Source organism: Petaurus breviceps, unplaced genomic scaffold, assembly GCF_028583685.1.
Source record: "Petaurus breviceps papuanus isolate PSGF00001 unplaced genomic scaffold, PetGlider_PUasm1.0 207, whole genome shotgun sequence".
NCBI classification, from domain to species: Eukaryota; Metazoa; Chordata; class Mammalia; order Diprotodontia; family Petauridae; genus Petaurus; species Petaurus breviceps.
The window spans coordinates 24219553-24289829 of record NW_027185850.1 but is presented as its reverse complement, the minus strand read 5'-3'; the positions used below and the strand labels follow the sequence as shown (position 1 = coordinate 24289829).

Here is a 70277-nt window from a genome sequence, read left to right as displayed (position 1 = left end):
CAATTCAACTAATGTTCTCACCTGTCAAGTCCTTTGGATCCTGACTGCCATCCAGTGAGTAAGTTAGCCTTTCCAGTATTACATTAGCTGCAAACTTTATGAGTATGCCATCTATCCTTTTTATTCATGTGGTTGATGAAACTATTCAATGAGATGGGGCCAAACAGAGACAGATCCCTGGGGCACTTCATTAGAGACCTCCTGCCATGTTGACATCGAACCATTAATGACTATTCTTAGAGGCCAACCTTTCAGCCACTTCAAAATCCACTTAATCGGATCATTGTCCAATCTATACCTCTGCATCTTCTCCACCAGGAGGAGTCTTTATCAAAGGCTTTGCTAAAAAGGTAATCTCTCACACTCTTCTGATCTGCCAGTATAGTAACACTATCAATAAAGGAAATAAAATGTATATTATGTAATTGTGTTTAATTTTGTTTTGGAGGCAACTGGGGTTAAATGATTTGCCTAGAGTCACCCAGTTAGTAAGTGTCTGAGGCTGGATTTGAACTCATATCCTCCTTCCTGACCTCAAGGATGGTGCTCTATTGACTGTACCACCTAGCTGCCCCTGGTATAATATGTTCTTGATGAAACGAGTTTGGTTCCTTGTGACCATTGCTTCTTTTTCTAAATGTTAACCAATTCTCTGTAATTGGAACCCCCAGTGGGGCCTTAGGCTTGGAGCATGAGCACTATAATCTGCCTGCTGACAGCTTAACTGCCTGCTTCTAGAACTGTGTAATGTAGGGGCAGACATCCAGCTCCTTCTCCACAGCACACACAAGCATTCTCTGACTGTTTCTGGTCATTTATGTGGTGAGGAAAATCTTTGTACCCGGCTGCTCTGCTAGAACTGAGTGTATGCAAATGATTTGAAGAGACAGAAGTTCATTCTCTCTGCCCAGGACCAGATGAGCCAAGACCAACTGCAATCCTGGAGAGAGAGAGAGAGAGACAGGGAGAGGGAGGAGGGAGAGAGAGAAAGACAGAGAGACAGAGACAGTAATAATGAGAGACAGAGACAGAGAGGGAAGGAGAGAGAGAGAAAGAGAAAAAGACAGACAGAGACAGTGACAATGAGAGACAGAGACAGAAAGAGAGGAGACAGAGAAAGACAGAGAGACAGTGACAAAGAGAGACAGAGAAAGAGGAGAGAGACAGAGACAGAGAGAGCAATCCACTTATCTGCCTTATCTCCTCCTCTAGGCTGCCTTGTGGCCACGAACCCATGGATACCTCTGTTCCTCTAATTACTGCTGTGTCTCTTCTTTCCCATTCTTAGATGAATGGGTATCCAGACAGAAGTGACACGATGATGATCTTGCAGGCTTCAAAAGGTTGAAAGAGACACCAGAGGACAAGCCACAGAGGCCTGTAGCAGAGCTGCTGGTAGATGCAGTAGGTGAAGATGGCAAGGAGCCAGCACTGAGGAGCAATCTGCCTTCCTCAGCCCAGCAATGAGTCCATTCATTTGTCAAGACACCCTGTCTTGCAAGCCTGGGAATAGTTCCTCCATTGCCAACGCTATAATCAGAAGTGAACTTGGTAGGGAGAGAGCTTCGTAGCATTGAACTTTTAAGTTCTCCAGGGATCCAGTGGCTGTGTTAAAAGAGAGAGTGTGTCCTGATTTGGTAGGGGTGGGCAGGGGGGGGAGAAGGTTCTTGTTACTTGTTTCCCTCTGTAAAAGCCAATTGATGTTCATTGGTACCAGGGAAGTAGTCACTGGTTAGATATGAACTGGCAATGATATTGGGGGAAGATATTGGACAAGAGCTAGTGGTTGATTGTATTAGAAAGAAATCTCCAACCCCTGAGGGTTGCCCCTAGAACCCAGAGAAGAGAAGTAACCCTGCTCTAGGTATCTGACCTGCTGGTCAGAATGAGCCCAGAGACTTTCTCTTCTATACATCTCTTTAATGATCCATTCTAAAATTCTCCCAGCAATCAGTCAAGCTCACTCCCCTATTTTCAGCTCGATTTTCTTTCTTTTCCTGAATATCAGGACATTGACCCTTCTCTATGCTTCTCCCCGTCTCTACAATCTTTTTTTTTTTTTTTGCTTTTTGGAGGGGGAAGGTAGGGCAATTGGGGTTAAGTGACTTACCCAAGGTCACATGGCTAGTTTTTGTATTAAGTGTCTGAGGCCAGATTTGAACTCACGTCCTCCTTACTCCAGGGCCAGTGCTCTATTCACTGTGCCACTTAGCTGTTCCACCATCTCTACAGTCTTGCAGATATCATATACAGGGATTCAGCAATCACAGATGCCAACAACTCCTCAGGATAGAGTTGAATTGAAATCATTAAGAACATCAGTGGATGCTTCCTTACAATCTTGGGTCTCAACTTCCTTTTAGCTACTTTGGTCCTGTCCTTCCCAGTGCAAAAACCATTCTCTTTGGCAGAGAAAAAAACAAACCAGAAGCCAATTTAGTATTTAGTACTAAATGATAATTTAGTAGTTCTGTTTTCCATCTGTTGTCTTTTATCATCAACTCATGTACATCAAGCAATGTTCCTATCCGCTTTGTGGAGGAAGGAACTCTAGGAAAGGAATGGTCACTTACACCTAGAGTTCCCATAATTTCCCAATAAACAATTCTACCTCATTAGTGAGAATCAGATCCAGAATAGAATTCCTTCTCATTGATTCCTCCATCTTTTGAAAAACGAAGCTATCTTTAAGACAAAAGAGAGATATTGAAAGTTTCCCATAACTAACGTATTATGCTTCTACACCATGCTTGTGATCTGTTTCTAGGATATCTCATCCATTCACCTTCTGTTCAGGTGGTCTGCAGTCTATTCTGATGACATGATTACTTTTGTTCTTTCCTCCAACATGTTTCCTCATTCTGGTGCCTGGATTTGCTTACATAAGTATATCTTTTTGATATACAATGTTACCCCTCCCTACCCTCTTACCAATCTTATTTCTTCTTAGTAAGGTATGTTGGTTGTATACAGTAATGGCAACACTGTGGGATGATCAACTATGAATGATTCAGCTCTTCTCAGCAATACAATAATCCAAGACAATTCCAAAGGACTCATGGATGGAAAATGCTATCCACATCCAAAGAAAGAACTGATGGCATCTGAATGCAGATTGAAGCATATTATTTTCACTTTCTTTGTGTGTGTGGGTTTTTTTTTGCCTTTTGGTCTGTTTCTTCTTTCATAACATGACTAATATGGAAATGTTTTACATGATTACACATATGTAACCTATATCAAATTGCTTACTATCCTAGGAAGGAGTAAAGAAGAAAATTTGGAACTCAAATTTTTTTTTAAATGAACGTTAAATATTGTCTTTATGTATAATTAGAAAAAATAAAATAGCATTAAAAACAAAGTATAATGGTCCAGAGCCACAGGCTAGTCATGGGGTTCATTCCAAATCTGAATAATCATTTTATTAAATACCTACTCTAAGTCACACCCTGCACTAGGTGCCAGGATCCAAATAGAAAGAATGGGATTATTCCCACTAGTAATGAGCTGACATTCTCATCGATCAAATTTGCTACCTGGAATCAGGATGCCTAGTTTCTGTTGATCGTTGCCTACATTTGGGATATTTTTGTTTAGACACTAAAGGTCATCTGCCTTATTACTAGGGCAGTTAGGTGACACCATAGCTCATGGAGCTCTGGGTCTGATGTCAAGAGAATCTGAGTTCAGATCTGACCTCAGACACTTACTAGCTGTGTGACCCTGGGCAAGTCATTTAACCCTGTTTACCTCTGTTTTCTCATCAGTCAAATGAGCTGGAGAAGGAAATGGCAAAACACTCCAATATCTTTGCCAAGAAAACCCGAAGTGGAGTGATGAAGAGTCTGAAATGACTGAACAACAACAAATCTTATTACTGTCTCCTTTCTTAGATTTTTGTCTCCTATGAACTTCTGGGTGTCTCAAGCTGCTCTTCTTCCTTCCTTCCTTCCTCCCTCCCCTCCCTTCCTCCTTCCCTCCCTCCCACCCCCCTTATCTTTTTCCCCCTCCCTCCCTTCCTTCCTCCTTCCTTCCTTTTTCCCTCCCTTCATTCCTCTTTCCTTCCCTCCCTTCTTCCTTCCTTCCTTCCTCCTTCTCTCCCTCCCTCCCTTCCTTCCTTCCTTCCTTCTTCCCTCTCTCCCTTCCTTCCTTCCTTCCTTCCTTCTTTCCTTCCTTCCTTCCTTCCTTCTTTCCTTCCTTCCTTCTTCCTTCCTTCCTTCCTTCCTTCCTTCCTTCCTTCCTTCCTTCCTTCCTCCTTCCCTCCTCCCCTCCCTTCTGCTATTCTCAGTAGTGTCTAGCTGGGTGGATAAACACCGACAGCTTTCTCCCTCCCCCATCCTTTTTCTTTTAAAGCCCTTTTGATTAGTGCTGATGAGGCACTCCAATCCCCCGCCGCCCCCCAGCTGTCTCTCTAAACCAGGAGCAGAATAGCCAGCATCTCTTGACTTGCCTTAAAGCTTTAGATAAAAGTCAATTACTTCCTTTGTTCCAGCTTCAGTTTACTCTGCCTCTCCCCGGGGCCTTCCTTGATGCCTCTAGTCCTTCACACTTTCTCTCCCCACCACCCAAAGTGAATTCGTACATGTTCTGAATGCACTTTGTGCGGACTTCTCTGTGCCCACATTGTGTGCTCCTCCCCCCGCCCCCACTCCAGTAAAATGTAAGCTCCTTGAGGGCGGGGACTGTTTTAGTCTTTCTGTTGCTGTACCCCTAGTACTCAACCCAGTGCTCGGTACCCAGGTTGTTGTTGAATGTTTCCAATCGTGTCCTATTCTTCATGCCCCTATTTGGGGTTTTCTTGGCAAAGATACTGGAGGGGTTTGTCAGATTTGAATTCAGGAATACGAGTGTTTCTGACTGCAGGCCTGGTGCTCTAACCACTGCACCACCTAGCTGCCCGAGGCACACAGGAGATGCTTTTTAAAAGTCAGAATTATTGAAGGGTAGCCATTATATTCCAATATACACTAGATCACCAGAGGAAAACATTTGCTTATCCCAAAGAAGAAAAACACCAGCCACAATACCAAGGGAGGGAGATCCCCAGGGATCCACCCTTAGCAACAGCCCTTGCCAGCTGAGGCAGAGAGCAGAAGCTGGTGTCAGGGGGAAAGAGGTCTGGAGCAGTTGTTAAGTCAGCCCCTCTGGGGGCACCGCCTTCTCTGAGGAGTGAGGTTCTGGCCCATCTTGCAGAAAAAGTATAGCTAAATCTTGGCCGCTTGCTTCTACAGGCGCTCAGTTTCTTAAAGGTGCAAGAATGATAGAGGCTCCTGTTTCTGGTGGAGCCATGGAAACCGGGATGGATTAGGAGCTTCGACACTTACTACCTGTGTGACTTTGGGATTGACCTGAGTTTTTTTCTAGGCCTCAGTTTCCTCATCTGTAAAATGAGAGTGGCATGAGAATAATGATAACAATCACAAGTTTGCAATGTGTCATGACGGCATCTCAAAGGCATTTAGTGATCCTCATGGCCTGACTGATTCATTGCTGTGTGTGAGGCCATGTGCTAAGTTCTGGGGATACAAAGGAAGAAAGAAAACCCCAAACCCCAGTCCCTTCCCTCAAGGAGCTCAGCATCTAGGGGGAGAAACATGTGCAAGCAACTAGGTACAAACAGGATATGGATGGAGTAAGTTGGAGAAAATCAGGGGAGGGAAGGCACTAGCATTAAGGGAGACCTAGACTGCAGAAGCAAAGAAGCCTTTGTGAGGGTGGTAGCATCCCAAATAAGAATGTGATCGCTACTGGCTAGCATTGTTATTGGGTGTCACAGGGCACTGGCCCTGGAGTCTGGAGGACCTGAGTTCAAATCCACCCTCAGATACTTACTAGCTCTGTGACCCTGGGCAGGTCACTTCACTCTGCCTCTGTTGCTTTCATCTGTCAAATGAGCTGCAGAAGGACATGGCAAACCACTCCAATATCTTTGCCAAGGAAACCCCAAAGAGGGTCAGGAGGAATCACATACAACTGAAGAACAACAAAAAGCATTTCTATAGCTTTAAGGTTAGCAAAGTACTTTAGAAATCAGATCTTCCTTGAGCCTTCCAACAACTCTGGGAATTAAATACTCTTATTGTCTCCCATTTTACTAATGAGGAAACTGGGGCAGAGTTAAGTGACTTGCCCAGGGTCACACTGTTAGTAAGTGTCTGAGGCTGGATTTAAACTGGATTTGAATCCTGACTCCATCCTCCCAGCGAACTGACTGCCTATTTCAATATTGTCAGTTTCCTTTGCAATCCTATGTATTTTATTTTATGTACAATAAGACACATGAAATATTAAAATAAAAAGAAAACATCACATATGTGAAGATCCCATCAACTTGCTCAACTTATGAAACCTCTCCAAGGGGAGGATGCTGGAGAACTGACTCACCAAGGAATCATGAGGACATGAGAGGCAAGTGTCTTGCGGGCGCCTTTACACCATAACTGGTTCTGATCATAGCTCCAATGGCTGGTGTCTTTGAAAAGACCACCTTCAGCCAAGGTCTTTGCTTCATTCAAGTTTGGGAGAGCCTGGTGACTCTTTATCTCACAGTGTCCTGTAAGAGACCATGAGAAACAGGGAAAATCCTTCAGGTCTGAGGTCTAATACTATCTAGCCTCCAAGAAATAAATGGGCTTCAGAACCTGACCTTTTTCTTTATTCTTTTCCATTCTAGTGAAGAGAGTGGAGTCTCCCAATTTGGTCATGGAGAAAGTCTTTCATTTCACCCAAGGGGAAATTCCCTAAAATCTCTAGACCTGCAAGCTGGCAGCCAAGGACATGGTGAACTGCTGGCTCCACTCCACGCCTGCCACTTCCCAAAGTGTTTTCTCTCTCACGATGAGACCCATTGTTTGTCTCTGAAGATCTAGAACCATGTTTGTCCTCACCCTAAGCAAGAAAGGAGGTCTCTCCTCTCTCAAACCAACTCTGCCTTTAGGAAAGGTTTGTTTGGGAGGCAATTTGGGGTTAAGCGACTTATCCATGGTCACACAGCTAGTGTCTGAGACCAGATTTAGAATCAGATCCTCTGATCTCAGGTCTGGTATCAGGTTCAGTTTATCCACTGTACCACCCAGCAAAGTTTTTAATATAATCTCTCCTTATGTTTGTGAAAAAGATTGGACTATAAAAATGTAGAATGTTCTACCAGTAGAATAAATTAGGTATATCTCCATAGAATCAATATTTAAGAAATTCAATGAAGTAAGAACTCACCATTCAACAAAAAATGTTGGGAAAACTGAACACCAGTGTGGCAGGAGTGAGGTTTATCCCAATATCTCACACTGTATCACAACCAACTCTAAGTAGATACATGATATTGATATAAAGGATGACATTGTAAACAAATTAGAAGAGCAAAGAAGAAATTGTCTGTCAGGTCTATCAATAGGGGAAGAGGTCATGATCAACCAATAGATTGTGAGAGTCACAGAAGGTAAAATCAACAAGTTTGATTACATCAAATTTAAAATGCTTTGCACAAAGTCAGCTGAGATTAGAAAAGAAGCAGGAGAATGGGATCTTTGTAGCAAATTTCCTTGAAAAGGGTCTGATTTTTAAACTACATAGGACATTGATTTATTGATAAGAATAAGAACCATTCCCCAATAGACAAATGGTCAAAGGATAAGAACAGTCAGTTTTCAGAGGAAGAGATCCAAACTATAAATAGCCATATCAAAAAAAATGTTCCAAATCACACATAATTAGAGAAATGCAAAATTCGAACTACTCTGAGGTTCTGCCTCACCATCCTACCAGATTGGTGAAGTTGACACAAAAGGAAAGTGGCAGATGCTGAAGCGTCTGTGGGAAATGACACACTATTGGTGGAGCTAGGCACTGGTCTAGTCATTCTGGGAAGCAATTTGGAACTGTATTCAAAAAGCTACTAAACTGCTTTGACCCAGCATATGACTGCTAGGTTCAAATTCCATAGTAGGGAGGGAAAAGGAACAAGCATTTATTAAGCACCTACTATGTACCAGCAGGCACTGTGCCAAGCACTTCCCTTATATCATCATTTGATCCTCACAACAACCCTTCAAGGTAGGTGCTCCCCATTTTGCAGTGGAGGAAACTAAGGCAGGTAAAGTAACTTGCCCAGGGTCACATGACTAATCAGGTCAGTTTTAACTCAGGTCCTCCTGACTCCTCCTAGCCACTGTGCCATCTAGCTGCCTCTGGAGAGGCCCATCAAAGGAAAATCAAAGAAAGAGGGAAATGACCTATATGTACAAGAATATTTATTTATAGCAGCTCTTTTTGTGGTAGCAAAAAAAACCCAACAACAAAAAACCTGGAAACAAAGGAGATATCCATCAATTGGGGAATGGTCAAATAAATTATGGTATATAAATGTAAGGAAATATTATTAAGCTATAAGAAATAGTAACAAGGATGGTTTTAGAGAGACCTGGGAAGACTTATGTGAAATGATGCAAAGCAAAGTAAGCAAAGCCAAAAGAACAACTTTATACAATAATAACATCATTGTAACAATAAGCAACTTTGAAAGACTTGAGAACACTGATCAATGCAATGGCCAACCACAATTCCAGAGGACAGATGGTGCAATCTGCGACCCACCTCCTGAGGAAGAAGGGATGGGCTTGGTACAGAATGACTTCTTTTTTTAGAGATGGCCTACATGAGAATCTGTTTTGTTTGACTATACATATTTGTTATAAATTTTCTTTTTCTAAAGGAAAATAGGGCAGAAGAGAAAGCTGATTTCCAATCATTAAAAAAAAATTTCAAATATGTAGCCTAGTTGATGGATGGATTTAGAACTCATTGAATAGTCAAATTCAAAGAGCAGATGTTAATGATTCGATCTCAGTTCGGAAAGTAGTCTCTACTGGAGTCCCACAGGGCTCTTTATCAGTGATTTGGACAAATGGCATAAACGGCAGGCTTATTTTTTTTTTTTTGCTTTACACAGTAAATATCTTAAAGGATTGATAATGACTGAGGCTTTTTGTAAATCAAATCTTTTTACTTTGATTCACACGCTACTAATTTTTCTGGTTTTGAGAGTTTTTTTAATATTTATTTTTAACATTAATTTTTTATTTTCAGTTCCAAATTCTCTCCCTCCTCTTAGCCCATTCCCCACCTATTAAGAAGGTGAACAACATAATACCCACTATACATGTGAAGTCATGCAAAACCTATTTCCATGTGCCAAAAACCAAGAAAAATCAAGAAAGTTTCAAAAAATGCTTTAATCTGTACTGAGTCCAACAATTCTCTCTGGAGATGGAGAGCATTTTTCATCATGAGTCTTTCAGAATTGGCATGAATCATTTATCAGAGTAGCTGTCTTTCAGAGTTGATTATTGTTACAATATGGCTCTTACTACATATCATGTTCTCCTGGTCCTGCTCACTCTCTTTTCTATCAATTCATGTCTTCCCAGTTTTTTTTTTCCTGAAACTATCCTTTTTGTTATTTCTTACAACACAATAGTATTCCATCACATTCATATACCACAACTTGTTCAGCCATTCCCCATTTGATGGGTATCCCCTCAGTTTCCATTTCTCTGCCACCACAAAAAGCTGCTCTAAATAGTTTTGTACATATGGGTCCTTTTCTTTTTCTTTGATGTTTTTTTGGGATACATACCTACTAGGGTATTGCTGGGTCATAATACCTAGTTTTATAGCCTTTTGAGCATAGTTCCAAACTGTACTCCAGAGTGGTTGGATAAATTCACTCCACCAAGAGTATATTAGTGTCTAAGAATTGTCATTTTCCTTTTTGGTGATGTTGAGTAATCTGATAGGCATTAGGTGGTACTTCGGAGTTGTTTAAATTTTCATTCCTCTCATTATTTATAATTTAGAGCATTTTATTTGAATTATTTTGATGTCTTTTGAATATTGCTTGTTTCTAATTCCTTGTTCCAAACTGACCATTTGTCAATTGAGGAATAAGTTTTGTTTTCTTAGAAATTTGGTTCAGTTCTCTATATGTTTGAGAAATGAGACTTATTTCAGAGAAACTTGCTGAGACATCCCCCCCAGTTTCCTGCTTTCCTTCTAATTTTGGCTGCATTGGTTTTGTTGTAGATCTTTGAAATTTAATGTAATCAAAAGTATCCATTTTACCTCCCATAATCCTTTCCTGTTTGGTCATAAGCATATTCATAGATCTGACAAGTAACTTTTTCTATGCTCCCATTCCTCTAATTTGCATATGATTTCACTTTTTATGTCTAAATCCTATAACCATTTTGACCTCATCTTGGTGTGAGATGTTCATCTGTGCCTAGTTTCTGCCAGATTACTTTCTAGTTTTCCTGGGAATTTTTGTCAAATGGTAAGTTTTTGCCCCCAAAGCTTAGATCTGTGGGGTATGTCAAACACTAAATCGCTGTGGTCATTTACTTCTATATATTGTGTACCTAATCTATTTCACTGACCTACCATTCTATGTCTCAGTCAGTATCAGATTGTTGTGATGATTCCTGCTTTGTAGTATAGGATGGTAGTCTTATCTGATTTGCAGATGACACAGAGCTAGACAGTATCACTAGCATACTGGATGAAAGTCAGGATCCAAAAAGACTTAGATGAGTAAGAACTGGGTTGACACTCGATCATCAGATTCAGCAGGGAGAGATGCAAAGTCTGATGCTTGGGTTTCTCTCCAACAGAGGCTTCAGGAAGACAGGAATCATCTCCAAAAACTCTGGCTTTGGAGCTACCTGGTCTGGGTTCAAAGCCTAGCCCTGCCACTTTCCCTCTCTGAATCTCAGTTTCCTTCCCTGTACATTGAAAAGATTGAACTAGATCAAGAGGCCTTGCCTGGAGTGTCTGGAACCCTTAGGGGTCCATGGACAAATTTTTTGAGGACAGGAAAAAAGTGACATGTTTACTTCTACTAACTTCTTTAAAAAAAAAATTAATGTTTTTATTCCCTCCCAATTACATGAAAAAACAATCTTTAATATTCTTTAAAAATTTTTAATTCCAAATTCTTTCCCTCCCCTCTCCCCATTGAGAACACAAGCAATTTTATATAGGTTATATATGTGTAATAATGCAAAACACATTTCCACATTAGTCATATTGCGAAAAAAGACTCCCCTCCCCCAAAAAAGAGATAAAGAAAGCAAAGTAAGCTTTGATCTGCATTCAGACTATTTCCACTTCCTTCTAACTGACATTCAGCATTTGCTTCCATTATGAACGTAGGGACATATTCGCTATGGGACCCTGTCCAAGCCATTTTGCCATTTTGGACTGGAGTCTCAGAAGGCAGATGGTCTCCAAGCTATCAAGATAAGAGGTGGGAATGGGGGTGGAGGTGTTTTCTTATAAATGATTTTGATCTCAAATGTATGTTCAGATATACTAAGATATGGGTGATGGTCAGCCTCAATGTAGTCAAATGTATCATCCATCTAATTCCATGCCAATTAACATGTTGGGGGCTGGAGAGGCAGAGCAGAGTCGGCTAGTGGCAAGCAGGTGCTGTCCTCTAGTGTCCAATGAGAGAGCTGCAGGCTGCCAGTAGCTGTCCAAGGGCCAGTTAACTATGCCTAGGACAGAGAGAATTGGAGAGGAGAAAGAAGAGGGAAGAGAAGGGAAGAAACAGAGTGAGACTGCGAGAGATGGAGAGAGGCCTGGCACAACGGAAAATTATACCTGGGGGACCTGGGTTCAAATTCTGCATGGCCATTTACTTAACCCCCGCGACCTGGAGCAAATGAGTTTAACCGGCTGGTGTCATCTTCTCTATAGAAGCAGGGCTAGACTTGACCTTTACTTACAGTGGAAAGAAGGCTGAGTTTAAATGGAGTCACTGTCCTAGTGAGACCCTGGGCCAATCCTCCACCTGTCTGGATCTGTTTCCTTCTTCGTATCATGAAGGGGCTGGACCAGATCCCTTCGGGGTCTAGGTGGGTGATTTTTCCAGTCCATCGGGTCCTCCTCTTCACCCCTTCATGCCCCTCCTCCAATCAGCAGCCCAGTCTTTCCACTTCTACCTCCTCACTTCTTGCATTCAGGTCTTCATCTCCTGGACTGCTGTGATAACTTTCTAATCAGTCTCCCTTTCTCAGTGTCTCCCTGCTGAGTCCTCCTTCACAGGAGCAGTATTTCCGAAATTCAGTTGCACCTCTACTCATTTAACTCCAGTGACTTCCAATTTTCAGTTGTTCTGAGTCCATCTGACTCTCCTTGACCCCATTTGGGGTCTTCTTGGCAGAGATATTAGAGTGATTTTTGCCATTCCTTCTCCAGCTCATTTTACAGATGAGGAAACTGAGGCAAGCAGGGTGAAGTGACTTGCCCAGGGTCACACATCTAGTGTCTGAGGCCAAATTTGAACTCAGATCTTTCTGACTCTAGGCCTGACACTCTACCCACTGTGTCACCTAGCCCCTGACTTCTGATGAATAGAAACTCCTCCATTTAGCATTTTAAGGAAATTTTAAAAATAAATTTTTATTGCTCTTTGGTTTTTGTTTCCTAAATTTCTCCCTATATCCCTGCCCATTCTCCCATCCAGAAAGCCATCCCCAATAACAAATAACATTTTTTTTTTTAAGAGATGATGGAGTGGATGAAGTGCTAAGCTTGAAGTTAGGAAGACCAAAGTTCAAATCCAGCCTCGGACACACTGTGTGAACCTGGGCAAGTCATTTAATCTCCGTTTGCCTCTGTTTCCTCAACCCTAAAATGTGGCTAATAACAGCATCCACCTCCCAGGGTTGTTGTGAAGATCAAATATTTGTAAAATGTTTAGCACTATGCCTGGTATGCAGTAGTCACTTAATAAATGCTTGTTCCTTTCCCATCCCCTTAAAATCTGCCAATATATGCAACATTCCTCACCTGGAGATCCCCATCCATGCAAAAGAGTAGGATGGGGATGCTTTCTCATATCCCTCCTTTGGAAGCACCTTCTTTTTTGAAATTTTGGTTATTTCATGTGGGTTCCCCCCACCATTTACATTGTTGCCATCATTGCGCAGTCTTGGCTCTGCTTACATCAGTCTGCATTCATTCATGGAACTCTTTTCACGTATCTTTGTATTCTTCACACGCATCCATTACAACACAGCAACGTTCAATGATCACGTGCTTGTCTTGTCTCGCCGTTAGCCAGTGGTAATGGTAGGGCATTTACTGTGTTTCTAGCCTTGTGCTACCATAACAAATGGCACTAGAAGGATTTTGCTGTCGGAGGCCTCTTTTATGTCCTGACTTCGTTGGGACATATAGAGGGTGTAGACTTTTTTAAGCTACTTTATTTGCATAATTCCAAATTGCTTTTTAAGTCATGCTGATTTACAATTCTATCAACAGTGCATTAGTGTGTCTTTAGGTTTTGATGGCTTAGAATGAGTGTAAATGGCGAAAGGTTTCTGTTCTTGCCAGAAACTCTGAGTCTTCTCTGCCCAGACTGACAAGGGTCAATTGGGCCATCTTTGGTCTCAATTCTTACCTAGTTCTCAGTCACTGAATGGGCATTGCTTCAGACCAATTGAGAACAGGGAAAGATCTTAATTCAGAAAGGCCCAGGTCACTTACTGCATCTTGGGACATCATCAGTTGTCTTAAGATTTGTCTTGCCACTGGACTTTGATGGGCAGGCTAAAGACTCTGCTCAGTTCTGCCTCACATCCAATTCCAAAGTCAAGATGTCACCCTATTTGAGGTCTTGGTCCTCTTTGAGAACAGAGGATGAACACATGTGCCTACCTTTCCACAACCCTTCCAACACAGATTCCTGGAATCCGTGGGGTGTAGCTCAGGTATCACCTCCTCCCACCTCCACCTTTTCTAAGCCCTCCAAACTATTCAGGGATTGTATTAAAGCCAGACTAGTGCCTTAACTTTCAATTCTGGGAGGGAAAATCAGCCACAACCCTCAAGACACTTGGGACCCAAGATCCTCAGGATCAAGGGATTTGGAGCCCTAGAGATCCCCTACAGACTGAAACAAACAGCAGCTGAAGCCCTGAAAACGTAAGTGACTTGGATCACAGAGCTAAAAAATCTGAAAGCTGGGACTCGAACCGAAGGGCCCCAACCCAGCATCGCCTACCACACCGTGCTTTATCATTTTGTCCAACCCCAGAGCGACCAGGCTTCCCTCTGCGAGGATATTCCCAACAAGAGGTCACTAATCTCCATGTGAAGACCTTCCAGGAAAGGAGAAATGTCACCAACTTGTGCAACTCACACCACTTCTGGACCGCTCCAAAGTGGTCTCTGTCCCTCCTCACAGGCCCTCCAGATACCAAATCAGCCAGCACTGTTTCTTTTAAAGCATTATTTAAAAGTTTAATTAAACTACAAGTCATTTTCCCAACCCTAGTACAAAAATACAGTGTGATGAAATGACTAGAATGGATCTATAGACGGTGAGGCATTGCTCAGACATAGACCATGGGGGTGGGGAAGGGGAGCTAACTCAGAGTTCGCTTAATTCCTGGAACAAACAGGGGAAAGAGAGACAAGAGAAAGGAAGGTCAACGGCAGGGAACTAATATTCCCTGGTGCCCCTGTGGGGCCAGAGCCACTGACCAACCTTTGGAAACAGAACCTGATGAGCTGGTTTGCTCGAGGGCAGTGATCCTGCCCACACTCTCAATGCCCTCGTGAGTCAGGCATGGAGGACAGGCAAGAAGGGATGAGAAGCGAGCACGTGTGGCGAGGGCCCATCCCCAAGGCAATCCAACGCCCCTTTTCAGGCCAAACAGGCAGATTAGTGGAAAGGTGGCAGGGAAGGAGGGGAGGAATCCCAGGACATGCTACTGGATGGGAAAACTGGATTTTCTCAGGATGGAGCCCTTTCCCAGAAGGGCAGGTCCTGCCTTCCAGTGCAAGCCACATCTCCTGGTCTCTTCCAGAAGATTCCTCCCCACAAATTTTTATTCCAGGGAAGGAAGGGGCAAGCTCCCAGTCAGTCACAGTTCATCTTCCAGATGTTTTTTTTTGAAGGAGTCACCCGTCAGCTTCTCCTGGGCTTCCTTCATCCCCTCAACCACTGGAAAAAATCAAGGGACAAATAAGAAGAGGTCACACAAAGGAGAAAAAAGAGGTCAGGAGGGGTTACCAGGGGGCGACTGTGCTACCACCTTGTTAAACCTGACACTGCTTTACAAAGAGCTGGACCCAACAGGAGCCCAATCCTTCTTAGATTTCTCCCCCTGCCTGTTTTTTGTATCATGAAATGCTTGTGTTGGTCAAGTCTGTCCACAAGTCCTTTGGGCATGGCAATTGCTATGTGCCAGACCCTGTGCTCAGCACTGGGCACACAAAGAGAGGCCAATACAGATCCTGTCTTCAAAGATTTCTTTTTTTTGGGAGGGCAACTGGGGTTAAGTGACTTGCCCAAGGTCACATGGCTAGTTTTTGTGTTAAGTGTCTGAGGCCGGATTTGAACCCAGGTCTTCCTGATTCCAAGGCCGGTGCTCTATTCACTGTGCTACCTAGCCACCCTGAGGATTTCACATTCTGATGGTGGAGACAAGCTGGGGGATACGACCAGGTCCATACAAGATATATGCAGAGTGGATGGGAGGTGATCTCAGGGGGCTGGGAAAGGCTTTCTGGAGAAGGGGATCTGAATGCAGTCTCTAGCCAGCAAGGCCGAGTCCAGGGGGAGAGGGAGAGTGCTCCAGAGACAGTGGGCAGCCAGTACAAAGGCAGGGAGCTGGACCAATGCTGGGAGATGATGTACGGGGCTGGACTATTGAAGGATCAAATTTGCAATTGACATGAAAAATGATTAGAAACAAAAAACAAGGGAGCAAAGGAGCCTTTTGGAAAAGAATTCAGGAACATGGACAAGGTAGTGACTGACCCCTCAATGATCCTGAGGGGAGAGTAAACATATAGGGTGATTTTGTGACCCGGGCCCTCAGAACCAGGAGGCAGGGGATCAAGAATGAGACTCTCAGAGTCAGAAGGACCTCAGGGCCCATACATGACAAGTGAGTGCTCATTCACAAGAGGTCATCCACCCTTCCTGTGAAGACCTCCGGGGAGTGGGAGCGCCTTTCAGGACAACCTGCTCCACCCTAGAGAGGCTTAAATACACTCAGAACCAGCACCCAGTGCTCCTGGCACTTCCTCCATGCACAGGATCTTTAAGTATGTGAAGACATCGAGGAGTTTTTCTGGCCTCCTAAGGCAGGTCTCGAGTCCAGTCAGGTTGCCCTCTTCAGGATACCTACCAGCTTGTTAAGGGCCTTCCTAAAATGTAGTGCTAAGCACAGAAAATACTCCAAATGTGGGAAGGAGGGGCAGTGGCAAACCAGCACCCTGCAAAGCTGGCCTTTGGTATGATATTCTGGTGGATCTTTCCACTCGATCAGAGGAAGCTTGGTGGACTAAGTGCCAGGTTGCAAGGGCAACCTCCCACAACTCTCCCCGCCTCCAGGTCTCCCCAGGGACCCCCTAGCTAAAGGCCTTCCCACCTCACTCTGGAGCCCTCAGGCTGGTCGTGGGCAGCAGGTTGGTGGCCTGCTCTAACTTTGGAGAGGTCAGATGCTACCCCACATCCTTCTCTTCTTGCCCATCCCCCACTGCACGTTCCCATGGCTGTCTCCAATTAAGCAACACGGCTTCTCTTAAATGTACCAGATAAACACAAGGGCCTGCAGAAGGGCCTGCCGCTTCCATCATCTCTCTGAAGCCCTAGCAGGGGATGATGCAGCCTTTCGGCTCTCTGTTACCACCAACACAGAAATTAACCAGCTAAAAGTGAGTTTTAACTAGTTTCAGATTTTGGTCATAAAAGAGCTGCTGAATTTACACCTCCCTGTACCCTCTTCAGTCCCCAGCTTGCCGCAGGGTCTAGGCACAAAGTAGGTACTTTATAAAAGCACACAATCGGCACTTCATAAAGACTTCTTCAATCGACTTTCTCATTGCAGATCCTGAACTTGCTACTCCCTGGCCAAGCTGGGGAGCTGTAGCCCTGCCCACCCCATCCCCCTGGCACCCCTACATACCCTGCTCAGCGTTGATGTAGAAGTACTTGTAGCTGGGGTTTCCTTTCCCATTGATGATTTCAGGGCGCACCTGGCCACTGGGATCTAAAGTAAGGGGAACAAAAGCTCAAATATGTATTATTATTAACAATAACCACAACTCAACATTCATAAAGAGTGCTTTGAGGTTCACAAGGCACTTTACACACATCTCATCTGATTCTTGCAAGAACTCTGGGAGGTGGGTACCAAAATCACCCCATTTTATAGATGAGGAAACTGAGGTTAAGTGTCACATGGTGTTTAGGGATCTGAAGTAGGATTTAAACTCAGGATTTCCTGATTCCAGATCCAGTACTCCAGCCCCTGCATCAGGAACAAGGAATAGGGCCTAGATCCATGATTTCATTGTGAGGAAACTCTTCACTGACAGAGACTTGCCAGCAACTCATCCATAACTCAGTCTTAGAGAATTGCCTGGGCCTCTGAGAACTGAAGACTGCTCAAAATCATACAGCCACTAATGGGTCAGCGGTAAGACTTGAACCCAGGCCCTCCTGCTTCTGACAGCAGCTCTCTAGTCCTTCTCTCAAAAAAAGGGGCATAAGTTGTGATAAGCCTCATTCTACTCACACCCACAACAATTTTTTTTTTTAAAGCAATTGGGGTTAAGTAACTTGCTCAAGGTTACAAGGCCAGTTATTTCTGGGTGTGGTGCTAAGTGTCTGAGCCCGGACTCAATCCCCCAGGTCATCCTGACACTGGGGCCGCTGCTCTTACTCACTGTGCTACCTGGCCACCCCCCAACAAACTTCTTAGATAGTTAGTGAGGGCTATGTAAGCTCAGCACCGGGATAGAGGCTGCATTTCCAGGAGCCACAGGACACATCCCCAGAGAACCCTCAGTCTAGCAGAGGGATATGACGTACACAGAGAGTCGAAATGTCCGACAGTAAAGGTGAGAACCCCTTTCATCCCTACTGAGAGCCCCCAGGATTCAGAGCGCCAGCCCTGCTTCCTTCCTTCTGCCACCATCCTTCTCCACCCCAGTCTATCCTTCATCCAAGTGATTTTCCAAAAGCTCAGGTCCAATCCCCCACCCCAGATAGTTCCAGTCAATTATGAAAGGTGGGGGCCTTCAAAGCCCTTCCTAACCTGGTCCCCTCCTACTTCGCCAGTCTTCTCACACCTCACACCCACCCCTTGTACTGTTCTGTCCAGTGACCCTGGCCTCCTGGCTGCCCTGCCCCCACCAGACTGTGGCCTCCTGAAGGCAGGGGTTGTCTTCTGCTTCTTTCTGTACTCCCATCACTTAGCACCATGCCTGGCACCAGTGTTGACTGACTGATGAAATGCACTTGCTGGCCACATGACCTTGGACAGGTCATGTCCCTTCTATTTATTCATCTATAGACTAACCTTGTTCAACCCACTTACAGAACAGCTGTAAAAAAGGGGCTTCACAAACCTTAAAGGGGAACAGGAATGAGCACCATCTTGACTGTGTGCCATTTGATAACTTAAGAATCTAGTGTTAGCAGGCCTGGACCAAGGAAGCTGAGAGGCAGGTGAAGAAACCAAGACCCAGAGGTGAAAGGACTTGCTCAAAGGGACACACATACTCCAGAACATCCTGGCCTTGATGCCTGACCACGGGGATGTGAGCCTCCCCCGACGAGAGTGTCCGAGCCCTCATCCAAGTGGGCATCGCAGTGGAGGTCAACAAAGATGTTCCCCAGCGACGGTACTTTCGTTCGGGAGTGGAGATCATCCGCATGGCGTCCATTTACTCCGAGGAAGGCAACATTGAGCACGCGACAGATACATCATGCTTTTTCTTGAGAAGCTACCGAAGCACAGAGACTATAAGACAGCAATCATCCCTGAAAAGAAGAAACTGTGAAGAAACTAAAAGAGATCACGTTTCCCAAAGTGGAAGAGTTGAAGAAGAAGCTGTTGAAGAGATATCCCAAAGAATAGGTGGAATACAATGGGAGAAGGAAGAAGGAAACTCGCTCAAAACTTGGCCATCCAGCAGCAGCTGGAAGAGGAATGACAATGGGTAGCCCAGCAGAAGTAGCAGCAGGCAGAACAGGAACAGTTCAATGCCTTTGAAGAAATGATCCGTCGTCAGGAACTGGAGAAGGAGCGGCTTCAGATAGTGCAGGAATTTGGGAAGCCAGAGAAGGAGCGGCTTCAGATAGTGCAGGAATTTGGGAAGCCAGATGCAGGCCCTGAGATTCCAGGTGGTCCTCTGGTGCTTGGTGTAGAGACCCCTGACAGACGTATTCCCTGCAGCTCCTGGCCTCCTGAGCCCTGGGTCTGGGCTGGCCAAGCCCCCAGTGGTGGACAGGTCCTTGAAGCCTGGAGCAGCCCAGCACACATGCCTACAACAGATGGACTTCACCATATGGTGGTACCCCAGATGCTCTGCCCGCAGTTCCTCCAGCTGGCTGATGCCAACACTATCCGTGGTGTGGAGACGTGTGGGATCCTCTGTGGGAAGCTGATGAAGAATGAATTTACCTTCACCCACGTCCTCATCCCCAAGCAGAGTTGTTCAGGACCTGATTACTGCAACATGGAGAACGAGGAGAAGTTGTTCCTCATCCAGGATCAGCAGGGCCTCATCACCCTGAGCTGGGTACACACTCACCCCACCGCAGACAGCTTTCCTCTCTCGTGTGGACCTGCATACGCACTGCTCGTATCAGATGATGCTACCAGAGTCGATTGCCATTGTCTGCTCCCCCAAGTTTCAGTAAGCAGGATTCTTTAGGCTGACGGACCATGGACTGGGGGAGGTTTCTTCCTGTCGCCAAAAAGGATTTCACCCACATTGCAAGGATCCTCCTCCGCTCTGCACCTGCAGTCATGTAACTGTTGTGGACCGAGTAGTCACCATCACTGACCTTCGATGAGATGTTGGCCTTAACACCTTCCAGCTACTGTAAAAGAGCTCTCTGTGTACTGTAGCCCCTCTCTTTATCCTCCAGAAATGCTCGGGAGCCTCAGGGGAAGGTTTGCCTCTAGCTTGCAGGGGTTTTCTAACTGGAAAAAGAATCTGCTGTCAGCCCAGTGAGAGCTGGCTGTTTGGACTCCTAGAGATAGAATGGAATGGGATTCGAGGTGGGGTTTGATTTTGTTTTTCCCTGACAGCACTAATTTGACTTCTCAGTCTGTCTCCAGCTTAGCTCTCCTCTCTTTCTTTGCTCACTGCTTGATCTGTTCTCAGTTGAACAGACTGAGGGCGTCTGTACAGGCAGAACTGTGTTAACCCAGTTAAGGCATCTTTTCTACCCTCCTTTGATGTGCGAAGGGTTAAACAGGCGGACACTGTAAAATATGATACTGTGTCCCCTGGCTGGGAGTCGCTTCCTTTGACAAGGTTGCTTCTCTACCAAGATTGGCCCTGACTCAGGTCTAGGCCAGAGCAGAGGAAAGATGGAGAAATCTGACCAGGTGGACCAGCAGAGTAGCCCACAAAATGCTTTTGTGTGGCTGGCCAGAGATATTTTTGTTGTTATTTAACAAATGGTTCCAAAGAGGGTTTTTTTCCCCTAAAATAAAGTTATTAAATAAACACAACCATTACCTTCTGCTCTGGAGTAACCAGCTAGAGCAGGAGTGTGTCTACTGTTAGGAGTGAAGATTCAGGCTTCAGGCCTGGGAGAGAACTGGGCCATCGTCCTCTGTCACTCCCCCACTGCCATGCCTTTTCTTCTGTTTTCTCCAGAGGTACCCCTTTCCCCAATGTGGAGACTCCATTATACCTCAAGGAACCTTTCCGTTTGCTTTCTTGTGCCCAGTAAGCAAGATTCAGCCTTTCGTCCAGAATGCCGTCCTGTTCTGTCTCATGCCCCAGACATGTCTTGGCTCACATTTCCTTGGCTTTTTTTTTCTTGACCTCTATTGTATCCCAAGTAGGGGATAGTTTGGAGCGGCCGTTGAGTCTTTGGACATTTTTCTTAAAAAAAAAAAAGTTTTATCGATGTCTCTTGTTCCTACATCACAGTTATTTCTGGGAGCGCTGCTGGAATTGAGCTTTCCCTTTTATCAAAGAGCGAGCTAATTAGAAGCACCCACACAGCGCCCGCAGCGTCCTCCCTGGTGCCGCCCGCCTCGGCTGAGAGGAGGGAGGCCCAGGCCGTGGCTGGCTTTGGTCTGTCTCTTTGAGGGTTTGGTTACTGTTGCTTTCACACTTGGCCTTCCTTTTACCAGTGTTTCATTTACATTGTTGCTAGTCATTGTATGTACTATTATTTGGGTTCTTCTTCTTTCACTGTGCATCATTTCACACAAAGCTTCCAATTTCAAAGAAGAAAAAGAATCTAGTGTTGGTTCTCAGGAACATTTTCTGTGATCTGGGGGTCAATGCTGCCACCAGGTGGATGGAAACATAGAGCAGAACAGAGCCCTGGGCCTGGAGTTCAAATCCAGCCTCAGGCACTTTCTAGCTGTGTGATCCTAGGTAAGTCACTTAACTTCTGCCTGCCTCAGTTTCCTTGACTGTACAATCAGGATAATAACAGCACCTACCTCCCAGGGTTCTTGTGAGAATCAAGTAAAGTTTTGGGGCAGCTAGGTGACACGGTGGATAGAGCACTGAGTCTGGAGTCAGGAAGACTTAGCTGTGAGACCCTGGGAACGTAACTTAACCTTGCCTGCCTCAGATTCCTCATCTGTAAAACGGGCACAATAACAGCTCTGACCACACCTTAGCGTGTGAATGCTTCTTCCCTCTTTCCCTTTCACCTCCAGGCATGTATTTATTCCATATTTATTTATTATATATTATTCCAGTTTTATTTTATTTATTATGTACTATTCCAATATCCAGAGCACAAAGCTTGAGCTTACCTAGGAAAAGGATTCTTGGAATATACCCGCCATCCGGGCTAAAGGCTTCATCCTTTGGTTCCTCTTCATCCTGTGAACAATCAAGGCGGGATGATTCACCTCACCCAACAGCGGGTATCTGGAATTCCCACTCATCCCCCACGTGCCTTCCTCCACGGCACCTTCAGGATCGCTCTTGTCCCTGACAGTTCTCCCCTCAGAGCATCTGACCCAAGCCCCTGCCATATCCTTGAGAAAGGCCTGCGTCTCCTGGTGAATCTCCCCTTGCTTAACTGTGGGTTAGCATGGCACGTGGGAAGGACGGCTAGCTCTGCAGCCAGAGAATCTGGGTTTAAATCATTGCCTCTGTCCCCACCATGGTGGACCCAAGAGGTTACGGGTCACATAGATAATAACAGCACCAGGATTTGAATCCAAAACCACTGAAATCAAAACCAGTGCTCTCCCCACTATAGCAGGCTGCCTCTACTTCCCAGCAGAATAAAAATATGTCGAAGGTAGGAAGGGGTTTATTTTTGTCCTGTCTATCACAGTCACCCTGTAGATGCCTCATTGGTTTTGGCTGAGTTGATCAGAAAAAGCAAGAGCTGCTATGTACACCCCAGTATCACAGCAGTGCTTTCTGGGGTAGCAAAGTGAAAACTGGGGAATGGATGGACAAGGTGTGCTGCATGGGTGGAATGAAGCATGGCTGAGCTGTGGGAAAGCACGAATAAGAACTGTGAGAAGCAGGGGAAGACTTTTATGAAAGGATACAAAAGGAAAGGGGCAGGACCAAGAGAGCAACGGATACAAGGACAATCACGTGACTAGGAAGAACAACCCAGAGTGCTGAACGACAAAGCAGAGTGAGGAGTGTGCTGTCGGTCAGTCAGTCAATAAGCATTCATTAAGAGCCGACTATGTGCCAGGGACTGTGCACTGGGGCAAAACACAGCCCCCAGCCCCCAAGCAGCTCAGAGTCTAACGAGGGAAACAATAAGCAAACCACTGTGTACGAAGGAGATATAGACAGAGTAACTCTCAGGGATAACTGACAAAGGGGAGGCACTACATGAAGGCTTCCTATAGAAGGCCCTGCTTTCCTATGACATCAGGAGGGCAATGTCTTGACTTGCAAGTGAACTGGATGTAAGTGGGGCAGAGCTGTTCAAGGTCATCAGCCTCATTCCTCCAGGGTCATTCAGAGTCCAGTGGCAGGACCCAGGTCAAGATAACTGGTGATGGCCCAGGACCTTTTTAAATTAAGTCTCAATTTGCCTGAGGTAACACCCATTCAGTGATTTTAGGCTAGGTAAGAACTGAGGCAAAAGATGGCCTAGTTTGCCTTCACAAAAAAATCAATCTGGGAGGGGAAGGACCCTAAGAATTTCTGGCCAGAACAGAAAAAACTGCTACACAGACTCACTCTGAGCCATCAAAACCCAAACACAGCATAAGTGAGGCTTGAGCTGGGACCTATATTACTGGCCAATCAGTGAAAGGCAGAGTGATTTGGGTTTAAAGGCATAGTCAAGAAGCTCCATTGTCTCATAATGGGCTTTAACAAAGCCTGGTTTTCCAGAGCTAACTTTCAAAAAATCATAAAGAAAACTACATAAGGCAAAAGAGTTAACTGCCCCAATTCTTCCCCAAAATGAAACAAAACAAAAGGATAGAATAAAGAAAAATAATAAGGGGGCAAGAGACTCAGGAGGGCAGGGTAGAGTTGAATTGGTCCACCAGGGGGTCAAGATGGAGAAAAGTATGGCTACTACAGGGGTAATGGCTTAGGAGAGAGCTAAGTGAGGGGTCAAGGGATTGGAAGTCACAGTGAGGCTGCAGAAGAGCTGCAAGACAAAGGGAGAGGTAGAAAGCTAATAGGTTGTGATTAGATAAGTGAATTTCAAAGCTCACCAACATGGAAATGGAATTTCTCTGGGCAATGGCCAGAACAAGGGTGTAGCCATCTCTATGTGGGGCTGAGTGGAGTGGAGGAGCATATTATGAGAACTGAGCAAGCAGAAGAACCCAGAGATGAAGATATCGAGAGGAATAGCAATCTGTACGCTGAAGTCCCCTAATATGATGGCGGGAGCTGGGGAACAAAGACTGTGAGTAAAACACTGAATTCTTTGAGGAAGGAAAGGGAATGGCCCAGAGGTCAGCAGACAACAGCTGTGCTGGAAAACAATTTTGAATCATGCCCCCAAAATAACTCAATCGTATCTACCCTTTGACCCAGAGACACCACACCAGGCCTAAGACCTAACGAGGCCAAAGAAAGAGGAAAATGACCCACACGTACACAAATATTGATACCGATTCTTTTCATGGTAGATACAACCTGCACATTGAGGGAGGACCCAGGCTAAGCAAATGTGAATCTAATGAAACATTACTGTGCTATAAGAAATGATGAAAGGATTGTTTCAAAGAAACCTGAGAAGACTTGTATGAACTGACAGAGTAAAGTGAGTAAAATTTTTTAAAAAGTGAATTAACAACACTATTGTAAAGACAAACAACTGTGACAGACTTCAGGACTCTGATCAATATGATGACCACCCACATTTCCAGAGGATAGCTAATAAAGCAGGTCGCCCACCTCCTGACAGAGATGGGGTGGGCTCAGGATACCGAAGGGAACATTTTTCTTTGGGCATGATCACTGAAGGAATGTGTTTCCTTTGACTATGTAAATTTGTAACAAGGTTTTTCTTTTTTTTTCTTTTAATGGAGGAGAGGAGGGAGGGAAAATAGATTTTTGTTAAATGAAAACAATTAAGTTAAATAAACAATACATTATGTCAAACTCTCATTACATCAGGTGGATGTCTCAAGTCAATTTTAAAAACTCTCCTCTCTTTTTTTTATACTTCATTATAAAACAAGGATTACTGTAAGTAAGAAGGGAAAAGTGCCACCATGGAGAAAATATAGGTGATGGGAAAAAAAGTCAATTTAAAAAAATGCTAACAGTAAGAACCCACCTATAGTTCCAAAAGCAAGCTATATGTATGTAAACACATTTCCGAGGAGGATGAGTAGCCCCCATATTTGTCATAGGCAAATATCCATCCCTGGGTACCCAAGCTGGGTCACAAGGATTAGACTAAATGGCTTTTGAGATCTATTCCAATGAATGGAAAAGCACTTATTGGGCACCTACTGTGTGGCAGGTACCATACTTAGCACCAACTCTGATCTTTGATTTAGAGCATGTCAAGGGGGAAACCGATCAGCACACATGTACTAAGTTCTGCCTTTGCCCCTTTACTCCCAACAGACAGGGAACCTCCTCCAACCTTACCTCAAGATTGACCATAATAAAATTGTGGGCAAGTTCTGAGATCTCCTTGGACTCCGCAAACAAAGGCTTTAAGGCTGATTTTTTAAAAAAGAAAAAGAAAAAAAAGGACAAAATGATTTAAAAGTAAAATCTGTCTTCACCTGATCTGAACCCTGGGCCCTGACTGTCATGAAAGGGCTTGTACATCATAATTTCACCCATTTCTATACTACTTTGGGGATTACAAAGGCACTCTCCTTGTAACAACCCTGAGCACTATTTCATAAAAATAAAGTATCTGTCAAGTGCTTTGCAAATCTCGAAGCTCCATAGAAGTACTAAGCTATGATGATGATGATGAGGATGACGACCACCCCCACTTTACAGATGAGAAGACTGAGGATCCGAGAAGGGGAAGGAGCTTATCCAACATCACACAAGTAATGAGCAGCTCTGGCAGAATTCCATCCTAGTCTGATCCCAACACCAGTCATGCTGCTTCTCAATGAGGACCCCACCTCGAGGCAAAAGGGTCCTCAGAGGCCACTCAGCCCAATCCCCTCACTGCACGCATGAGGGAGCTGAGGCCCAGAATAAGGCGCAAAGCCAGGATGCCAGCCCAGGTCTTCACGATACCCTATCACTTCTTAAAATTACTAGGTACCCTGTCTTTCGAGCAGCGAGGGGGCTCAGTGAAGAGTGTCCCAGGCTTAGAGTCACAAAGACCCAAATTCAGATCCTGCCTAGGACACTTCCTACTTGTGGGACCCTGGGCCTGTTTTCTTATCAGTAAAATGATCGGACCTGATGGCTGGTCCAATGTCCCTTCCAGCTCCAAACCTGGGATCTTAAGTCAGGGTGCTGCTGGTGGCTGGATCTGGGCCTGAGCTGGACGTTCTGGATTCCAGCTCCCCCAGCCATGTGGCCCTAAACAAATGAGCTCTCTGAGCCTCAGTCCACCCCCTCTACATGGCGGATCTAAGGAATGCCACTCACTCCTGACTTTCTCCCTGTGCTCTTCCTGAGTGCTTTCCTCCCACTGCTAGGCCACTTCTGGTCCTCCCCATCCTCCCCAGTCCCCTGTGCCATGAAGCCTCACTGCTTCCACACCCTACCCTATCTCTGCAAACTGGAGCATGGCCGAGTATCTACAAAGGCCACTACCAGACAACCTCTATACCAAGAAAACATTTATTAAACACTTACTGGGTACAAGGTTCTATGTAAAGATGAAAGTGTGACACAGGTCCTGCCCTCATAGAGCTTACAGACTAGTGCGAGGTGGGGGAACCTTCAGCTCGGAGGCCACATGTGGCCCTTTGACCAAATCCAAACTTCACAGAACACACCCTTTTATTAAGGGGGCTAGACTCTGGTGAGGGGAACAAGACATCACATACAGACATAACTCAGGATACGGGCAGGATGTGATTAGTGCATAGGATGGGGCTCCAGCCTGAAGAGGGAGGAGTCAGAAGGTCCTGATCTGGGCCCTGTGGGAAGGCTTCAGCAGGAAGATTTGGTTTTAGTGGAGGGAGTACAACACGATCAAGGGTGTGGGGGAAGGAAAGGACAAGACAAGAACAGCGGAAGGAGAATACTGTGGTTTGGATGGAACGCAGAGAACATGGGCTCACGGGCTTAGAATAGAACACAATGACTTCAATGGCTGGCCAGTCCAATCACCTCGTTAAGGAAACCAAGGCCATGTGCTACTGAGTGACCTGCCGAGCCTGGCTCTGCTCCTCGCCATCAAGGAGACTTGGGGAAGAAATGTTATGTTTCTGGGCCTCAGTTTCCTCATCTGTAAAAGGAGGGAGGTCAGCCAGATGACCTCTAAGGCCCCTTCTATCTCTAGTACTTTCACAGCTAGTCAGTGTTTGAGACAGGATTAGAACCCAAGTCTCATAGCAATCTCTCCACTAGGTCAAGCTGTCTCTCAAGGCAAAAAAGCCATGAGGAGTCATGGGAGACCAGGAAAACTTCTCATACAAATCAAGTGTTAACTTTACAGAGGAACCTGACAGGGCTCAGAGGGGTGACGTAACTAGCCCCAAGTCACACAGGACAGAGGCAGAATTTAAATCCAGGCCCAACACCAAACCCAGAGCTGTTTCACTGTGCCTCTGGATGAGAAGGTGAGTTTCATGGGGGCAGGGACAGTGTCCTAGCTGTCTTCTATACCCCCAAATCATCATGCATAATAACACCAAAAAGTACAAGTAACAAGAAATGCCCTCTGAATGACAGGCGCATGTCTCCTTCAGAGACGCTGAAATTCCTGGCGAATACGTACCTTTGCAGGCGCCACACCAGGACTTATGGATGATGACCATCAGGGGCAGCCCACTTAGAAAACAAAACAAGCACATGGTCAGTCAGCTCAGGCCACACCCCTCATTCATTCAGTTGCTGTAAAAATCCTCCTTGGAAATGAGGGTGGGACAAACTTCCCTCTTCTCAATAGAGGTGGACTAGGGGGAGGGGCAAACACTTGTCAGACATAGTCTGTCCGTCTGTTTGGCATAACTGGACTTCCTGTCTATAAGAGAGGGTGCTACTGGTCAGAGAGCAATTGGGAAGCAATAAGAGTATCTTCTTTAAAGCATCGATCAGCACATTTTTAACAGAGACATCCTTTTCTCATGCATCTTGATGGCTCTGGGTTTGAAAAGGTCAGACTAGGGGAGCACAGACTCAAGGGGGTCCCACCAAAGTAGACAGACTATATCTCTGTCCCCCCTGAGGACCAGCCTAGCTAAGTCCTCATCACCAGGGAATTTTTTTGGCTACAACTCCTGAAATTGTCTAAGGCTGTACTGTCACAGGGAAAGCTGATGTGAACAAAAAGATGTCTGGCAAATGGAAGGTCACTAATATCGTAGTGTAGCTGATCTCACCTCAAAATTCATATCCTTCAAGGCTTGCTTCTCCCAAAAAAACCTATTCCCTCCATCCACAATGTTCCACTAAGTCTAATCTAGGGAAACATTCCTTTTAAAGCACTATTTTTTAAATTATAAATTTAACAACCAATGCAAAATGTAATGTAAACTTTGCAATACACAAAGAACAAAAAAAGAGGATTATACATGTGAACTTTCTTTATATAATGGTCTTTTTTTTTTTAAGCAGGGGTTAACCTGAGGTCCATGAATTTTAAAAAAAATAATTTGTTTGGGGCAGCTAGGTGGCGCAGTGAATAGAGTACTGGCCCCAGAGTCAGGAGGACCTGAGTTCAAATCTGACCCCAGACACTTAACGCTTACTAGCCGTGGGACCTTGTCCAAGTCACTTAACCCCAACTGCCCTGCTTTCCCCCCTTCAAAAAGCAATAATAATAATAATATTTAAATATAATTGGTTTACCTACTATATCCTGGGCATTTTACAAATAATCTCAATTGACCCTTACAATCCTGAGTTAGGTACTACTATAACCTACATTTTACAGATGAGGAAACTGAGGCAGAGGTTATATGACGTGCCTAGGGTCACACAACTAGTACCGGCCAGTCTGGATTTGAACTCAGTCTTCCTGACTCCTAACCACTGAGCCAGGCAGCCTACCTGCTCAAAGAAGCATCTTGGAGGAGGAAATCACCCTGTTTCTTACCCCAATACCTAAGCCATTTAAAGCGTTCTGAAACTCAGATGAAGTAAGTCAGATCCAACCTTAATTTTGCCACTTTAAGACAACTGAAACAAATGAATTTCTCTTCTTGTGACTTGTTCTACTTGGCCCGGGGAACCAGAACTAGAAGGGGGGGTGGGGGGGGGGAAGAAAGGCTACAATAGAGGCAGATTTCAGCTCCAATATAGAGTCCTAATGAGCAGATCTGTCCAAAGGTGTGGTGGCCACTTCTCCCTTTGCTTGGAGGTGCTCAAGTCAAGGACGGAGGACATCAGGGATATTTTCGACAGAATGAAAGAAAAGATATATATGTATCATATATGTCAACCCTGTGCTAAGTGATGGAAATAGCCACAGAAAAGTCAGTTTTTCCCTCTCACTCTAGCTAGGAGTGAGCAGTATGGCAAATGGAAAGGTCTCATGGTCTTCAGGATATAGCAGCAGAACCAGGGCTTCAGTAACAGGCTGGACTCTACATATTTGTCTCCCCTATGACTGTCTCACTTTTGATTGTGTATTCCCAGTGCTGAGCATACAGTAAGCACTTCATAAATGCTTGTTATCTGACCAATTGACCACACTAGATTACTAGAGCTACATTACTTCTAGCTCTAAGTAGATATGTCCTGTTATCATCCCTAGGTCTCAACATCCCCCCCTCAGAACCTTCCTGGGGTTTCCAATGGCTGTGAGGAGGAGGGGAAGTGCTGGCCCTTTAGGGACCAGGAGACCTGGGATGGAGTCCAGGTTGGTGACCTTGTCAATATCCCATCTCTGGTCTTCAGTTTTCTCATGAATAAAAGGATGGGGTGGAACTCAATAATGGGTCAGGCACTTTCTGGTTCTGGCATTTTAAAAATAATTGGCACTGACAGAGTACTTTCAGGTGTACAAAGTGCTCAGAACCATAGAGCATAAAACATTAAACCACAGAAGCCATATCATATAATCAGATGTGAGCAGGACTTTCAAATTAAAAAACCAGTTGGAAGGAACCCTAATTGAGCCTTCTAATCCAGGGGTTCCTAACCTTTTTGGGTCCTGGATTCCTTGGGCAGTCTGGTGAAGCCTACAAAACCTTCTCATAATGTTTTTAAATTAGCAAAATAGTATTACAAGGGAAACCAAATGTTAAAAATAGTGATGCCACCCCCCACCCCAATCCAAGTTCACAGATTCCTTGATTATAAAACCCCGGCTCCAGTCAAACCTTCATCCTAGGCCCAGAAAAGACAAGTGACCAGCCCAAGACCACACAGCTCTGAGTGATCGCAGACTGAAGTCTCCCATTTCACTGTCCTGTCCACTACACGACCTGCTAAGGTATACAAAAATTCCAGCTATAGGAGCCACCAAACATTTCACAAGGCCCCAGTGGACACAGATGTCCAGGACTCTCTGGCTATCATCCCCATCATCTCAAGAACAATTACACACTATAAACCAAATGTCACTCAAGCATAGAATACAGCAGATGTCTGTCCCAGAGACCCTTAGCAACCCTGAGAAACTCTTCCTGTCTAGTTCAAAGGCCTCTAGCTCCCTTTGAGTTCTAAATCTATGACCCTGGTATTCCCAGCAATGAATGACTCCAATGGAAAAAAAACAAAAACCTTTTATTGCACCACATCAGCTGAAAAACAGAATTCTCTTCCTTTATAGGTTCTTGTCCATTTTGAGTCTTCTCTCTAGCTGCCTCCGGACTGAGAAGGAAGTTCAGCGTCCAAGTTTCCCTACTTCCCAGAATACAAGCGTACAAAGCCAAGGCCGTCCATCAGCTGTCCTACTCTCCCAGGCACCAGTCAGTGGCCTCGCCCCCTCAGTGGAGGCTCTGGCCCAGGTACTGCAGGAACATGTTGGCCAACTGGGGCAGGTTCTCCTTGTTGGGGTGCAGCTTAGTGTAGGAGATGAACTGGCGCCGTAGGCGGCTCAGCTCAGCCAGGGAGAGGGGGCGCGTGAATAGCAGCCGCTCTGTGGTCCCGGGCAGGGCCAGCACGTCCCCCGGGACTGCGGTTTTCTGTGCCTCCATCAGGGCCGCCAGGACCTGGCTGGTGACCTGGTCCAGCTGGTGCAGGAAGGTGGCGGACGACAGAGGCTGTGACTGCGTGGCCTGGTGGGGGGCAGGCGTCTGGCTCTCGAAGAGGGCTGCCCGGATCTGGCCCAGGGGCAGGGGCTCCTCAGGGCCCAGCACCGTGAAGAGGGGCCGGTCCCAGCGATTCCTCGAGTCTGGGGCCTCAAACCTCTGGGCCAGAGCCTCCAAGAGCTCAGGGGGGAAACCCGGGTCTGGCCCCGGCTGCGGGCTCCCGGGTTCGGGGGGCACCGGCTCAGGCCCGGAGACCTCCAGAGCCCCTCTCTCTTCTGGGCACGGAGCGTCTGGGCCCTCCTGGGGGCTCTCCTCCGGAGGCTTGCAGTCCTCCCGGGGCTCCGCGGCCGCGGCCTTCGGCCTCCAGCTGCCAGCAGCGGGTCCAGCCTGGGGTCGGTCGTCCTCCCGGGGGCCTGGCGCCCGCGGCCGGGGCTTCAGGCAGTAGAGCAGGCAGAGTGGGGTGCGCGCTGCCCGGGCCAGGCAGTAGAGCTCGTAGCGGAAGCCTTTGATGTAGTTAAGGGAATCGATGAGGACGACAACCCGGGGGCTGAGGTCGCGCTCCACTGAGGCCTTGAGGGCTGCGCGCAGCGCCTTCTCGCGGGTCGGGTCAGAGTAGGCTTCGCACAGCGCCGCCGGCCCGCCGGGCCCGAGCACGTCAGCATCGCGCACGACCGTCACGGGGCGACCCTCGGCCTCCAGCGCCCTCCGCAGCTCGTCCCCGCGCCGGCTCCGGCCGCTATCCGGCAGGCCGCACAGAACCACCAGCGGCATGACCACCGGCAAGACCGCTTCCGGGGGGCTGGGCTAGGGCCGCCGGAAGCACTACCTAGACTTCCGTTCCACGCCCCTGGCCAATCAGCGCGCAGCTACCGCAGCCAATCAGCGCGCAACTCAGGAGAGCAGGCGGAGGAAAGAGGGGAAAGCGGCCAAAGCCCCGTTGCTATGGTAGCGGGGAGGGGAGGAGGCAGTCACTGGTCTCTCACGTGGGCGAAAAGAGGTCAGGAGGACCAGTACCGGGCAGATCAAAAGGGGACTACGTCCCTTAGGACGTGGGGGCCGTTATCAGGGACCACGGCGTCGATAAACCCACTCTCTCCTCGCCCCGATGTGGAGAACTGTACCCCAAACCACTAATTCTTGAGGGGGGGCCCTTTCCAAAGCCTCAACTGGGGGGGAGGGAGGAAATGAGGCCAAGACTGGCCCCTCCCCCACCCAGGGCCGGCCCTAGAACTGGCCGGAAGGTGGAGGCCTCCAGCTTCGTCCAGACCAAGCCCCTCTTACAGATGGGGAAACTGAGACAAACGGGGGGGAGGGTATGTGTGTGTGTGTGACACTGTCACCCATGAGCTCAGAGAGGCAAAGCCAGCATCCACGTGGGGCTACAAAATCACAGGATGCTGGGGGTGGGGGGGAGCGCACAGAAACAAGATCCCCTGGAGAGTCACCATCCGGCCTCTGCTGGAGCAGCCCCGGGGGAGCGGGTGGTACACCTGCCCCCTCCCGTGGCCCAGTCCATGCCGGCCTCGGGCAATCTGCTGCTGGGCTCCATCCCGGCCATCCCGGCCACCCCGCCCAAGCGGTCACCTGGGGCCCTTTCCATTTGGAGAGGAAGAGGCCGAGGTGCGTGCAAGTGCAAAGCCGGGTCCTCCAAGTCTAAGTCTAGAGCTCTTTCCCCCCAAGTGAGGCTGCCTCAGTGAGAAGCTTGGAGAGAGCTTCAGTGTAGGGAAAGTGGGGGCGGAATCTGAACCCAAGTTTTTTGTCCCCACACTCTCACCATTAGACTGTAAGGCTCTGAGGACAGAGTGTGCATTACCTTGTATTTTCCTCACTCACACAGTAGGCATTTAATAAATGTTTGTTGATTGATTGATCATCCTCTTACCCACCCCACCCAACACCAAGAGGGTCGACTAGGTGTCTCAGTGAATACAGCAGGGGCCCTGGAGTCGGGAGGACCGGAGTTCAAATCTGGCCTCAGACACTTAACACAAAACTAGCTCTGTGACCTTGGGCAAGGCACTTAACCCCAAATGCCCTCCAAAAAGAAAAAAAAATAGAATAAATTAAAATAAAATAACCAGGTACTCCAAAACAGCTCACAGTGCCCAGGCCAGAGTTAATGGAACCCCTTTACAGCATTTACTATGAAACAATAATAGCCCATGACTTTAGGGCATCATCAAATGGTTCAACATCATCACTGCTATCAAAGAAGGTGCATGATCTTCTGCTTGGCCGATATACCTAGGCATCATGGGACCTTTCCACCTGACTTGCAGCTGAAATTTTAAATGCATCTCCTCCTTTAGAATGTGAGTTTTTTGAGAGTGGGGACTTATTGCTTTTCTCTCTGTATCCTTAGGTCTTTGAATATAGTAAACTCTTAGTAAGTGCCTTTCTATTCATTTGTGAGTGTGCCATGGCATTAACAAACCACTCAGTTTTTTTGTTTTAGGGTCAAGACCTGGGTGATGACGTTTTAAGGTGTCACAGGTAAGGCTTCAAAGACGGCAAGAAAGATGAGGTCTCTAACTCTCTGGATACTTTCTCAAGACCCTAAAACAGGGGTACAGTTTAGTTCCCAAATAAGGAATCAGACACAGAACTTGCCAAATCCTCTTCAATCCCTTGGCTCTTTCCAGAAGCCTAAATGTAAGGGCTTTAGCAGGGATCAGGCTACTACTACATTCTTTTCTAGCCCAGGGCATCCAGAGATTCCTCAAAGCACATGTGTGGAAGATGAGCAAAGGCTCTCCTCATACCAGATCTCCATCCTTCTGAAGACAGGAGATAAGGATGGATTCTGGAGGATTCCTAGCTAAAGAGGTGGCAACCCCATTAAGAGGTTATTTTCAAAATTAATTCTTTATAAAGGACTATAGACTCACAGAAGGCCAGAGCTGGAAGGGGCCTCTGGAGCCATCCAGTTCAATCTATACCTAAACAAGTGTCCCTGATGTGACATCCTAGAAACACCCATCCTCTGCAGGAATATGCAGTGAGGAGCACCCCACCTTCTAAAGCAGCCCCTTCCTCTAGCACATGGCCTGGGGCTGTTAGAAGCACTGTAATTCCTTCCCTCCCAACTCCCAGATCTGTTCTATGGGACCAAGGAATACTAGGCTGATCCCTTTCATATATAACAGCCCTTCTTATATGTGAAGAAAGCTCTCCTGGGCCCCATAAGCCTTCTCCTCTCCAAGCTAACACTCCCAATTCCTTAGACTTAATAGGTCGCCAGGCTCCTCCCACTTTGTTTTCTGGGTACTCTCCAGATTGTCAATGTCCTTCCTAAAGGGAGGCACACAGAACCCAACACATGGCTCCATTGGGGTCTGCCATGGTCCCATCACCTTCCCAATCGTGAATACTGGGCCTTTCTCAGTGTGGACCACGACAGCCTTTCCTGTCTTGGCCTTGAAGCCTCTGGGCTCACTTAAACAAAGTGTGCAGTCCGCCAGAAAGGCCGTGTTGTTAACACTGTTTGTGAATGACAATGACAATAGCTTGCGTTTTCGTGGCACCTCTTATGTGCTAAGCGCTTTACAAATCTGATCTGACCCGATCATCACAACTACCTAAAAGGTAGGTACTATTAGTACCTACTATTAGTCCCATTTAACAGGGAAACTGAGGCAGAGGTCAAGTGACTCGCCTAGGGTCACACAGTGAGTGTCTGAGGCCAGGCCCAGTGCTCTATCCACTGCCCCACCTAGCTACCTCCAAGCTGAAAGCCTGCCCACAGGAGATAAAAATGTCAAAATGTTTCTACTATAGGAATTTAACTGATTTTATGCTGTATTAATTTTATAAATGAGTCAGCCTTTCCTCTGAGTTAGTTTAAAGTTACGAGTTAACTTGTTATCATCTCCGAAAAGTCTACTGTCTGTTCTTGGCTGTCCTTGTACAATTAGGGAGGATCTTATCTCCCCACAAATCCTTCTAGGCACCAGAGTGTCCAGAACTCTGGTCCACTGATAAGGCCTGCAAGATGCTGATGGGTCCCATAAACAATTAACAGTTCTTGACTGTCCGAGAAGGGTGGTCCCCACCCCCACAATGCTGTCTGTCCTCTAACCACTCATAGGCTCTTCCCCATCTACCCACCTCTGTACTCCTCCATACCATATGAAGACTGGTGATTCCCCCCTCGAGGTCTCTGGTCATTGAAAAGCCACGGACCCAATTTACTGGTTACTACTTGCCCAACTATTGTCAAAGGTAACACGGAGCATCTATATTCTTTGCTTCCCTCCCCTCCTGGTCTCCTTGTGGTCACCTCTTCCTGACTCTTACAGAACCCATGCTAACCAATCTAATCCAGTTTAGAAGTCCTGGGCAGTCATTTATCTCCATCCCCTGCTTTTTAGTATGGCCTTAGCCCCCTTCCTGAAATCTGGGTCAGAGGGATCATCAATCTGGAGCCAGACAGGAACACTTAAGTTACATATCCCTTTCATCAGGAAACAGGTCCAGGGAAGTGATCTGTCCAAGGTCACACAAGCAGTAAACATCAGATGCAGAATTTGGACCCAGATTCTCAGACTGGAGCCAGAGTCCTTTCCACCATCCCACACCACCACTCTGGAAGGTGGGTCCTCTGTTATCTAATAAGATCACCAGTAGAGATTCCACCTACCTGGCAGCTGCCTCATTCTTTCCATCTTCTAGTGTTCTCCAGTGAATGTGATCCCCAAAACCTGGAAAGACAAAGGCTTAAAGTAAACTTTTCCATTGAGAAAAGCCAGCAGGAGGCTGACAACATAATCACAGGGGTCTGCAAAGTGCCACATGATCCCCTACTGTCATCAGGCAGGCAGATTACTGCTGTCCCTTCACAGACAGAGACATGAAAGCTCACAGTGGCAATAAAGCATGGCCACATTGAGGAGTCCGTGCGCTGTGGGGAGAGCCGGGACTGGAATCAGGGTCAAGCATTCATGCTGGAGAGTGCCCAACAAAGGAGGACCAGCTGAAGGAATCAGGATGTTGTTTAGCCTAGAGAAGAGAAAACTGGGGCTTCAGGCATCCAAAGGCTTGTCCTATGGAGGAGGGACTTCTATTCAAGCCACAAGCAATGGGACATTTTGCAAAGTTGCAAAGAACTTGCTAACCCTAAGTGCTATCCCAGAGTGGAATGGGCTTCCTCTATAGGTGGTGAGCTCCCCATTCCTGGAGGTCTTCAAACAGAAGATGGATGCCCACTTGTAAAGGAAACCCCCTTTTCAGGAACAAGATGAACTGGGTGGCTGCCAAGAGCCCTCCCTACTCAGAGATGCTGTGACTGTCCCCAGCTGTGCCCTTTCTGCTCTCAAGCTGAAAACTCCCTTCTGGGTATCATTCCTCCCTGAAGCTAGGAGAGCAGTTTCACACTCATCCCAATCTCCTCTGAGCTACCCATGGTGCTCCACAGGATGGCTGCTCATTTGTCTTTGTAAACCCAGTGCCCAGTGCAGGGCCTGGCCCATGGTAGGTACCTAATAAAATGGTTGTGGATGATTGAGTTTTCTTTGCCATGTTAGCCTTTACCTACTAAAGCTGAAAACCAGAACTAAAACTAACTTAAATCTAAGACTTCAGGGCTACCCCATATGAATGGCAGCTATTATTACTAAAATGAGGAAAGTAAGACTGCAGTTATGTACTCCACTGGGCAAGCTATCTAGAGTTCCACAAATGTAAAGTATTCCTTTTTATTTTTTTTAAACAAGTAGCTTATACATAATTGTCCCATCTCCCTGATCCATCCTGACCCTGTCTGAGAAAATCCCAAAGAAAAGCTATGAACCTCTCCAGAATTGTACTAGATAAGCCCCAGGGTCCCTTCAAGCTCTGAAAACAGTGACATTGGATCCTTTTCCCCTTATCGCTTGGCAGCCCCAGATCCAGGACCCAACTGGGATCAGTGTGGCCTGGGAAGGGCCAGTCCTAGGAGGAAGCAGTTTTTGCCCAGCTGCTAAGATCCTGTGTCATCTCCTGTCTCTGGCCATGCTGTCACCTGCCCAGAAGTTACCTAACTCAGGTCACTGGCAAAGGGACCTGAAAGAATCCTATGTCCACAGAGCCTTCACCAATGGCCATCCTGGACAAAAGGGGCGAGGACTCCCCAGTTCTACTGTCTGAGGACTTCTCTGAGGAAGGAGGTGGGGGTATATAGAACATATTAATAACCACAACAGCTAGAGGTGTGTGGCACTTTAAGGTCTGCAAAGGGCTTTACAAATATCTATTTTACAACTGATGAAACTGAGGCAGACAGAGACTGGGGACTTGTCCAGGTCACACAGGAAGTATCTGACGCTGGATTTAAACACAAGTCTTCCTGACTCCAGATCCAGCTCCATCCACTACAGACCTCGTTCCACATACTCTCCTCCACCAAATCTTAGGAGCTCATTCTTGTGGGGTCTATGGGCAGTCCTGGGGTTTAATAGAGAGACTTGGGACCAGAAAGAACCTGCTTGAATCCTGATTCAGAGGCACAGCAGCTGCATTTCTCACAGTCTCAGTGTCCTTGTCTATAAAAGAGGGATCGGGGCAGCTAGGTGGCGCAGTGAATAGCGCACCAGCCCTAGAGTCAGGAGGACCTGAGTTCAAATATGACTTCAGACACTAAACACACACACACACACACACACACACACACACACACACAAACTAGCTGTGTGACATTTGGCAAGTCACTTAATCCCAATTGCCCTACCTTCCTCCTCCAAAAATAAAAATAAAAAGAGGGATCACAAGAGCAGCTCTAAGGTGCTCTGAGAATCAATTCAAGGGACAGGTAGAGTCAGGTCAGCCAACAAGCACTAATTAGGTGCTTACTGTATACTAGTCACCAAGGCTACAAAGAAAGACAAAAGGAGCCAGAACTGTGATTGGATGAGTATAGGGAACTCCAGGATCAGGAAAGTTCCTTTATTGATGCAGGTTGCTACTTTCTCTGCAATTCACAGCCTTAGAGAGCCCCTAGAGCACTGAGAGAGAGGTTAGGTCCTCAGCTCCACACAGTCACAGGTAGGACAGAATCTATAAAGCTTTGCAAACCTTAAAGTGCCGCATGAATGTTGGGGCAGGATGTCAGAGGACATCCAGTCCCACTGCTGGGGGAGGCACACAGGGTGGTGCAAGGGGCCCAGGGGGCATCCTGAAGCTCACAGGGGAGTCCAGGAGTGCAGAGGGGGCCTAAGATAAGGAATCGGGGTTTAGGAGTGCAGAGGGCCGTAGTAAAGTGGGAGGGGTTTGGAGAATCTGGGAGTTGAACAGGACAGAGAAGGGTTAGAGCCCAAAGTAGTTTAGAACTACAGTGGGGGGAGGGGGGAGTACAAGGGAGACCTGGAAGCCTAGAGGAGGGGCTAAAAACACAGGAGGTGGTACAGGCAGGGTCCAGTAGGGTAGGGGTGCAGGGGGGCTCCAGCAGAGTGAAGGTACAGGAGGGTTCCAGCAGGATGGAGGGTGCAGGGGGCCTTGAGCAGATTGGGGAGTGCAGGGGGGCCTCCAGCAGGGTGGAGGTGCAGGGGGGCTCCGGCAGTGTGGTGGGGTGCTGGGGGCCCCAGCAGGGGGGAGGTGCAGGGGGACTCCGGCAGGGTGGGGGGGTGCTGGGGGGCCCCGCAGGAGGGCCCCGGCAGCGGGGGGGGGGGGGGGTCGGCGTTGGGGGTGGGGAGAGCAGGCAGTCTGACCCTTTCCGAGCCCTTCTGGGGCCGAGGCAGAGGCGACGAGGAGCAGCAGGCAGCAGCAGCAGCAGGCCAGGGCGAGGTGCGCGGGACTGGCGGCCCCGAGCGTTGGCGGGGGGCCCATGGCTGGGGCTGGGGGCGCGGGCTCCCTCCTCTTCCTCGCCGTTTCCCAGCTTCTCTACCGCGAAGGAAGTGAAGTCGGACGGATGTGGGCGGGGCCGTGGTCTCGGCGCTTAAAGGCATAGAAAGCCGGGCCGGGGGCGGGGCCTGGGTCTGGGGGCGGGGCCGGGGCGGGGCGATCGGCACGTGCTTCCGACCTCGAGGTCTCAGCGCCACCAGGTCTGGCTTTGCTTTGGGAATCAGCTGTTCTCTCTGCCCGAACTTATTGATTGCGGGGAGTGAGAGAGGAAACTGAGGCAACCCCCTCCCTCCGGGAGTTTACACTCTACGTGTGTAGTCTTTGCTGTGTAGGGGGGAGGAGACGCTGCTAGGAAGCCCCTGGGGTGGGACAAGGGGGGATCCTGTTCCCCAGTAAACACTTATTAAATGCCTTCTGGGACAGCTGGGGGCCTGGAGGCAGGGAGCCCAAATTTGTGAGCTCAAATTTGGCCTCAGACACTCCCTAGCCGTGTGACTCTGGGCAAGTCATTCAACCCTGTTTGCCTTTGTAAAATGAGCTGGAGAAGGAAACCGACTCAAAAAACCGGGGAATGCTATTTGCCAGCTACTGCGCTGAGCAATAGCGATGAAAAAATAAGCGAGAGCCCGTCCCAGGAACTTGCAATCTACAGAGGAGAGAACACCAGGACAAAGAGATGCAACATTTTATTGTAGACGCTGTACGATGAATAGGGTAGCTCTCTAAACCCTTCACGAGCTGCAGAGCATCTTCCAGGAGACAACCAGGCTGGGCGCATTCCCCAGGGCGGGCTCTGGAGTGGAGGACCAGCTTCGAATTCCTCCCTGTCACTTCTGGGACATGGAGCAAGCCCTTTGCACTTCCGGGGCCTCAGTTGAATGGTGATGTTAGCTTGGGTGCCTTCCTATTCTGACCCGTTCATTCAGGCTGCAGTATGGAGGGGGAAGCTGAGGTCCAAAGTAGATGGGCTGGGCTGAGAGCCAAAGGAAATGGTACAGCTGAGTCCCTTCAGCAGTCTGGCCTTCTTCAGATCACCTATTACTTACAGTCTTGCCTGGGCCATTGACAAGGGTGTGGTCTGTGTCCAGAGTCACAGGGCCAAGATGTGTCTGAGGCCTGTTCTGAACCCTGGTCCAGGACCCTTCCTGAGTCCACTGAGGTTACACTAAAACCTCAGCCTCTCCTGATCACCCCCATTATACCTTAAACTCCTGAAATTTGGAAGGGATTGTTTGTTACTGGGTTGGGGGACTCCCTTCAGAGGCAAATTGGCACCAGGAAGGCCCTAGGTATGGGAGGGAGGCAGCTAGGCGGCACAGCTTCAAACCTGGAGTCAGGAAAACTCCTCTTCCTGAGTTCAGATCTGGCCTCAGACATTTCCTAGCTGTGTGACCCTGAGCTAGTCATCTCACCCTGTTTGCCTCAGTTTCCTCACCTGTGAAATGAGATGGAGAAGGAAATGGCAAACCACTCCAGTATCTTTGCCCAGAAAACCCCAAATGGGATCACAGGAAGTCGGACCTAACTAAAATTACTGAACAACAAAAACAGCCACAGAATTGAAGGTTTACAATGTTATTTATATACAATTTCTCATGTGGGTTGGTCTTACAACAGCTCTGTGAGGAAAGTGGTTTTAATTCTCATTTTGCAGATGAGGAAACTGAGTCCCTGGGAAGTGAAAGAAAGAGTGGAGAAAACTCCACTGTTCATAAAGCACTTCAATATACATTCCATCATTTGGTCTTGCTAGGGTATGGTGCCTTCTCCCAGCCTGCCCTTCACTGCCTCCTCCCCACCCCCTTCCTTTGCAAACCAGATTCTATGCTCTGGTCAACTCCTTGAGTCACTAAATGAAACTGAACAAACTGGTTTGGGGCAAAAATTTTCCCCTGTAGGAAGGAGCCTTCTCCCTAGGCTATGGCTGTGAAGATCTTGGTCTTCCTTTGACTTCCGGGCATCCCAATCTAAATCAGTCTTTTCTGCATTGTTCTGCCAATCTTTGCCCCCCACACACATTAACCAGGACATCTAGAGTCTGTGTGGGTGAATGGATGTTAATACTTTGAACAGCTCACGTTCCAATGTTTACAAAGTGGCTTTCCTCACAACAACCATAGGAGATAGGAAGTGCATGATAAGCCCCGGGGCTCATGGAAATCCCAATTGAACTTGGAGGTTGAAGATCTGGGTTCTTATCCCAGCTCAGCTACTTCCTAGCTGTGCCTTCTTGAGTTGTCATTTTTCTTCCTTTTCCCAGGCCTTGGTTTTCTCTTCTGTAAAATAGGTATTTGCTGAATTGAACTGACCTGTTGTATTTTGGAGTTTTGGGGGTGAACTGGACTATTTGGGTTACTTGTTAGAGGTCACTTGTTAGAAAGGAGCAGGTGGTCAGATTCTCCTATTTTCCCCATTCTTTGGAAATAAATATTTTCTAAATGGATGATTTTTCGAGGTCAGCATTCACATCAAAGAAAATGAAAAGTCCAGAGTTCTACCCTTGAGATACAAAGATAGAAACTACAAATCTCTATGAGCAAGTAGGATTCAGAGAGGCAGGGTTCTAATGGTCTGGGGCTGTAGAGACAAGTCAGTTCTCCAGATAGCAGTGAATGATCTTTAGATAAACATAGAAGCTTTTTCAGTGTCATTTTCCTCCTCTGTAAAGTGAGTCAATTGGATCAATTACAAAATGGCTAAACAAATTGTGGTACAAGAATGTCATGGCCTGTACCCTAAAAGTGACTAAGGTGAGAAATTCAGAGCCCTGACTGAAGTCAATCAATCAATCAACATTTATTAAGTGCCTGCTATGTTCCAGGATACAAAAAGAGACAAAAGACAGTCTCTGCCCTCAAGGACCTTTCAATCTAGAGGGGAAGACAACAAGCAAATAACATAGACAAAGCAATCTATGTCCAGGATCCATGTACATATGCATAGAAATACACACAAGATAAATAAGAGATAACTAACAGAATTAAGAGAGGTTGGGAAAGGCTTCTGGTAAAAGATGGGCTTTTAGTTGGGACTCCAAGGAAGTCAGTGGGCAGAGTTGGGGAAAGAGGGAGAGAGCAGAAGATGTCCAGAGATGAGAAGCGTTTTTTGAATAACAAAGAAATCAGTGTCAGTGGATGGTACTGGTCAGGCAGCAAGGTGGAAGAACACTGGTAATTGGGGACTAGCATCCTGGAGGGCTTTAAATGCCAGAAGGAGTATTTTGTATTTGATCCTGGAAGCAATAGAAAGCCACTGAAGTTTATTCAGAAGGGAGGTGAGGGGTCAGTCCTGAGCTTTAGGAGGTGTAAACGGGAAACATTACTGACATTACTTTACTGACATTACTGACAGTGACAATAAGCTTGTCGGAGTCAGCTAGGTGATGCCAGTCTGGAGTCAAGAAAAATCATCTTCCCGAGTCTAAATCTGGCCTCTGACCCTTACTAGCTGAGTGACCCCGGGGCAAGTCATTTTCCTCATTTGTAAAATGAGCTGGAGAAGGAAATGGCAAACAACTCCAGTATCTTTGCCAAGAAAACCCCAAATGTGGTCACAAAGAGTGGTACAAGAATGAAAACGATGGAACTGTAAAAAGCTTGTCCCTGAAGAAAACAGAAAAAAAAAATGTACATCTGTCCCTTCTCTGCAGAGATGAGGGGCTATTGGTATAAAACATTACGTGTGTGTTCTACATAACTCATTAATACATGTTGCTTCAATTGTTTCCCCAGAGTGCAGGCTCCTTGAGGACAAGCACTGTTTCTGCACCAGCCCTAAGCACAGTAAGCGCTGCTTGAGCTGGAAAGTTGGGACATGAATGAGATGGTGGCTGCCTTGAAGCAGGCGTCTCAAAAGTGTTCTTGAATTTATTTAAAGGTCTCCGAAAACTAAACGTGTTGCTTTTACACCGCCCCACGTCCTCCGGATTCCCTCCTCTGGATTGCACAACGACAAGTGCATCTGTAACGCGCCGTATTCCCACGCACACGCCAGGGAGCTGCTCCCCAGTCCCGTGACAATGCCCCAGGAACGTCCAGGATGCCAAACAAAAACTCGCTCACTGCCCGCTCCCAGACGTCCTAGCGAGGAACACAATGTACTCCGCCGGGGACTACAGTTCCCAGTATGCACGGCGCGCCTACGAGCCCTCCGCCACCCGATTGGACGCGAGGGCTCGGCCGCCCCCCTCCAGCGGGTGCGCATGGCGATTGGCTGCACGGGGGGCCGGGAGGTGGGCCGGGTGGGATCACGTGTCCGCGCTCCCGCGGCCACCGCCTCCTTTCTCTGCCTCCTCTGCGACCGCCATCTTGCTGCCGCCGCGTGTTGCTGTCGGAGGAAGCCCCCGCCTCGGCTCCAGGTAAAGCGGTCGCTGCTGGAGCCTCGGTCCAGGCGCTCGCGGTGAGCGAGCCTTGGAGGGCGCGGCAACCCAGGTTGCCTAGGCGGAGCGGGGGCGGGCCCAGCGTCGGCCCGGGAGCCCGGCCGTTAGGGGGAGGGGGAGACTGAGGCAGGCCCTCCTCGGGTCCTCTCTGAGCCTCGGGCTCCTTCTCTGCCGAAGCAGGTGTTCCGCCGACCCGGAGGACCTGGGGGCCCTCCTGCGCCTCAGTTTCCTTCTCTATCAAGTGAGGGCCTAGGGCCCCGCGGACCCCGAATTTCCGCCAGTGCACTTGTCAAAGGAGGGAGGAGGCTGCCTCAGCCTCAGTTGGGAGCCTGGGACCCCTGGCCCCAGGGATGCACCCAGTGGAGAGGTAGGAGCCCGTGGACTTTACCCGGGCCTCAGTTTCCCCGTCTCTAAAGTGAGGGCCGGGCTCCCGGGTCCCTCCCAGCGCAGCTAGAAGGGGGTGTCCCCGGCCTCAGTTTCCCCGTCTGTAAAGTAAGGGGGCGCCTTGCCGGCTGTGCTGCGGGACTGAATGGTGCCCCAGGTCTCCTGATGGTGCAGGGGGCCTGGCCGGCCTCTTGTCCCGGTTAGCACCCGGCCAGTTTCCCCGTCTGAGAAGTGGGCCGGGCGGCTCTGCAAACCCTCGGGAGGAACAAAAGGGACCCAGAGGTTCTTCCATCGTGGCCTCCTGGAGAGAGAGCCCTGCCGGGTGGCCCTGGGCAGGTCCCATCCCATCCCATCTGGGGGCGTGGGGCAAGGTGCCGACCTGCCCTGCCAGAAACTTGCCCGGGTCCAGGCCGTGAGACGAGCAGACCGTCCCGGACTTGGGGACTGATCATAGCTCCAGCATCTGCAGAAGCTCCCCTCGTGCCAGAGGTGGCTCCATGAGGGAGCGGAGCGAGGGCCTGAACCCCTCTCCTCCAGGACACAGCAGCTCCCAGCTGGGGAGGAGTGGGAGAAGAGTTTGGGGAAGTCCAGCCTCTTTAAGAGTCTGCAGAGCTGGCGGGGGGGCCTGAGAGATTATGGCGGACCCCTCGGAGAGGGCATCCTGATTTGCATCCCACAGGTTGTACTGTGTAGGTCAGGAGTCCAGACCCGCTGGATTGCCAGCTGCATCACCCTACCTGGGGAGCTGGGGGCGGGGCAGGCGGGGACGGACTGCCTAGCTTCTTTGTGATGGACTCTAAGCAGCCTGGAATGATGGGCATTCTGACCGAGGGGATTCTTGTTTAGGGCTGGATAGGACTATGTGGCCCCTGCAGGGCTGGGGTGGTGAAGTCTGGGTCCTCTGGGCCTTGGTCCTTGGTGTGCAGGGCCTGGGACTGGGGAGGCTGCCACCGACTTGCCAGTGACCCCATGCTGTCATCAAGAGGCTGCAGTGGGCTTCTCGTAGGAGCCCTCCTCAGTGCTGTTTGAGGGGAGACTGCTGTGCCTGTGTGCAGGTCCCGGGTCCTGCCCACGCCTGAGACATTAGGTCCCTGGTTGCTCTGGAAGGCACTTCTCATTCTGACATCCGAGCCCAGACTCCCACCCTCCTTTGCTGGGGTCCAGGAGATACCTCTCCACACCCCTTCCTGTTCCTCCCTACCTTTTCTCTCTCCCCAGATAGATAGCCTTCTTGTCTCTGTAATGCCTCTTTGTTGAAGGTGGGGAAGGTATCTTCTTTGAAACTCTGTGGGATGGACTCTTGGCAGTTTGGTTCAAGAGAGGTTTTTGTGTTTGTCTTCAGCACACCAGAACTCCACCTTTACTTAACCCCTCTTCACTTTGTGGGTATCTCAAGTACCAAGACTAGCTTCATTTATGCCATGTCCATCTTCTCTAAAGCACACCTTCCTTTTGACAGTCTAGCAAGGTAGGAAAGGCCAACATTATTTCCCTGTTTTATAGCTGAAGAAACTGAGTTCCACCTCCCAGAGAGTGGAGCCAGAACCCCAAAAGTGACAGCTTCTGATGGATGGGAAGGCTGGGGGTGCTCATTCCTCCCACCAGACAACCAGCAGTGCCAGGCCCACTCAGTTTATGTAGCACCATTGCCTAGCATTACAGGTGCTGTACTCCCTCCATTTCTGTAGAGAAATTTCTCTGCCTAGAAATACTCCATTGGATTCAGCAAACAGTGATCCGCATCATGCATGGGGCCTGCCCTCATGGAGCTTGAATTCTAACATAGATGATCAGGCCCACAAATAAGTGATTGGGGAGAGTAGTAAGGACAGAATGAGGAAGAATAATAGAAAAAGTGCCCTGGGAAATAGACCCCTTGGGGGAGGGAGAGGGGGGTTCCTAATACCGAAGACTTCCGTGGAGGTGGTGGCACTTGGACCATCAAGGGAAGAATGATTTTGACAGCGTGGATGTGATTCACTGAGTGGTGTTGATCTGGAGTTGACCAAAGTAGGGGATGGATGGTTCTGGAAGGCCTCCTGGCCCAGGCTGAGGCTCTCTGTGACTAGGGAGCTTTTGGGCAACAGTGACATGGTCACACCCGTGCATGTAGAGTTGTTACGGAAGGATGGCTTGGAAAGGGAAGAAGCTGAAGGCCAGGAGACCACTGTGGGAGATGGGTGCAGTAGAACCCCAGGCAGTGGCAGGGCTGGCATTGGCATCCTGTGCCTCTAGCCAGGTTCCTTTCTCCATAAGCAGTAGGGCTCAGGTGGAGGAGTGATAAAAGTGTAAACTCTCCCTGACTTCTGGGCACATGTCTCACCTTGGGCTCCAATCAGGACTCACTTTTTTGTGCCCCGGTGGGCTGTCAGGGGCCAGAGAGGGTTTGAGAGGGAGAGTGTGAATGTGTACATGCCTAACATTTCCTCATCTGTTTGGTAACATAGAGGTGAGCTCTCTCCTCCCTAGGGTTGTAGTTGTTAAAGGGGGCCCTGCAATCACTGAGAAGTGCATGGCTTAGGAGACCAGGGCTTGTTCCATTCTGCTTCCCACACTTCATGACCTCGCTCATGAAGGTCTCAGCCTCACCTTCCTCAGCTGTGAAGTAGGGATAATGATGCCTACTTCACATAGTTGTTTTGAGAGCCAGATGAGATCATGTGTGTAAATATGTAGCAAAGTATAAAGCAGTGTGTGCATTTGAGTTGTTATCTAGTCTACCAGCTTTTAAGGGGAAGAAACCCGCTGAGGGTGTGGAAGTGACCTAGCTAAGGTCACACAGGTTAAGGTTTCTGCTTGCAAAGCTGGTGTCATTTCCACCTCATGGGGATGTGGTTGTGACATTCTTTGAGATCAAATACAAATTAGCATTAATTACGACCCCTCCCTTCCCCTTGTTATGGTTCTGTACCCAGAATCCACAGGACTGGTGACTTAATTGCATTTTATGTATTTAGGTAAAAGACAATTTAACAATATCTTGCAAACTTAAAAGGCATTTTAAAAATTGAGGAGAAATATTCATTTAATAAATATTTTCTTAAATGCCTGGCTTATTCCCACCATCCACCTCCTGTCCTCCTACACACATTCTGCTGAATGGAGCTGAAGCAAATCACCCACTGAGCCCAGTGGGGCTGCTAGGACAACAGCACATCTTTGTCTCCCACTTCTGCCCTGACTGCCCCCTCCCCTGCTGGCAGGCAGCTCTTCTGCCGGCTTCCTTAGCCTCCTTCAGGAAGCACCTGCAAGAGATCTTCTTGATGGCTTTCCTTCCCAGATTAATTTCCATTTTCCATTTACTCTATCTACATTGCATGGGTCTAGATATTTACGTGTCGGCTCCCCTATCATTAAGTGAGTTCCAGGGCTAGGGTGAGTGTGTGTGTGGGGGGGTGTCCTGCCATCCATCCATCCGTGTGTGTCCCCAGCACTCAGCATAGTTCCTAGGACATAGTTAGTGCTTCATAAATGCTTACAGACTAACTGTTCAGTACTGGGCCCTCACTGCAGCCTGGCAGTACTTTTTCTTGTCACCCAATGAGACTGTTCCTAACCTCTCTTCTCAAGACTCCCACACCATCAGCGCTTACCCTCTCAGGCTTTACTGAAAAAACAGAGCTCATCTGATGGGAGCTCCTGCTTCTCTGCATCTCACAAACCCCTTGACAGCCTCCATTTTTTACCTCAGGTATTGGTGAAGAGGTGATGCTTCTCACCAGCCTAAGCATGTCCCCTTGATTCCATCCCCTCTCCTAGATTGCCCCACTATCATCCCTTTTTTTCTCCCTAATCTTTAGTCTCTTTCTCTCTACTGGGTCCTCCCTTGCTGCCTACAAATGCATCCAAGTTTCCCCCAGACTTAACATCCTGTCATCAGACCTTAAGCTTCTCTCCAGTTACTGACCTGTGCTTGCTTCCTGCACTTATTATGTCTCACTTTCCATTGCTATCCAACTTCTTCATTATTCCACTGAAAGAGCTCCCTCCAGAACTCCTGGGCCTTCTTGGTCACCAGATACTGAGATGGTCTTGTCTTCAGGCTTCATGGCTGAAAAACACTCCTCAGAATTTCACAGTGGCTCGAGCCCAGCCCAGCGCCCCCCCCCCCATGCACAGGGATAGGCATAGGTGCATAGCTTCATACTCAGTGACCAGATGACTAGGGACTCTCCCTTCCCGTGGTGTCCTTGGTTCCTTCTCCTCCTTTGCTGGTTCATCACCCATGTCATTCCCTCTAACTATGGCCATACATACGTTCCTCGGAGCTCCGTCTTGGGGCTTAATCTCTCTCTGTAACCCCTCTCAGGTGATGACCTTGGCAGCTCTTTGGCGTTTGATACATCTCTGTGCACGTCTCCCAGATCTCAGGATCCATCCCTGTTCTCTTCTGAGCATCAGCTGGGTGTGTTGGCATCTCAGCCTCAACTTGTCCAGAACACTTTGGATTTTTCCCCTCCAAACCTGCCCTTTTCCCAAATTTCCCTGTTCTTCCAGTGTCCCCCATCCTTCCAGGCATCCAGGCCGACAAGCTCAGTAGCCTCCCAGACTTTACTCTTCATCACTGCACATATTCAGTCTTTGCCAGGCCTGGCCATTTCTGCCTCTCCATCTTCTCCCTCATCACCTCTCACCTGGACTCCAATAACCTCCTGATTGGTCTAAGCTCTCTCCCCACTTAATCTTCCACTCAGCTGCTGATTTTGTAAAGCACAGGTCTGATCATGCCACTTACCAGTACTCAATAAAATAAAAACTGCTCTATTTGGCCTTAAAACAGACCCCGCCTGCCCTTCCGACATCATGTGCACTTTACCGCTCTTAGCCAGATTGGCCTCCTCCCTGTTCACACGTGATGGGCCATCTCCTCAGCCTGTCTCAGTGCCTTGGGTGCTGGCTGTGTGTCATGCTTACAATACCCACTGTCCTCCTCTCTGCCTTTTACAATCCCTCCTTCCTGAGCCCCCAGGCCACAGGGCTGACCCTATCACCTCCCTCAGTGCATATGTTGCACCTTCCTTGATGGAGTGTAAGCTAGGGAGAGCAGGAACAATTTCACTTTCATCTCCATTCCCGGTGACTAGGACAGTGCCTGGCACCTAGTATTGTTGTAGGCAGCAGGGCCCCAAAGACAGCGCTAGTGCTGCTAGTGCTGGTCTTGGATGCTCCGATAGGGGAGTAAAGATGAGTCAGTCCAAGATCATGTGAGAAAGGAGGAGAGTCCCGGGATTCATACCTTCGTGCTGAGGCCAGTGGTTCCCAAACCCAAGGCTGACTGATTGGCTGCCCTTCTCCTTTTGTGCCTTAAAAGGTTAAAGAACAAAAGGCTGAGACTCAGCTAGAGAATGACATGTACTTTTGAAGTAACAGCGTGTTCCTCCACAGTCTATCAATAGTGTGGAGATTAGGATCAAGGAAGAAATTGTATGGAAAAGTGCTCTGGACACCAGAAAACAAGGAGCCTGTGGAGGAGGCATGAGAGGATTTTGTGGCTGTTAGAGTTCTCCCTTTAGGGAGGCTTGGGCTGCTCCCTCTCATTGATACTCATTTCATCATCTTATCTTGGACAAAGACATCCTTATTTTGTGTTCACTTCTTTTAGTTTGTGGAGATCCAGCCATTCATCACATTTGATCTCAGCTCACATGGCTTTTTGCTTGTACATGGACAGTCTGTCTGAAAAGAAGTGGGAAATAGTTTGAGGGTATGGTCTGGTTTTGAGACTTTTCTTTATTAAGGCATTTTGTAATAGGTGAGAGCTCTGCCCAAAAAATCCTTGCTTAAACACCAGTACCAACTGGTGGTGAGGATTTATTTCATCATTATTGAAGCCAAAAGAAGGGAATAATGTTTCCCTAGAGGTGTCTCAAAATTGGTGACTTTCACAGCACCTCCTTTTTGGGATCATTTTAATTTCTATCCGTTACTAAATATGATGGGCAGGAAGTTCCATCTATGGCCACTCCATTCCCTGACTCGCCCTGTCTCTCCTAGTAGATAGGCTTTGTGAGTGGCCACAGCCATAGAGTTTGTCACCAAGGATCAGCTTTCTGGACTCATCCCCAGAAGTCTCTCTCCCTTTGCCAGGCCAATTTGAGGATCTTGAGCCTCTTTCTCAAAGTCTGAGCAGCTTGGTGTAGGAGCTGTTGGAGCTGGCATCCACTGGGCCTTGTCTCCGTCTTGATGGGATGTGGGGTTGGAAGGCTTCATCCAGGAAGCTGGGCCAGGAGGACTGGTGGTCACTCAGTACAAGGTGGTGAGAACCCCAGGGGCCTGAGGCCTGCAAGGGCAGGGTTCCAGTTTTGCTAGAGCTTGTTAAGACTTTCCAGAGACTTAAAACCATCTTCTTCTTTTCTAGATCCCACCAGCAGCATGAATCAAGAGAAATTAGCCAAGCTTCAGGCTCAGGTCCGGATAGGAGGCAAGGTGAGTGTGGACTCTTATACACCAAAGCTTGTAAAGGTTGGAAGTGATGTTCCATTCCAGGGAGCAGCAGACAGGAGAGGAGGCCTTGGGGCTCATCTAGCCTAATGCATTCATGTGGCTTATAGGGAAACTGAGGTCCAGAGAGCTGAAGGGGCTTGAAGGGTGGTAAGGGAATCACAAGGATTCAAACCCCTGTCCTCTCACTCAAAAACCAGCCTTCTTTGCTTTGGTCCAACAGCAGTGCGGCAGCCATGGGACTTGGGACCATTGATCATCCCCCTTAAGCCAAAGAGCTCATGATGGCCAAGTATAGTGAGCAGACAGGCTTGTTCAAGGGATTCAACTTCCTTGGGAAAGGGCCTTGTGCTGAGAACTCCCACTGATGTTCCAGGGTCAGGCTCTCCCTCTAGTTGCTAAAGGCCTAGCCTTCCTTCCTCTGGGCCCAGTTGCTCAGGGAAAAGGCACAGTTGTCTTAATAGGACCCATTGTGATGACATCTGTTGAGAAGTCACCTGTTCAAAACAGAGCTGGGAAACTAGAGATAAGCAGCTGATTGAGTAGCAACTCTTCCATTGGGCATTTAAAGCTCTTCTCACATTGTCCGCTTGCTTCTGGTTCCCTCCCACTTCGGTGCTTTTGCCCATACCTGGCTTGCTCTCACCTCTGCCTTTGGGAGTTCCTAGTCTTCAGAGTTCAGCCCAAGCAGCACCTTCTATAGGACCCCTTGCCCCCATTGGAATGTAATGAGAGTAGAGATTTTTCCATTATGTCCTTCTAGAACACAATAGGCATTTAATGATAGGGACTAATTAATCACTTTGTGCTGGGAGGGCCCTTAGGGATCATTTAGCCAAACACCTTCATTTTACTGATTCAGAGAAAAGTATCTTAGTCTATCTAGGTCAGACACCTACTAAGTGTCTGAGCCAAGTTAGAACCTGGGGCAGATTCAGATGTCACAGTTCATCGGTCAGTCTGTTGGTCTTTATGAAATGCCTTCGGGTTCCAGGGTCTGGGAGTTAAGCCCCGGGGGTGACAAGTTACAAGGAATGAAAAGTTCAGCATGACAACTAAGCCAGTGCACTTGAATCTTTGAGATCCCTTTGCCTGGCCTCGGCAGCCAGCCGGCACTTATTGATTGCTTATTACAGTGGGTTACTTCTTCAGGGAGCTTGCCCTCTGATGGGGGAGCCAGCTGTGTTGGCCTAAGCAGGAGGAAGAGGAAGGGAAGCTCAGAGAGAAGGTACCATTGTCTCCCGGGGCAGTGGGGGGAGCTCCTGCACAAATTAGCTGGGGTTTGGGTTTGTGTCTGAGGAGAGAGAGGGAGGCAGGCTCGGGAGCCTGAGAAGTCACCGTCTTATGGTTCTCTGGCCCCCAGCAGGTGAGAAGCCCCCAGTGAGGAGGTGAAGAAGGAGAAATCAGAAATGGGCCGATTAACAGCAGCAACAACAGTAATAATACTCAAAGGAGAGGGGGCAGGTGAGAGCTGGGTCAGGAGGAGCCTCAGATCAAAACATCCTAGAGTAATTGATGTTCACACAGTAATTCCAGGTACTCAAGAAGAGATTAATTAGCTGGGGCCGGCTAGGTGGCGAAGTGAATAGAGTACTGACCCTGGAGTCAGGAGGACCTGAGTGCAAATCCGGCCTCAGACACTTAACTAGCCATGGGCAAATCACTCAACCCCAATTGTCCTCCAAAAAGCAAAAAAAAAAAAAAAAAAATCAATTAGGCTTCCTGTTCTCCATTTGAGAAGGCAGAGGCACATGTAAAATATCTGAGAGATTTCTCTGAAAAGAATGGAAAGAAATGTCCAAGCTGAAGGACTGATCCTTTAGGCAGCTAGCATTTATCAATGGCCTGCTTTGTGCCAGGTCCTAGACAGCCAGAAGCCAGCCGTGACCTTGTGCCTAAGCTCAAGGAGCTGCCCTGCCCCCCACCTTGCCCCCTCAGCTGGCCAAGGAAAAGCAAGACCAGGGGATCCTCCTACCTGGTCAACTCAAGTGGCTTCCTATTGCCTCTAGACTCCAATCTAAGCTTCAAAGTCCTTCCCACCTTGGCACCAGCCTCCATGAACATTACTTCCTCCAGCACTCTGGCGTCCAGCCAAGTTGGCCTCTCTGTTCCTACCCCAGGACACGCTGAGCTTTTGTATTGGCCATCCCACCCTTCTGGGGTGCGTTCCCACCTTCCATCAGGCACCTCCCTCGGTGCAAAGCCTTTCCTGATTCTCCCCAGCTGCCTTATACATATTTGTATCTACCCACTTTATATTTATGCCAAATATATTTATAGATGTCCTTGTTCGTTGTGAGTAGGGATTATTTCCCTTTCTTCTGCTTGTATCCCTAGCATAGGGCCTGGCACACAGTGGAACTTAATCAATGCTTGTTAGTTGATTGATCCTGCAAAAACAATCCTGTGAAATATCCAGTGAGGTGTTTCTCAGTCTGCTCTCCCAACTGTTGGTTCACCCATCCTATTTTTCTGAGGCCATTCCAAGCCATGACACTCTAATGTGCTGTATTCCTTCCATATCTAACAGCTAGGGAGGGCTACTCCTTGTGATACTATAATCACAAAAGACAATCTATAGTTGATTTATAATCAAAATGTACATGATGTGGGACAGAAGACATATAGATGCTATGGGAGGGAGCCAGGTCTCCCCTCAAACTGGAGAGCTGGTTGTTCAATTTTCCATGTGAAATTTCCCTCAGAAATTAGCAGAGGCTATGAATAAGGGCTTAATTTATTATTCTGTTGATTTATCTAGACTTCCGAAAGTGAAGGAGAAAATATTAATAGTAATGCCATGTTAAACTGAAAAGTGTGTTGCTGGGTGTTTAGCATTGACCAGCACATCACTGACAGGGAAGCCCTTCAGAGGATAACATGGGCAGTCATTTTTCTAGGGCCTTAATAGAGTGCTGGACCTGGGGTCAGGAAGACCTGAATTCAAATCCAGACCCAGACACTTAGTAGCCATGTGACCCTGGGCAAGTCACCCTGTTTGCCTCACTTTTCTCATCTGTAAAAGGAGTTGGAGAAAGGAATGGGAGCCTCTGAGCAGCTTTCCGAGGTGCTACAGCTGGTGTCATCAGCTATACTGTAAACTCGCACTTTAATGATGCCGAGCATGAGAGGGGCCTGCCACCGGTGAAGAGACCTGACTGTATCTACTGGTGGTCAGGCTCCTGCTCTTTTAGCAGAAAGAGCTTCACTACACCCATCTCCAGTCATCTGCAAGGGGATTCTGCCTTTGGTCTCAAGGCACCGAGACTTTGCTCCAGGGACCTCTGGCCTTTTGCTGTTAGTTGGATTTGAGTTACATTATTGATTAGGTCACCTATTTTGGTCTAGCCTGGGACTCTAAACATACATGACTGTCCCAGTAGGGTCCTGGAAATCCATGGCTGCAGTTCCGCCTGTTAAATTGGGAGCAGTCTAATATGGATTCCCTTGATAATGTGACCCAGTAAAATGTAGGCTTTTCATTTGTTACTTAGTTGTTTTACATGGACTTCTAGTGATGTATTAATGTATGTGACTTGACTGGCCCCCAGACTCTGAAATTCTGTGGTGTTTTTAAGAAAGGTTTTAGCTGTAGTGTAAGTATGAAGGTGCTTATGGGACAGGAATGTAGGGAAAAGAATCCCACTTGAAGTAAGTAGGGAGCAGTCTAGGAACTAGAGCCTGTCCTCAAGGCTTGGATGGTGGCCATCTGCTGTTGAAGGAACCACCTACCTTGGTGGTATCAGAGAGCCATTGGAGTAATGGCTTTTGAGTCCTCTGGTTTCTAGAACTTGCTTATTTTGTTTAAGATGGCATTGGATTGAGCAGACATTGCTTGTAATGTTTTCAGATTATCAAGTTAACCATGAAGCACAGATGTTGAAATGGTACCATTTGACCGTTGGATAAGGTGTTGAATAACTAAACTCTTGAGAACAGGCCCCTACTGTTTGTTGTGTGTGGCCTCCTGAGCCCTTCACTAAACATGAGAGTCACCAACGTCCTTTGTGGGATCTGGTGAGATGATGTGAATGTGGGAATGTGGGACTCTGCTGACTAAGGCTTTTCCCATTGTCTGCCTCTCTTAGGGCACAGCGCGCAGAAAGAAGAAGGTGGTACATAGAACGGCCACAGCAGATGACAAGAAACTTCAGAGTTCTCTCAAAAAATTGGCTGTGAATAATATTGCTGGTATTGAAGAGGTGAGGTCACTAGGCTCCAATGTCAAAAGTTGCTTTGACTTTTGAATGAAAAAAAAATCAGCCCAAAGTTCTTGGTCTTTTTCAAGAACTTCGGACTGCTGGGTGGGAGGTCATTTTTCATATGACTAACATTGGTGTGGTTACACATGGTCACAGCAGACTTTCCTGAAGCCTGGCCTCACATACAGATTTAATTGTACTATATTAAGACTCTCAAACCACCATTGGTGAAAATGGCCCAAATGTAGGTAACTTGTTCACTTACTGAAATGATTAAGGCATGGATAAAGACCATGGAAGATTTTCCCAAACAAGTTCTCACCTTTTCTTTTCCCTCAAGAAGCTATTTCTAGAGCTTGTGTTGATGGTAGGCAGGGTTTCACAAGGCCCTGGAGTGAACAGGCTTGCTCACATGTGCACACATTCACAGTGCCTCTCTGAGAGTCCTTCTTCATAGACTCAGTTGGTCTTGAGTTGACTGGCTCTTTGGCTTTAAACCATAGACTTGATTTACTTCTCTGCATATTTTCTAGAATCTAGAGTCACTGATGTTCTTGTTAACTTGAAAGCAGCTGTCCCCTTGTGGGGTCTGCCTTAATCTGCCTGCCCATGCCACATCCTCGCCCTCCTAGGTTCTGGAGAAAGTGGCCTGGCCTTCCCTTGGTGCAGTGCTGCCCTGGCTCTTCTTTGAGGCCCTGAGGAGCATCGTGGCCACAGTGAAGATCTCCCTAAGCAAGGATCACTGGGCCCAGCCAGTCTAGGGTGCTCTGGCTGGCACACATACCCTGTGTTCTAGTTCTCTCATCAGGCTACAGACTGCAAGCTTCATAGGGCAGTGGATGCCTTGACTTATCTCATTTGCATCCTCCCCCTAGGACCTCACACTGTGCTCTGTACAGAGTTAGTTCTGAGTAGTTGTTTGTTGGGTTAAAACTCTCTTATTTGGAACTTGGAGTACATTTTTGCATAGAAACAGTATATAAATCAATGGAAATTCCTAGGCCAACCTAAATTCCAGTTCAGCCCACAGTGTGCCCTAAGTGTTCTTTCTGAAGGCCTCCTGTTTGGCTCATCTTGGTGGGTCTTAAGGATTCTTTCAGGAGATCATGAATTCTGGCTGGCCTTGCCACCCCATTGGAAGGGTTTTGAAGCTGGACCCTACTGCCCCCAAGCCAGCCTAGCTGAGCTCATCCCCAGGCTGGCCTCAGGGTGGAGGATTTTTCAGTGACTCTATCCAAGACCATCTGTCTAGCTGTGGAGGGGTTGTGTGATCATCCTTGTGGGATGGCTGGCATTTCTTCCTTGAAGTATCACAGGGGATTACTGAAGTTAAGTGCTATATGGTCTTCTGATGCTACACCCATTTTTCCCCATGGAAAAAATTACTCATAGTTGCAGCTCAGCCATGCCAGCACATCCTGGTGAATGGTGTACATGCCTGGTAGGAGCCCCCGTGGCCTGGGCCAGGGTCTGTAGGGACAGGGCCTTCCTTCATCTCAGAGCCGTGGCACCTAAATGAGTGGCGTTCTCCCTCTCCCCAACCGGGCAAGATGAGAAGTGGGAGTCAGGGATAGCTGGGGGGGGTCCTGAGCAGTGTGGCCTCCAGCCTAGCATCTGTCAAGTCACAGACGGTGAAATCCTGCTATGTGCCAACCTATGTCCACAGAAAGGACAGCAGTAGTGAGGAGAACTCTGAAGGATGTGGGGGGCGGGGATTCTTCCTCCAGCAGCCAGTGGGCGGCAGATCAGGAGTCCTGGCCGGGGACAGCCTGAGCCCTTTGTCCCTCTGCCAAAATGGGATGAGCCGTCACGTGTGATTTAAGTCATTATGAACATGTTCCTTCTGGCGGCTTGGCCACGTGTGCAGGGAGTCAGGGAGATGTTATATTAAGACATGGGGGAGACTCGCCCTTGAGATGGTGCTATAAGGAAGAGCAGTCATGTTTAGAACATGTATCCTTTTGACAGTTGTGGTATTTTGAAGAGTTCTAGCTTTGGGAGTCTAGGAGCCTTGGATTCAAATCCTGCCCAGACATTTGGTAGCTGTGTGACCTTCCTTGTGCAGGTCCGTAGCATCTGCTCCCTTTTTCCTATCTGTAGAATGAGAGTATTGGGCTTGATGAACATTAAGGCCCCTTCTAGCTCTAAACTCTTGATGGGCATTATTTTGGGTGTCCCAAGAGGCTTCAGTAGGGAGTGGGTGTTGCTGGTACAGCTGAGCTGCAACTCTCAGTAATTTATGACAGATGCTACAAAGCTTGGAGGAAATGTTAGTGAGCATTCACTAGCATTGTAAGCCTCAGAGCCCCTCTCTCAGCCTCGGTTTCTTAACTTCTAACCTGAAGGGTTACAGGGAGGTGGCAATCATGAGAAAGACCTGGTGGTTTTAATGGACCACCAATTCAGTCATTGGCTCTGTTAATAGGGTGAGCACACAGTGTGTCCAAGTGAAGGATATGGGGGGGAGAATGGCAGCTGGGTGGCTCTGAATAGAGCACCAGCCCTGGAGTCAGGAGGTCCTGTGTTCAAATCTGGCCTCAGACACTTAACACAAAAACTAGCCGTGTGACCTTGGGCAAGTCACTTAACCCCAATTGCCCTACCTTCCCCCCTCCAAAAATAAAAACAATGCTGGAAAAAAAAAGTGAAGGATATGAAAGGATGGCTCTGCTCTGCCCTCTCCTGGTCAGTGAGCTTTTATTAGGAGTCTACTGTGTACCAGTCATTGGGCCAGGCACTAAGGGTAGGTACAAAGACAAAAATGAATTAAATCATCCAGAGACTTCCCTGATCGACTTCATCATATAGACACACAGAAAGATGTACAAAATCAAACTGAGGTGGTTCTTTGGGGAAAGAACAGAACAAAGGAATGAGGAAAGGCTTCCCCTAGACCATGGCACTTGGATGGGCTTTCAAAGAAACCAGGGCTTAAGAGATAGTGGTTCTGTGGGTGGTGAGAAAGGGCTGGAGAACAGATATGGAGATAGAAACTGCCATCTTTGGCAGCTGGTTGGACACCTGGAGTAGAGGAGACTGTTTTGGAGTTTGTGTGTCCTTGACCAGGTTTGGCTTGGGAGGAATGCAAATGAGTTCTGTTCGAGAGGCCCACTGGGCAGTTGGTGATGTGTCCACGCAGAAACGGGGCCAGGACTGGCAGTGAGTTTTGGCTCTGCAGTTTTCCTGCTCTGGTTGGAGGTTCACTGGCCTTCTCTCCCGTGTGGTGATCCCCCTCTGAAGTATGGAAAGAGTTGCGACTTTAGGAGCCTGCAGTCCATGTACTAGTGGGATAATTACTTTTTTTTTTTTTTAAGCAATCAGGGTTAACTTGCTCAAGGTTACACGGCCAGTTATTACACAGACACAGTGTAGTGCTGAGTGTCTGAGCCTGGGATTTGATCTCCAGGTCGTCCCAACACTGGAGCCGGTGCTCTTACTCGCTGAGCCACCTGGCCGCCCCTAAGCAATTGGGGTTAAGTAACTTGCTCAAGGTTATAAGGCCAGGTGTTTCTGGGTGGGTGCTAAGTGGCTGAGCCCAGGATTCGATCTCCAGGTCGTTCTGACACTGAAGCCGGTGCTCTTACTCGCTGTGCTACCTGGCCGCCCCTGGGATAATTACTTTTTGAAAAGGTGGTGAGACACTTGTGAACCTTCTGTGTGTCTTGTGTTCAAACAGGTGAACATGATTAAAGATGATGGGACGGTTATTCATTTCAACAATCCCAAAGTCCAGGCTTCCCTCTCCGCCAACACCTTTGCAATCACTGGCCATGCAGAAGCCAAGCCAATCACAGAAATGCTTCCTGGAATATTAAGCCAGCTTGGCGCTGACAGCTTAACGAGTCTTAGAAAGTTAGCTGAACAGTTCCCAAGGCAAGGTAGGTATCTGGATTCAGGGCCTTCTGCCTCTCCGCTAGCACCCCACAGCCCACAGGTGAAGGGATTTTACTTTGTGTCTTTCATGGGAAACCACTTCACTCAGTTAGGAAGGATTTGTTGGTGATACAGCATGCACAGAATGAGTGAATTTTTATTGACTGAGAGTAACACTCTCAGAGTAAGAGGCTATGTGAAAGCCATGGAGGGATGGTCTTTGGGTCCTTTGAGGCCCTCAGGTTCTGGGATTGGGTGATCTCTATGAGCTTCTCCCTAGGCCCTTGTTGATCCGGGCTGTGTGCGACAGGAAGTCCTTGTCTTCCGACCTCATCTGATTGATTGAATTTGGGGGTGTATTTGAAACTTGGCTTTGCTGTGAAGCTGTCACAGACCTAGGGCTGAAGTGACCTCCAAGCTTGGCAGATGAGGAAACGAGAGGCGCTATTTGAACTGCTCTGTGTCTGATTTAGGGTGAAGGCTCTCTTGATGTTGTCAGCCCCAAATCTGCAGTAATAAGATTGACAGGATTTCCTTTTCCTGTTCAGATTCCTGTAAATGTTCAGATTCGTTTAGAGAGGAGGGAACTGTGAGAGAGAGAGGTTTGGTTTGTTTTAAAACACTTATAGTTGGTGGCTTCAGTGTTTTCAACGTTCTTTTCAGTGTTGGATAGCAAAACCCCCAAACCCGAAGACATTGACGAAGAGGATGATGACGTGCCAGGTGGGTCTAAAGACTGCTCCTGTCTTTGGCTTTGGCGTTTGTGCCTTCAGCTTGATCGGTGTGTTTGACTCCTGCCATCCAGGCTGGGGACTGCCCTAAGGCCGCCTCTGTTCTCCCTGCACACTTGGGGTTCTGCGTGGCCCCCGGCAGTGTGCTTCCCTCAGGGCCAGCTCAGGAGAGGCCTGCCAAGCCCAGTGATGGGTGGATTGTTATCTGTCTTCAAAGACCTAACACAGTGAAGGTTGGAGCTGTCTACCAACTGATAAGATTTCAGCCCCCCTATTTCATGAAGCGGACCACGAAGAGGATGTCAGTCCGTTTACAGGAAAAGTATTCATCCGTGCCAATAAAACCCCAGTCATTGAGGTTTAATAGAAAAAGAATGAAGTTTACTTTGATATTTTGTCCTAGAAAACTTGATTCAAATATCCAAATACACACAGCACCAGATTTCCCATAAGAACTCCAAGTCAGAGATGGCCTGTGCTGGCTGCCTGCATTGGCTCCGACAGTAGCTGGCATTCTTGCAGGGCAATAAAATGGGAGTTGCACTGATTGGTGCCTAGGTCCCATCTCCCTGCACACCTCCCCAGGGAGGGCCGGGTGAGAGGCCCAGCCTAGTGGTGTTGTGGCCGTGTTGCCATCACCGTGGCGGCAGAGAAGAAACCTCATGCCATTGACCATTCATTTCTCTGCTTTTCTTCAGATCTCGTAGAAAATTTTGACGAAGCATCAAAGAATGAAGCCAACTAGAGTGTGTGGTGATTCTTGGCGGCCGGCATGGACTAGGTTGGAGCAAGGAGCAGGCGGCTCCCGAGCTGTACAGTGGCAGAGAATGTCACCTGTTAATAGTTCAGTAATATAAATATTTTGTATATTAACGATGCTGTTTGTTCAGCATTTTTCTGTCAGTTGATTTTGCATTTTGCACTTCTCCCAGGATCTACTCTTTTGGTCAAAATACGAAGTATTGGTGCAGCTTTGAGGGTTTTTGTGTGTTTGCGCGTGCGTTCTATGTGGGTGTATGAGTGTGTGGGGGTGTGTATGTACAGTGGAGAGCAAATTGGGTAACGGTTCTATTGACCCCCCTGCCCCCAGTAGAAAATAAAACAAATCTTTAAGTCTCTTTCTTTTTATCTTTGCCCAATAGTGCACAGAAATAGTGAGAAGTGAGTGTCTTGTCTGTATTTCAAGGACTCAAGACATCAGAACATTAAAGAATGGGTTTCAATTTGCTTTGCTAACTATTGTATTTGCCAATACTTTTCTGTGTTTAAAATATCTTTCTGAAAGCTGGGGGACAGGCTTCCTGCCAGGGCACGGGCTAGGGGACGCCTTAGGCCTTGCAGCCTTTGACTCCATGGTCAGACCTAGAAGGGTTTCTCTCTCCATTCCTTTGTTCCTAGATGTTTCTTTGCCCCCTTTTGTCTTAGAATGCGTTGATCAGCCTTTGCTAGCGCTCCTCTTCACCTCTCGTTTAGACCAAGAAGGATGTTCTCCATCTAGGGTTGTGTGAACAGCTAGACACCTCTCCTTGTAAAGCATTGTTTCTCTTGTCCTGGGGAACAGGAGGCCCACTCTTGGCCTTCTGTTTTCCATGGAGTGTGGCAGTCAGTGGATTTAAATCTAGGGGAGCTGGCAGGGGCTGGTATGCCTTTGCCAAGAGACTTGACATCCCAACAGGCCTCAACTGTTCTGAGGGACAGAGACAGCTCTCTTTCCAGCAAGTTTGGAACTGGCAGCCTTGTGTTGAATTGGAAGCAAATGGGGCCTAGAGCCTTCCCCTGTATCCACTGGGTTGTCTGTGGGATGACGGTGCCGGCTCAGAAAGGGTTCCTTTAACCTGCTTCCCTGCTGTTGACCTTGAAACCTACTTCTGGGTTGGATGTCCCTGTTGTAGCTCGTGGCCCTGCCAATGTGTGTGCATAGAGTAGAGCAGTGTTTAGGCGGCTCACTGGCCCCAGGCAACATGTCTGGACTTCCTCTTGAAGGCTCAGGGCTACTTCTTCGCCAGAATTTCCCTTAACGCCTCGGAGGAAAACCTTGCATCATGACCAGTCTGACCTTTGTTGGAGCAGGCGTTGAGGGAGAGACTGAGGATCTGCAAGGGCCTCTTTGACCATCATCCAAATCATCATGGCTTCCCGGCGTGGCGTGACGACTCTGCAGCTGCCGAGCTTTGGAGACCAAGAACCCCGAGAGGTCTGCAGATGACAGCGGCAGAGAGAGAGAGAGTGCGCTCTGTGGTTTGTCATCCAAACTCCTCCGTGGATTTTATAGACTTGTTCATTTTCCTGTTCTGTTTTATATAATATATGGACTTAACTATAAAATAAAATAACCATAGCGAAGAAGCTCCTCCCTCTTGTGCGTCTGTGGGGTTGTCTTCGGAGGACTGTCTCCCCCTGCTTTGGCCCACTTCCTTCCTTTTCCATTTTCATCATCATCATCTTCGTGAGCCATTTCTGTGGAGCTTTTAGGATCTCATTGCATCCTCCACAGCCCTAGGAGGAAGATGCTTTTATTATACCCATTTTATAGATGAACCTGAGGCCGACAGAAGTGAGGTGATTTTCCCAGGGTCACACAGCTAACAAAGTCAGGTCTCCCTGACTCCAGGCCCAACCCCTCTGCCCCCTGTGCCATCTAGCTATCTACAAAAATGGCATTTAGATGGCACTTTGCAGCTATCTGCAGGCCTGCTCCTCAACTCTTACCTGCCCTGTTTAAGGGGTGTCCCCATTTTCCTTTTGTTTCTCACTTGATGGCATGGGATGTTGTGCCCACCCTTCACTGCCCACGAAGGGTAGAGCCAGCAGCTCTCCATGGAAGGACACGCATTTTGTGAGTTGGTGCCTGTGTTAGCTGCAGGATTGACCATGTGGGAAACTGCCCCAGGTCCTGGTTACGAAGCGAGTGGGTATAGGTTTCCCGGTGCCTTATCCAGTGCTCTTGATTGTGCCCCTTGGCATTCATTGCTCTGTTTGGGAATGTCTGAACAAGGGGATGAAGTCTCCCCCAACATTCACGTGGTCTTTTTTCTTCCTGTAAGTCACAATTAAACTGTTGACCACCCGGTTTTGTTGCTAAACAACAAGCTTGTTAGGTGCCCATTAAAGGGATTTTTACCTGAAGAACGCCACAGGCTTTTACGAGAATCCCAATTGTGGGCTGTGTGTATATCTCTTTTTTTAAGTGTATCACATTTTTTAGGCTATTTGCACATGATCTGCCATATCTCTCATTGCATTAAGCATGGAGATCCATATTTGAGGTTTAGATTTGGGCAATAATGATGTGACCAGATGTTGATTTTAATGTCATTATACTTTATTGAGAGTATGACAAAGTTTTTACTTTAGACCCAGAACTTAACTGTCTCTGAGGCACAGATTACTAAGAGAGGGGATAGTTAAGTCACCTAGGTGATGAAAAAGGAAGATTGAGTTGAGATCTGTCACTGACTTGCCAGAAACTCCACTGTGAGAAATGGAAAGCGTTCTCCTGGGCATTGCAGTGGGCACCTCCACAGGGGAGACCTAGAGGGCCCCCAAGCCCTTCTGTTGGCCCCCTTGAGGTAGGCCCAGACTTTCAAAGGCCAGCAGAGTGCCATGTACGGTGACTTAAGTATGGTGCTTCTATGATGGACAATGCTGAAGTATATAACCCTCATAGTGTCCAGACGGTCACTGGCGCCTTGCTGCCAAAGCCTTAGACTGTTCACCTTGCCACAGGGGTGATTTAGAAAGTGAAAAGTATTTTTACAGCTTGTTACTACTTTGCTAACAGATTTGTTGGGGACAACATGTTTTAACACCATTCAAGTTAAAAAGTGGATGTTCTTTGGCCATGGAATTATAATGAAAGCAAACCTGTTGTGCTTTAATATATGCAAAGCACTTCATATGTTTTCTCCTTGGAAGCCTGTGACAGCTCTGGGAAGCAGGTACTATCCCTCCTTTCAGATGAGGGAATTGAGGCTCAGCTACAGTGACTTCCCAGTGTTCACCCTGCTAATGAATGGCAAAGGCGATAACAGGATTTCCTGGCTTCTGCTGTAAAGTCCAACCTTGGCTACGCTGTCTCCTGGGACAAGGAACTCACCTGGTGATTTCAGCAGCCCCTTGTATCTGGGGACGCCTCTGACCCTTGGAAGGCGCCTAGCTTGGTCACTGGGTAACCACATGCCTCTCTTGGTTGCACCCTCTCGAGCATCACAAGCATTACAGACCAGTCCAGTCCTTTGTGATATGAATCCTTCAGAGGCTTAGGAATAGCTCCCACACCCCCATCAATCTACTTCAATGTGGGCCTCCTGATTCCCTTGGCCAGTCTTTTGGCTTGGGGGCAATCCACCTTCATTCTTGTCTCTCTGGCTGCCCTGCAGTTGACCACAGTCACAGCTGTACTGTGGGTACCAGGCTGGTACCCTGGCTCTTTCTGAACAATATTTAAATCACCCCCATCATGAGTAAACAAGTTACTGTGTAGGTAGAGCCCTCCGTAGTGAAACTTACCTTTGGCCAGCTCTCTTGGAAAGTGCCATAAAGACACTGTGCTGGGGTGGGGCATAACCCCAGGGTGAGCAGAGAACACTTCTTGGAAAGGAGCAATGTTCAGCTGGTAAGAGAAGGCCAGAAGCCCAGGCCTGAATCCCAACGTGTGCTGTTTGCTAGCTGTGTGACCTAGGACAAGTCAGTCATTCAGCGCCAATTTCCTCAAAATGAAGGAGTTGGAGTAGATAATTGGCCCCTGAGGGTGCTGCCAACTTTAAAATCCCACGTTCCCATGAAAGCAAGTTTCGAAGGGTTGTGGGGAGGCTTCAGAGGGGCCTTCTCCATTAAGCAATAGCATCCCATGTATGCTAGGCAGGGGCTGACATGACATAAGATGGAGAAGCCTGTCCTTGGGGGAACCTCTTGTCTAGGCAGGAAGCCATGAGGTATGTGGGAAATGGGATGCATGTACAAGGAGAGATACAAAGAAAATGGTAAGTGAGGTGGGACGAGAAGGGTCACCAGCGAGGGGCATGGAAAGCATCCTGGAAAACAGACGTTAAAGGCTCAGTCAACAAATACTCATTAAGTGGCCTCTTTGTACTAAGCACAGGGGATGTAAACCCTACAAGCTTCCATTTACTGGGGAGACATATAAGTAGCTAGCATTTCTATATAACTTTAAGGTTTATAAAGCACTTTTCATGTGTTATCTGCTTTGATCCAACCATTCTGGGAAGTAGATGCAATTATCCCCATGTTACAGATGAGAAAATGAGGTAGACAGCGATTTGTCTAAGGCCACAGGGAGGGAGGATTTGAACTCAGGTCTTACTGACTCCCCCAAATGTAGCCCTTTATGCATTGCTCAACTCAGCTGTCATAATACAGAGAATAAATAAAACCACTTAAATACAAGAGATTTGGGGGAGGGGAGGGCACTAGTGTCTGGGAATATCAGGGGAAGCTTCATGTAGAAGAGGGCGCTTCAGCTACATTGTTGAGGAAGAGGAATCCTGTGAGGCAGGGGTAGAGGGAGTGGCAGTCAGGCATAAGGAACAGCCTGTGCAAAGGTAGAGAGACCAGGGATAGAATCAAGGGGCAGTGTTGTAAGGAACAGTTGGGCTGGATCACGGAGTGCAGGTGAGATTGGAACGTCCAATGAGGCTATAAAGGGCTTCTTACAAATTAAATACCAGAGTTTATATTTTATCCTAGAGGCTGTAAGAAATCTCCAGTTGGGTGATTAGGGAAATCAGACAGGCAAATTACTTTGGCTGCCAGGTATGGGCTGAACTGGAGTGGGGGAAAACAAGGCAGGGAGGCCAGTGGGGAGGCTGGTGTGAGGCGATTAGGGTCTTTATGGGGGAGGGGAGACAGAAAGGAGGCAGAAGATTCAGGAGATGGCCTGGGCTTGGGGTTTGACACCATTTGCTAACAGAAGAGTCAAAGGAAACCCAAAGTTTGAATATTGACTGACTGGCTGAAGAATCAGAAATGATGTTGGGAAGTTGTTGGGAAAACATGCAGGTTTGGGGAGCCTTCCAAGGGCTTGTTTTTGAAATGGATTTTTATTGATAACTATTGTTTTTATATTGTCTCCACTTTCTCTAGTGCCCCCTCCCCCTTGCCAGAGAGACATCCTTTAAAACAAAGAATATTTTTGGAAAAACAAAATTTAGCAAAAATAAACCAATACATTGAAAAAGTCTGACAGTATAGTAAGTGTAACCCTATGAATTCCACCCGAAATCTTCCCAAAAGAGGAAGGGCAAGTGTCTTCTCATGTTTCCTCTTTAGGGCCGAGCTGATTCTTTCTCAGTTTTACAATATGCCATTTCCATTATCCTGTAGTTCTTTCCTCTTTGTATGTTATTTTCATGGCTCTGTTTAATTAAACCACTTCACATCTGTTCCTGTAACTTCTCATGCCTCTGAAAGCACCAGGTTCATAGTTTCTTATAAGGCAATAATAATCCTTTCCATTCCATTCACATACCATGTTTTGTTTAGTCTTTCTGCAGTCATGGGCATCAACTTAGTTTCCAGGTAAGTCCTTGCTGCTACAAAAAAGTGCTGTTATTAAATAATTTGGTGTACTATGGGTTGCTTCTTTTGTTAATCACCTCCTTTCACCCTGGAATATTCTCAAGCAGGTTATCATTTTTATTGCATTTGAAAAGAAACAAGACAAAATGTTTGGAGTGAAGATAGGATATTGAACTTTGGGTTTCTTTGGACTTTCTGACTTGTACTTGTGATGTACTAATGACAAAGTTACCTCTCAGCCCTTTTGCTCAGCTTCTTACTGGGGGGTAGAGGCAGAAATACAAGAAGACTTCATCCCTACCCTTGAGATGCTTATAGTTTACTTAGAGAGGTTAACAATCAGTATGCCTAGTCATTTCCCATCAACTTGCATTCCCTGGACTGGACTCCTCCTTACGGATGACCTATGAACCTTTTCCCAGTCTTCCACACCACTATTCATTTTCCTTTTGTGCATCAGCCCCCCCCCCCCCTTAGATTGTGAACTCACGGGCAGTGATTGTCTTTCTTTGTCCTTATTTTTATCCCCAGCCCTTTGGACAATGTCTGGCACATGGTAGACTTTTAATAAATGTTCATTTGTTGACTGACAAAGTGATCCAAACTCACGGGATTAAACTACATTCAGGTCCAATTGTGTGTGCATAATAAATCCTATGAGGTACAGGTAAGTAGACTGAACATTTTCCCAAAGGCTCACTTCCATTTCCCTGATGTTTCTGTGGGGCTTTCCATAAGTGGAGAAGCAGGCTATTTTATTTGAAGACTTTGGTTTGATTGGTTCCTTAAAGACGTGCTGAATGTTTTTTGCCAGAAAAACTAAAGGGATCCAGGTGGAGGATGAGGGCAGCTGCCCAGTCCTAAAGCTGGACTACTCTAAGGAGCCCAAAGGATTGTCATGACCAGATAAAGGATTTAGGGGACACAGATGGCCTGGATTTGAACCCTGGATTCATTATTCCCCCACTGTGTGGCCATAGTCAAGTCACTTTCCTTCTCCGGGGTTTGGGGATCTTACCTCTAAAATACAGGGCGTGGGCCAGATAACCTCAGAATTCCCTTCCAGCCCTAAATCTTACTATCTTAGCTTTTTAAAAAGTCAGGAACTTGACAGCATGGCATAGAGTGCAGCACAAAGAATGCAGGCCCTGCAGTCAGAAGATTTGGGTTCAAATCCTGCCTCTGAGCCTCCCTGCCTGACCATAGCTAAGGGGATAATTTTATCTCTATGGGCAGAACTTGCAAGCCTCTGAGAGGCCTTCCAGGTCTACATCTGGGTTCTTATGAATAAGGTACTAAGGTCTCTCTTGAGACCAGAGGCACTTCTACTGAATTAGTACTAATTTTTTGTTGTTGTCAGTCAACCAACATTTTTCACCTTATTTTTTTCTCATTCAGGTAAAAATAATTTTAACATTAGGGTTTTTTTTAACTGTATTTTATTAAATTTGCCCTTTCGCCATTCAGTATTAATCAGAGCTAAAAAGAGTGTTTATACAATATATAACTTTTGTCAAAACAGTGGTCCATTAGGATACTCTCATTTCACTCTGTAAGGCTGAATGTTTCAGTGATTTTTACAAACTATTGTTTTAGCATATAAGTATTTGCTTTTACTGAGATTACCCAAAAGTATGGACATTATTATAAATTGTCAATGTAGAAATGTTCTAACCATTCCATGCATAAAGGTAAATTGATATAGACCATTGCTTCCTTATGATTTTACCCTTTCATCCTTCATCTGAGCAAGCATCGGAAATTTTGATTTAAATCATTACGGTTGCAAATAACTCCACTTGGGAAGGTGGCTAGATTTGGCCTTCTTTAAATTTCAAGTTTCAAATTCTCTCCCTCCCTCTCTCCCCACGCTGCTCCAGGAGAAGGCAAGCAGTTTAATATAGATTATACATACACCTACTAAATTCTCTCATTCATCGTTTGGAAACCTCACATTTAAGGGATGGGTGAGCTGATGGGGCTGCTGCATTAATGGGAGGACCTAACCAAGGGAGGGAGAACCCACCATCCATTGGTGTGTTTGGGGGCAAGGTGGAGCCACCAGAGTGGCCAGAAGCATAGATAGGGACAGGAAGTTTGTGGAGATCAATCCTGTCATCTGCCCCCCATTCCTAGTTCAGAGTCCCAGCTGGTTCCCTCTTTGTACCCCAGCCCTCACTCATCCCTACCCCTTTGTCAGCTGAGGTCATTCAGTACAAAATCATGTAGGGGGCTTTTCCAGGCAACTAGGTATGTGGTAGAGTGCTGTACTTGGAGTCAGGAAGACCTGAGTTCAAATTTTCCTTTGGGACTTTAGCTGTGTGATTTTGGGCAAGGCACTTAACCTCATTTAATGCCAGTTTCTTCATCTATAAAATGAGGGTGATAATTATAATAATAGTACCTGCTTTGTGTAGTTGTGGTGAGGATGAAATGAGATAACCTGTGTTAAGCAGCTTAGGTGGTATATCAAAGAGAGTACCAGACTTGGAGGCAGGAAGACCTGAGTTCAAATCCTACCTTGAGGCACTAGCTGTGTGACTCTGGGCAAATCCCTTAATAACTGCCTGCCTCATTTTCTTCACCTTCAAAATGGGAACAATAGCACCTACTCTACAGTGTTGTGAGGTATTATATAAATGCTAGCTAGTGGGATTATGGAAAGAACTTTGTGGGCAGCTAGGTGGCACAGTGGATTGAATACCAAGCCCAGAATCAGGAAGACTCATTATCCTGAGTTCAAATCTGGCCTCAGACACGTATTAGCTGTGTGGCCTTGGGTAAGTCACATAACCCTGTTGGCCTCAGTTTCCTCATTTGTAAAATGAGCTGGAGAACAAAATGGCAAACCACTCCAGGGTCTTTGCCAAGAAATTCCCAAATGGGGTCACAGAGTTGGACATGACTCAAAACGACGTAACAACAGCAAAGAACTTTTCAGACCCTCAGATACTATAAAAATGCTAGCTGGGGTGGAGCCAAGGAGGAGTAGAAGCAGGAAAATTCCCTGTGCTCCCCCCATAACCATCTCAAATACCTATAAAAAATGACTCTAAACAAACTTTAGGGCTACAGACCCACAAAGCGACAGAGAGAAACAAATCTCCCACTGAAAGCAGCCTGGCAGATGGACAGGAAGGGTTCAACACAGAGTGCTGGGAGCAGAGCCCAGCCCCACTTGACCTCCTGGTTTTAGCCTCAGGGCAGCCACGACCAGCTGCAGCTAGAGGGACGTCGGGAGAGTGGATCATCAGCAGTTGCAGTGGTTTCCAGAATTATCAACCCATAAATGCCAAACACAAAGGGAGAAGTCAGTGTGGACTTTGGGAACAGGGGGGGTCTGGGAGTGCGGTCTGGCCTCAGCCCTGGGAGGGAAAAGTGGCTGAGGTGCAGTGGCCACCTTAGCATGGCTGCTTCAGAGCTCCTGGCCTGCAGATTGTAAGGGGACCAAGCCACCAGTCTGATGGGGTAATCACTCTTGCTTTAACCTGCTTGGATCTCGATCACTGTCTAGGGTGGAGGTCCTGGGGTGTGTGACCAGGTGCCAGAGCTTGTGGAAGCGTCAGAGAGGGCACCCAACTAAAATGGCTCTGGCGGCTGTGAAAACCCCAGTGATTTGGGAAAAGCTCCCCTCTCTGGAAGCAGAGTTCTACTGTGGCAAAAAGCTCAAAAGTCAAGTAATTGAGTGGCAACATGAGCAAGCAAAGGAAGCAAAGCAAGCACAGCAATTCAACTTTGGATTCCTTTTTTGGGTACAAAAAGGATCAAAGCATGAGATGGCAGGAAGACAACGAAGTCAGAACTCCTGCACCAAAGGCTTCCAAGAAAAATATGAACTAGTTACAGGTTATAGAGGAGCTTAACAAGGATTTTGAAAACCAAATAAGAGAAGTGGAGGGAAAATTGGGAAGAGAAATGAGAATGATGCAAGAAAATCATGAAAAGAGTCAACAATCTGACTGAAGAAAATATTAGTTTATTTATTATTAATAGAAAAAAAATAGTCTATTAAAAAATAGACTAACTCAAATGGCAAAAGAGGCTCAAAAAGTCAGTGAGGAGAAGAATGCCTTAAAAAGCTGAATTTGCCTGATGGAAAAAAAGAATCTCAAAAGCTCACTGAAGAGAATCATTCCTTCAGAATTAGATTGGAGCAAATGGAAGCTAGTGACTTTATGAGAAATCAAGATACTATTAAACAGATCCAAACAAATGAAAAAATAGAAGGCAATGTGAAATATCTCACTTGGAAAAACCACTGACCTGGAAAATAGATCAGGAGAGAGAATTTCAAAATGATTGGACTACCTGAAAGCCATGATCAAAAAAAGAACCTAGAAATCATCCTTCAAGAAATTCTCAAGGAAAATTGCCCTGATGATTTAGAACCAGAGGGGAAAATAGAGATTGAAAGAATCCACCGATCACCTCTTAAAACAGATCCCAAAAAGAAAACTCCTAGGAATATTATAGCCAGGTTCCAGAGTTCCCAGATCAAGGAAAAAATATTACAAGCAGCCAAGAAGAAACAATTTGAATATTGTGGAAACACAATCAGGATAACACAGGACCTGGCAGTTTCTACATTAAGGGATCAAAGGGCTTGGGATATGATATTCTGGAGGTCAAAGGAGCTGGGATTAAAACCAAGAATCACCTACCCAACAAAACTGAGTATAATGTTTCAAGGGAAAATATGGTCATTCAATGAAATAGAGGATTTTCAAGCATTCTTGATGAAAAAACCATAGTTGAATAGAAAATTTGACATTCAGATACAAGAAGCAAGAGAAACATGAGAAGGTAAACAGGGAAAAGAAATCATAAGGAACTTATCAAAGTTGAACTATTTACATTCCTATATGGAAAAAATGATAATTGTAACTTATGAAACTTTTCTCAGTATGAGAATAGTTGAAGGGAATATAAATATATATATAGATATATACATATATATGTCTGTATAGGAGGGTATATGGGCATATAAATACATATGTGAGTGTATGTATATATGTGTACAGGTATACATAGAGGGCATAGGAAGGGATGATACTTAAAAGGTGAGATTGAGAGGTGAGAGGAATATAATGAGAGAAGATGGGGA

The 70277-nt window shown here is 47.2% G+C and overlaps 3 protein-coding genes and 1 pseudogene across 4 annotated transcripts; 2 read left to right on the top strand and 2 right to left on the bottom strand.

Moving 5' to 3' along the window:
* Positions 1 to 14284: 14284 nt before the first annotated feature.
* Positions 14285 to 38696, bottom strand: LOC138164986 (thioredoxin domain-containing protein 12-like). The gene is made up of 7 exons (XM_069093007.1): positions 38495 to 38696; positions 35455 to 35515; positions 27395 to 27447; positions 25120 to 25193; positions 21828 to 21897; positions 16989 to 17072; positions 14285 to 15016 (listed from the first exon to the last, which is right to left on the bottom strand). Exons 1-7 carry the CDS (start codon positions 38610 to 38612, stop codon positions 14937 to 14939), a joined length of 540 nt encoding a protein of 179 aa, XP_068949108.1. The 5' UTR covers positions 38613 to 38696; the 3' UTR covers positions 14285 to 14936.
* Positions 18380 to 20431, top strand: LOC138164822 (STAM-binding protein pseudogene; annotated as a pseudogene).
* LOC138164821 (protein KTI12 homolog) lies at positions 30328 to 31636 on the bottom strand. The gene has a single exon (XM_069092751.1). The coding sequence runs from the start codon at positions 31584 to 31586 to the stop codon at positions 30552 to 30554; it is 1035 nt and encodes a 344-aa protein (XP_068948852.1). The 5' UTR covers positions 31587 to 31636; the 3' UTR covers positions 30328 to 30551.
* Positions 38697 to 42859: 4163 nt separating the features above from the next.
* On the top strand, positions 42860 to 59509 carry LOC138164984 (transcription factor BTF3 homolog 4). Of its 2 annotated transcripts, XM_069093004.1 has the most exons (6): positions 42860 to 42984; positions 49748 to 49815; positions 53919 to 54032; positions 57709 to 57910; positions 58569 to 58628; positions 59335 to 59509. In XM_069093004.1, exons 2-6 carry the CDS (start codon positions 49762 to 49764, stop codon positions 59379 to 59381), a joined length of 477 nt encoding a protein of 158 aa, XP_068949105.1. In that variant the 5' UTR covers positions 42860 to 42984; positions 49748 to 49761; the 3' UTR covers positions 59382 to 59509. The 2 variants fall into 2 exon arrangements, with proteins under 2 accessions (XP_068949105.1, XP_068949106.1); XM_069093005.1 differs by lacking the exons at positions 42860 to 42984; positions 49748 to 49815 and adding an exon at positions 51276 to 51294.
* The last annotated feature ends 10768 nt before the right edge of the window (positions 59510 to 70277 follow it).

Bases quoted from the DNA above. Each gene is read 5' to 3' on its own strand.
- LOC138164821 (XM_069092751.1), bottom strand. From the start codon at position 31,586: ATGCCGCTGGTGGTTCTGTGCGGCCTGCCGGATAGCGGCCGGAGCCGG.
- LOC138164986 (XM_069093007.1), bottom strand. From the start codon at position 38,612: ATGGGCCCCCCGCCAACGCTCGGGGCCGCCAGTCCCGCGCACCTCGCC. The intron at 35,516-38,494 runs GTCAGACTGCCT...TTGTCTTTCCAG, and splicing joins CCCAGAAGGGCTCGGAAAGG to GTTTTGGGGATCACATTCAC. The intron at 27,448-35,454 runs GTAGGTGGAATC...TTGTTTTCTAAG, and splicing joins AAGAATGAGGCAGCTGCCAG to TGGGCTGCCCCTGATGGTCA.
- LOC138164984 (XM_069093004.1), top strand. From the start codon at position 49,762: ATGAATCAAGAGAAATTAGCCAAGCTTCAGGCTCAGGTCCGGATAGGA. The intron at 54,033-57,708 runs GTGAGGTCACTA...GTGTTCAAACAG, and splicing joins ATATTGCTGGTATTGAAGAG to GTGAACATGATTAAAGATGA. The intron at 58,629-59,334 runs GTGGGTCTAAAG...GCTTTTCTTCAG, and splicing joins AGAGGATGATGACGTGCCAG to ATCTCGTAGAAAATTTTGAC.